Genomic DNA, 72,089 nt, shown 5'->3' with positions numbered 1-72,089 from the left:
ACTTTCTGTTTTCTGTGTACTCATTAACCATCGGTAACTTGCCCCCACCACCCACCACTATCCTCTCCAGCCTCTAGTAATCATCCTTCCATTCTCTATGTCCATAAATTTCATTGTTTTGACATTTAGATCCTACAAAGAAGTGAGAACCTGCAATGTTTATCTTTCTTTGCTGGGTTTATTTCACTTAGCAGAATGGCCTCCAGTTCTATCCATGTTGTTGCAAATGACAGGATCTCATTCTTTTTTATTGCTGAATAGTACTCCATTGTGTCTAAGTACCACACTTTCTTAATTCATTCCTCTGTTGATGGACACTTAGGTTGTTTCCAAATTCTGGCCATTGTGAACAGTGCTGCAAGAAACATGGGAATGCAGATATCTCTTCAATACTCCAATTTCCTTTCTTGTGAGTAAATACAGTATATCCAGTGGAATTACTGGATGATATGGTAGCTCTATTTTTACTTTTTTGAGGAACCTGCAAACTGTTCTCCATAGTGATTGTACTAATTTATTCCCACCAACATTGTACAAGGGTTCTCTTTTCTCCACATCCCTGCCAGGATTTGTTATTGCCTATCTTTTGGATTAAGCCATTTTAAATGGGGTGAGATGACATCTCATTGTAGTTTTGATTTGCATTTCTCCAATGATCAAAGATGTTGAGCACCTTTTCATATGCCTGTCTGCCATTTGTATGTCTTTTTTTGAGAAATGTCTATTCAAATATTTTGCCCATTTTAAAATTGGATTATTAGATTTTTCCAGTAGAGTTGTCTGAGCTATTTATTTATTTATTTATTTATTTATTTTGAGACGGAGTCTTGCTCTGTCACCCAGGCTGGAGTGCAGTGGCCGGATCTCAGCTCACTGCAAGCTCCGCCTCCCGGGTTCACGCCATTCTCCTGCCTCAGCCTCCCGAGTAGCTGGGACTACAGGCGCCCGCCGTCTCGCCCGGCTGTTTTTTTTTTTTTTTGTATGTTTTAGTAGAGACGGGGTTTCACCGGGTTAGCCAGGATGGTCTCGATCTCCTGACCTCATGATCCGCCCGTCTCGGCCTCCCAAAGTGCTGGGATTACAGGCTTGAGCTACCGCGCCCGGCCTAAACTATTATTCTTACCCAATAATAAAACTCCTAATTGAAAGGCCTGCCTTAAGTCAGATTTCAAACTCTCATAAATATCTTGACTTTCCCCTCCCTGCCCAAGATTCTGTCAAGGTTTCTTTCTTTTACTTCAATAAGAATAAAGTCATCTTTGTCTGATCAACAAGTCATCTTGATGATATTTATGGGAAGCCAGTCTTCCACATGGATTAATGGAATTAGCTCTGGAATTTGAGTTAGAAGAGTTTAAGTCATAGTTCTGCTACTTGGTCCACTAATTTTTAGATACCTCTTCTGTAAAATGTATGTATATATAAAAGTGCCTAGTATAGTGTGTGATAAAGGATACTTAATAAATGTTTCTTACATTATCCTTACTTTTCTTTTTGGTTACCTGCTGGAGAAGGGAAAGCTGGGGAAGTGAGTATACTGTTAGTCTGTTTAAGCCATCATCTTTGGGTAAGTGCTCCTTGGCCACTAGTAACTCACCTTATAAATATAGCTAGTGCTAGTTGAAGACCCTGGGGGATGGGCATACTTCTCTCTGCCAGGGCCACCATAGTTTTCTGAAAGCAGTGCACACAAGACCCAGAGCAAATAGTAACTTTTCATAACTGCAGAGAACTAGTAGCTAATCCTTATGGGCAGAGGGCTGAGGAGGACCAGCACTCAACTACTTTCTATACATAAGAACCTTGTGTGTATGCAGGAGGTGTCCTATGTAGGCATTTCCTAGGCCTTCCAAGGGTTTTCCCCATGAACATAATCTTGCTCACTGGCTCCTCTCTGCTTTCTTTCTCACTTCCTGTGCCAGTTATTGATTCATTGACTCTCAGATCCATATTCACCCTTTTTGCCTGCTATGGGAAAATGGATCTGGGCCTTTTAAATATGCTTCTTTTGCCAGCTGCACAAAGTTCATCTTTGTCAGTAGAAGGTGCTAGAGAGACGTTGTAGGAGAAAAGTATTTCATTTCATGCTCTGGTATGCTTGCTCAGGCACTCTCCTGTAGGGCTCTGGGCTTCTCCAGTGTAGACAGTTTCTCCAGTCCCCAGTCCCCACAGTGCACAGATGCCAGCAGCATGTAGTGTCCAGCAGCTTCACCTGGCCCCCATCTTGGGTGGTTTTGTAGTAGAGTGCCTCTCATGAGAAACCTCCCTGCAAACATCTTCTTGGGAATCCTTGAGGATGGATTTTTTTTTTTTTCTAGCAAGTTAACAGAAGGTGGGTTTCTAGCATTAAAGTATTAAATTTCAACAAATTGATTTTTAAAAATATAATTGACTTTTATTAGTAATTTATGAACTGGGCATCATCCAGTCTACAAAATAGACAGAAATTCCACTGGGCATAGCAGAGCAGTCAGTTTTTGTAAGATAACTTTGGCAGGAACAAGGAAGCAGCATAGTGCAAAAGGTGAATTGGTTAACAACAGGTTACTTTTCTTGTATGAGTTAAAGCAGAGGGAATTTTCTTATCCTGCAGGCTCAGGTTGCCTTGGCCCCTTTTGGTTGGTTGCTCTGAATCTCCTGTTTTTGTTTTAGAAAACTGGCCCATTTGGGAATTTGGCTCTCATTTCTTTCCTGATTTCTTGGAAGGTCAAATCTTACAAGTAAAGAGCTTAGGTTTCAGTTTGATTATATCGAACCTTAGCATGAGTGACTCCATTTTGGGCTGGTTTATTGGGGTATAGTACATCAGCTATGTCCAAATCAATTGCCTTCCATAAATTTTATTTAACACCAGCAAATTCTGCTGGTGAGGCACCACAACTTCTCTGTCAGTGAGTCATAACCATGACTTGCTGACGAGGTCTGGATCTCATCCCTGGGTGAGGTAATCTTCCTTGGGAACTCTATTTTGGGACCTGGTCTGTTTACTTCTGTATCTGCTATTCTTATATTCTGTAGTGTTCTCCTTACCTTTTACTAGGCAGTCTCTCATTTCTCCAATCCTCTGTTATAGTTAATAATTGTTTTTTGTTGTTGTTTTGCTTTGTTTTGTCTTGTTTTGTTTTTTTGAGATGGAGTCTCACTCTGTCACCCAGGTTGGAGTGCAGTGGTGCAATCTGGGTTCACTGCAACCTCTGCCTCCCAGGTTCAAGTGATTCTCATGCCTCAGTCTCCCAAGAAACTGGGATTACAGGTACCTGCCACCATCCCCAGCTACTCTTTTTTTTAATTTTATTTATTTATTTTTTTTTGAGATGGAGTCTTGCTCTGTTGCCCAGGCTGGAGTGCAATGGCGTGATCTCAGCTCACCGCAACCTCCGCCTCCTGGGTTCAAGCGATTCTCCTGTCTCCGCCTCCCGAGTAGCTGGGATTACAGGCATGTGCCACCACGTCTGGCTAATTTTGTATTTTTAGTAGAGACAGGGTTTCTCCATGTTGATCAGGCTGGTCTCAAACTCCTGATCTCAGGTGATCCACCCACCTCGGCCTCCCAAAGTGCTGGGATTACAGGTATGAACCGCCACGCCTGGCTACTCTTTATTTTTAGTAGAGACAGGGCTTCACCATGTTGGCCAGGCTGGTCTCGAACTTCTGACCTCAAGTGATCCGCCCACTTTGGCCTCCCAAAGTGGTGGGATAACAGGCGTGAGCCACTGTGCCTGGCCAATAATTGTTTATAATAACATTTCTTTGTGTATTTTTCCCCTGATTGAACCCAAACTGATATGCTTCTCAAGCCATTTCTTTATCTTATCCTCTTTGATTTAATGTGGTGTACCAGGCTGTTCTTGCATTGCTATAAACAAATACCTGAGACTGGGTAATTTATAACGAATAGAGGTTTAATTTGCTCATGGTTCTGCAGGCTTTACAGGAAGCATGCTGCTGGCATCTGCTTGGTTTCTAGAGAGGCCTCAGGGAGCTTTTACTCATGTTGGAAGGTGAAGCAGGAGCAGACATTTCACAGAGCGAAAGCAGGAGCAAGAGAGAGATAGAGCCGGGGGAAGTGCCATAGACTTCTAAATGACCAGATCCCCTGTAAACTCAGAGCAAGAGCTCATTTTATCACCAAGGGGATGGCCCAAGCAATTCTTGAGGGATCTGCCCTAGGATCCAAACACCTCTCACTAGGCCCCACCTCCTACACTGAGGATTACATTTCAACAAGAGATTTGGGCCAGGATAAACATCCAAACTATATCACTGGGAAGGGAGACAAGGCCCTGCCCTAAGTATTTGCCAAATCCCCCATTAGAAATAACTAAATCACAGTACTCATCGGTCTTTTCTGGAGCTTTGGAGATTTTGTAGCTTCAAGTACCCCTAATTTCAATGTTTTTTTCTCCTCCTTCCAGTCACCACTGCTCCAAGGCAGACAGTTTCAGAGCCTTGTAGTCTGTATTATGGAAAGAGCATCATAGGGAAGGGGGGCATAAAGAAGAGGGGCTCTAGTTGATCTTCTGGAGAATTTGAGAGCAAACACATCCTGCCTTCACAGAAATTAATTTTCTTTGAAAACTTCCTCTACAAGAGGCAAAAGACCCAGTTATATAAGAAAAATCCATTGTTCCTTTTATTTCCTTTTATTTATTGAGAGCTAGAACCCTGTCTGAATTACGTTAAAAGAGCATTTTGGCCCGGGCGCGGTGTCTCATGCCTATAATCCCAGCACTTTGGGAGGCTGAGGCGGGTGGATCATGAGGTCAGGAGTTTGAGACCAGCCTGGCTAACATGGTGAAACTGTGTCTTTACTAAAAATACAAAAATTAGCTGGGCGTGGATGCGTGCGCCCGTAATCCCAACTACTTGGGAGGCTGAGGCAGGAGAATCTCTTGAACCCGGGAGGCGGAGGTTGCAGTGAGCTGAGATCGCGCCATTGCACTCCAGCCTTTTTGAGACTTCGTCTTAAAAAAAAAAAAAAGAGCATTTTGCCTTCTTTCAGCCATAATTTACATTACAAGGCATGATACATTATCTGGTAATGTCCGGTCACAATGATTGCAATCTCCTTCCTCATGTGCTGTGTGTGTATTTCCCTGTTTTTTAAATTTAAATGAAACAATCTCAAACTTCAAAAAATAAGACAGGCTACTAACAAAATACATTTAGAAATAACTTATGAAATTGAGAATAAACAGCATTTATTTATAAAATTGCTTCCCCTTTCTGTACTAACTTTTTACTCGATTGAAGTTATTTTTACATTCTTTTAACCCACAAGGCAGCTGCTATTTGACCATGTCCCTCATTCTGTTCATTACTTATGAGTGTTTGTAATCCTCTCCTGCATCTTCCATTCCAAGGCAACCACTGATCTGTTTTCTGCTGCTATTGATTAGTAAGCATATTCTAGAATTTTATGGAAATGGAATCATACAGCATGCACTCATTTTTGTTTGACCTTTATCACACAGAAAAATTATTTTGAGGTCCATCCATGTTGTATGTGTCAGGCCCCTGAGCCCAAGCCAAACCATCATATCCCCAGTAACCTGCACGTATACATCCAGATGGCCTGAAGCAACTGAAGATCCACAGAAGTGAAAATAGCTTAACTGATGACATTCCACCATTGTGATTTGTTTCTGCCCCACCTTAACTGACCAATGTACTTTGTAATCTCCCCACCCTTAAGAAGGTTCTTTATAATCCTCCCCACCCTTAAGAAGGTTCTTTGTAATTCTCCCCACCTTTGAGAATGTACTTTGTGAGATCTGCCCCCCGCCCCCAAAACATTGCTCTTAACTGCACCGCCTATCCCAAAACCTGTAAGAACTAATGATAATCTCACCACCCTTTGCTGACTCCTTTTTCGGACTCAGTCCGTCTTCATCCAGGTGAAATAAACAGCCTTGTTGCTCACACAAAACCTGTTGGGGGGTCTCTTCACACGGATGCGTAAAACAGTAGTATGCACTGCTAATCCATTCCTTTTTCAGTTCAGCAAATGTATTTCTCAGTTCCAAGATTTGTTTTTATTTTAAATTATTTCAATCTCTTTGTTAAATTTCCCTGATAAGTTTCTGAATTGCTTTTCTCTGTTATCTTAGAGGTCACCGAGTTTCCTTGAAGCTACTATTTTGAATTCTTGGTCAGAGAGATCACATACCATCATCTTGTTAGGGTCAGTTACTGGTTCCTTGCTTTGTCCATTTGGAGAGGTCATGGTTCCCTGTTCGCTGTTGTTTCCAGTGTATGTCTTTGCATTGAAGGATGAGTTATTTATTCCAGTCTTCTCTGTCTGACTTTTTTTTTTTTTTTTAATTAGATATATTTGCTTAGAGGTTGTTTACTGCTAGGTCACTGCCTCCTTTTAGCTCTAGGTGGTGCTTTAAGCTCAGGTTCACCTTTGCTCTAGTAAACAATCAGAGCACTGCCCAACCCAAATCGGGGAGGTCCTAAAGGGGATAGCCCAGCATTTTGGGAAGGCTGTCTAGTGGTTCATGCCCAGGGGATCTATAGGATGAACCTCCTACAGCATGGTGATACTGAGCAGCCACTCTGATTTGGCGTCTCCTGCTTATGAGTTTTCAGGTCTGGGCATGGTAGTCCTGCCTCCCGCCTTTGTCACTGCCTGTCCTCAGGATTATTTTTCCCTTCAGGCATTCGCGATGCTTCTGGTGGGTTAAGGCAGAAACATCCTGCCCGGGAACCCAAGATGGTGGGGAAGTTGATTGTGCACCTCAATCTTACTTTTTCCAGTGTAGAAACAGTGAGTTGGGGGAAAACTTTCTATGCACTTGGTGCCAGGCAGAATGGGGCAAGGGCACTGTGGATGTTGAAGTTTGATTCTCTTACCGTCGGCTTAGAGTTTTTTACTTCTCTGCTGCCCTGGAAACAGTCTCATCTTCATATATAAGATCTAGGATGTTTCTGGTGATAATCTTGGCAATGTATATTTGTTTTTGGTTTTCTGTGGGGAGGAGAATGAAGTGAATTTGCTTCTATATCATCATTTTGGAACAAGAAGTCCCAATCCTTTTTATGGTTTAGTAGTATTCCATTGCATGATACATCACAATTTTTTTTTTTTTTTGAGATGGGGGTCTCTCTGTGTTGCTCAGACTGGTCTCAAACTCCTGGGCTCAAGCTATCCTCCCACTTCAGCCTCCTGAGTAGCTGGGATTAGAGGCACACACCACTATGCCTGGCTTACATAATTTTTATTCATTCACTTGTTGATGGATATTTGTGAAGTTTCCGGTTTTTGGCTACTGACAAGTAAAGCTGCTATGAACATTTGTATACAAATCTTGTGTATGTATGCTTTGATTTCTCTTTCGATGAGCAAATACTTAGGTATATGTTTAACTATTTAATAAACTGCACAATTGTTTTCTGAAGTGGTTGTACCATTTTACATTTCCACCAGAAATGCGTAAGAGTTTCAGTTGTTCCACATTCTCACCAACACTTGGTATGATCAGTCATTTTAATTTTAGACATTCTAATAGGTGTGTAGCAGTTGCTCATTGTGATTTTAATTTGCATTTCCCTTTACTAATGATGTTGAATCATCTGTTAATGTGCTTATTTGACATCCATATATCTTCTTTGGTGAGGTGTCTATTCAAAATTTTTGCCCACTTTTAATTGAGTTGCTTCCTTTATATATTCTGGATACTAGTTCTTTAACAGATATGCAATTTGCATACATATTATCCCAATCTGTGGTTTGTCTTTTTATTCTCTCAGTATTTTTTTGAAGAGTGAAAGTTCTTAATTTGGTCGAAGTCCAATTTTCATTTCTTTTATTATATGTATCATGGTTTTGATGTTGTATCTAAGAAATCACTACCAAACCCAATGTAACAAAGATTTCCTCTTATTTTTTTTTTCTAGAAGTTGTACAGTTACAGGCTTTACCTTTGGGTCTCTGATATATTTTTAGTTAATTTTGTATATACTGCAAAGCGTGAATTTAAGTTTGCTTTTTCGAATATGGTTGAATATCCAACTGTTCCAGCACTTGTTGAATAGACTAGCTTTTCTCTGCTGAATTGCCATTGTACCTTTGTAAAAAGCCAATTGACTATATTGATATGGATCTACTTATGGATTCCCTATTCTGATCAACTGACCTATTTATCAATCCTTACACCAACACCAACTGCAACTTTATAGAGTAGCTTACTCTTATCCTCAGTGTATATGTTCCAAGACCCCCAGTGGATGCCTGAAACCATGGATGGTACCAAACCTCATCTATACTATGTTTTCTCCTATGCATATAAAACTATGATAATGTTTAATTTATAAATTAGGCACAATAAGAGATTAATAACAATACTAATACAGTAGAATGATCATAACAATATACTGTAATAGAAGCTGTGTGAATGTGGTCTCTCTCAAAATATCCCTTTTTAAAAGTTTTATTTTATTTTTAATTGACACACCATAATTGTATTTGTGGGATACAATGTGATATTTTGATACATGTATATTCAAAATATCTTCTTGTACTGTATACATCCTTCTTCTCTGGCATATCTGAATTGCTGGCATCACTACTCTTGTACTTTAGGGCCATTATTAAGTAAAATAAAGGTTACTTGAACACAAGTACTGCCATACCATGACAGTCAATCTGATAACTGAGATGGATACTAAATGACTAATAGGTGGGTAGTGTATACACAGCGTGGATACACTGAAAAAAGAAATGATTCGGGCAGGGCGCAGTGGCTCAAGCCTGTAATCCCAGCACTTTGGGAGGCCGAGACGGGCGAATCACAAGGTCAGGAGATCGAGACCATCCTGGTTAACACGGTGAAACCCCGTCTCTACTAAAAAAATACAAAAAACTAGCCGGGCGAGGTGGCAGGCGCCTGTAGTCCCAGCTACTCGGGAGGCTGAGCCAGGAGAATGGTGTAAACCCGGGAGGCGGAGCTTGCAGTGAGCTGAGATCTGGCCACTGCACTCCAGCCTGGGCGACAGAGCTAGACTCCGTCTCAAAAAAAAAAAAAAAAAAAAAAAAAAAAAAAAAGAAATGATTCACATCCCTGGCAGGAAGGCACAAGGTTTTATCATGCTACTCATAATGATGTGCAATTTAAAACTTATGAATTCTTCATTTCTGAAATCTTCCATTTAATATTTTTGGACCATGGTTGACTGCAGGTAACTAAAACCACAGAAAGCAAAACCATGGATAAGGGGTCACTACTGAAGTCAAGTAATATAAGTCCTCCAACTTGTAGGAGTTGGAGGACCCCTACAAATCAAGTAATATAAGTCCTCGAACTTGTTTCCTATTTTTCAAAGATATTTGAGACATTCTAGGTTCTTTGCATTTCCACATTAATTTTAGAATCATCTTGTTAAGCTTTAAAGACAATCATGCTGACATCTTATTTGGGTTTGCTTCAAATAGACATCTTCACAATATTGAGTCTTTCAATCAATGAACATGGTGTAGTTCTCCATTTATTTAGGTCTTCTTCAATTTATCTCAGCAATGTTTTTCAGTTTTCAGTGTGTAGGTATCACATGCACTTTGTCAGGTTTATCTTCAAGTATTTTATATATATATACATACTTGAGATAGGTCTCACTCTATTGCCCAGGCTGGAGTGCAGTGATGTGATTATGGCTCACCACAGCCTTGACCACCTGGGCTCAGGTGATCCTCCCATCTCAGCCTTCCAAGTAGCTGGGACTACAGGTGCACACCGCCACACTAGGCTAATTTTTTTTGGATTATTTTGTAGAGATGGGGTTTCGCCATGTTGCCCAGGCTGATCTCGAACTCCTGGGCTCAAGTGATTTGCCTGCCTTGGCCTCCCAAAACGCTGGGATTACAGACATGATAGTATTTTATATTTTTGTTGTCACTGTAAAAGATATTGTTATAATTTATAATTTAAATTTCCCATTTTCATTGCTAGTATATAGAAAACACAATTTATTTTTCATTATTTATCTTGTATCCTACAACTTTGCTAAACTCACTTATTCTAGTATCTTTCTTGTAGATTTCACAGGACTTTCTGCGTAGACAGGAATGTCATTTGTGAATAAAGACAGTTTTATTCTTCCCTTACAATATGAATGCCTTTCATTTTTGCCCTATTTCACTGGCTGCAGCTTCCAGTACAATTTTGAATAGAATTGGTGAGAGTGGATCCTTGCCTTGTTCCTAATCTTAGGGGGAAAACATTCAGTCTTTCACCATTAAGTGTGAGGTTAACGGTAGGTTTCTCATAAATGCCTTTTATTAGGTTGAGGAGGTTCCCTTCTATTCCTAGTCTGGTGAGAGTTTTATTGATTAAGTTTTGAATGCTAAACCCATCTTGCATTCCTGGGATGAACCCCACTTGTTCATGATGTATTTTCCATTTTATATATAATTGGATTCAATTGCCTGGGGCAATTATAGAGCTCACTTAGTTTGTTTCCTGTTTCTCAGCGATTATTGTTCATTGCCCAATGTCCAATGTCTTGAAAACTGCTGTTTTACAGTTTTGTCCCTGTAAATTTGGTCCCCATTACTCCATCTTGACTAGAAGCAGAAGTTCAAATGTTGCATTATCAACGTGAACTCTGGAGAAACTGTGATTTAAAAAAACTGTCTTTTCTGAATCATAAGCCAAAATAATGTGTATGTTTCCACACTAAATAGCGATAACAGAGACTCAGAAATACAGCAAATAGAAATGGAAATCCAAGGCTCAAGAGGCATCTGTAAGTTTGAGAAAGTTTGCTATTTTATTTAAACAGCAAATTAAACATATTTTGTAAGGTTAGCAGAAACAGCTCTTTTTAAAATGATATTAATAATTTCTATTTGAAGAAAAGAAATCACTAGCAAGTGTGTATACACACACAGAGGAATGGGGAAGCCGTGAAATTAAAATGTTTTTAAAAAAGCAACCTTTACATCAATTGGCCTAGCTCATGCAGAGATCCTTTAAGTTGAACCTAGGCACTCCAAAAAGAAAATCAATCAAGAGTGGTATCTTCTTATAGGTTAAAAAGACATTCAATATTCATAGAATTGCTTATCTGCAAAACTTTATTTATTTATTTATTTATTTAGAGACAGTCTCGCTCAGTCACCCAGGCTGGAGTGCAGTGGTGCTATCTCGGCTCACTGCAAGCTCCGCCTTCCGGGTTCACGCCATTCTCCTGCCTCAGCCTCCCAAGTAGCTGGGACTACAGGCGCCCGCCACCACGCCCGGCTAAGTTTTTGTTTTTGTATTTTTAGTAAAGACAGGGTTTCACCGTGTTAGCCAGGATGGTCTCCATCTCCAGACCTCGTGATCAGCCCGCCTCAGCCTCCCAAAGTGCTGGGATTACAGGCGTGAGCCACCGCGCCCGGCCAAAACTTTAACTTTAAAGATAAGTATACTTGGTTTTTTTTTTTTTTTTTTTTTTTTAAACAGAGTCTCGCTCTGTCGCCCAGGCTGGAGTGCAGTGGCCGGATCTCAGCTCACTGCAAGCTCCGCCTCCCGGGTTCACGCCATTCTCCTGCCTCAGCCTCCCGAGTAGCTGGGACTACAGGCGCCCGCCACCTCGCCCGGCTAGTTTTTTCTATTTCTTAGTAGAGACGGGGTTTCACCGTGTTAGCCAGGATGGTCTCGATCTCCCGACCTCGTGATCCGCCCGTCTCGGCCTCCCAAAGTGCTGGGATTACAGGCTTGAGCCACCGCGCCCGGCAAGTATACTTGTTATTAGTTATCCCACAAGTTCTGGAATACTTTGAGAATATATTCCAATTTTTGTGATTCTTATTTCTTATTAATTTACAAGGGGAAGTTAAACCTTTTTAGCAGAAGTGGTGGTTCCAGTAACATCTGGTGTTTATAAAGAGTAGCTTGTGGGTGGGGACTATGTCTCCCTAATTTGTCAGTAGTTCAATACTGCATTGAAAAACAAATTGAAGTGGCCTAAAAGCTATAATTTTAAGAATTATGTTAGCCGATTTGAGCTTTGGATCCATTGTTCTGGAGTATTGATTTTCTTTTCCCAGGGATCTTAATTTAGTTTAGTTTTACTTTTCAATGAATTATTTGTTCATTCATATAATGGTGCTTTGAGAGAGGATTTGATATACTGTTTCAGAATCTATTCAAAGGCTCAGATCCAGCAGGAACAAAACACTGCTACAAGGACTTCCTCTAGACACACCTCTTTTCACCTCTGCAGCAATTCACTTTTCACACTATGGACTGGGCTCCCTTTGAGTAACCAATAAATCACAAAAGGTGTGTGTAAACTGTTTTTGTTTCAGTTATACTCGACTGTCTTATTAGGCATAGATCCAAGTGCAGGCTACAATCATGATTTTCTTTTTTTTGAGATGGAATTTTGCTCTTGTTGCCCAAGCTGGAGTGCAATGGTGCGATCTCGGCTCACTGCAACCTCTGTCTCCTGGGTGTCATGCGCGTCCGTGTGAAGAGACCACCAAACAGGCTTTGTGTGAGCAATAAAGCTTTTTAATCACCTGGGTGCAGGCGGGCTGAGTCCCAAAAGAGAGTCAGCGAAGGGAGATAAGGGTGGGACCGTTTTATAGGATTTGGGTAGGTAAAGGAAAATTACAGTCAAAGGGGGGTTGTTCTCTGGCGGGCAGGAGTGGGGGTCACAAGGTGCTCAGTGGGGGAGCTTTTTGAGCCAGGATGAGCCAGGAAAATGAATTTCACAAGATAATATCATCGCTTAAGGCAAGGACCGGCCATTTTCACTTCTTTTGTGGTGGAATGTCATCAGTTAAGTCGAGGCAGGGCATTTGCACTTCTTTTGTCATTCTTCAGTTACTTCAGGCCATCTAGGCGTATACATGCAAGTCACAGGGGATGTGATGGCTTGGCTTGGGCCCAGAGGCCTGACATTGGGTTCAAGTGATTCTCCTCCCTCATCCTCCCAAGTAGCTGGGATTACAGGTGCCTGCCACCATGCCCGGCTAATTTTTGTACTTTTAGTAGAGACGGGGTTTCACCCTGTTGGTCAGGCTGGTTTCGAACTTTTGACCTCAGGTGATCCGCCCACCTCGGCCTCCCAAAGTGCTGGGATTACAGGCGTGAGCCACCGCACCCAGCCTTACAATCATGATTTTTTAAATCTTAAATTTCATCTCCTAATTTAAGATTTCATCTCCTTTGAATAAAATAAAATCTCAGCTACTGGAGTACATTAATTAATGCACCACTTCATATACATAACAGTTTCCCATGTCAGTCTGAAATCCGACTTACATTTTCCTTCAAAACACTTTCCATTTTTTCAAAAATTTAATTATCTATGGAGCAGCTAAATCTCTGCTCCAAAGACCATTAGTAGAATGTCAATGTAATTTAAAGAGGTATTAATAAGATAGCATACCTTAAATTCTGGTTTCAGATTGAACTGAATTTAAATATTGGTTTTATTAATTACCAGCTGCAGGACTGTGCCTCAGTTTCCTCTTTTTGTTGCTGGGGGGAGACAGGGTCTCACTCTGTCACCCAGGCTGGAGTGCAGTGGTGCTATCATGGCTCACTGCAGCCTCTACCTCCTAGGCTCAGGCAATCCTCCCACTCAGCCTCCTGAGCAGCTGGGACTACAGGCATGCACCACCATGCCCGGGTAATTTTATCTTTTTGTATAGATGAGGTCTTGCTATGTTGCCCAGGCTGGTCTCAAACTCCTGGACTCAAGCAATCCTCCTGCCTCAGCCTCCCAAAGTGCTGGGATTATAGGTGTGAGCCACCGTGTGTGGCCTGGTTTTCTCTCTCTCTCTTTTTTTTTTTTTTTTTGAGAAGGAGTCTCGCTGTGTCACCCAGGCTGGAGTGCAGTGGCACAATCTCGGCTCACTGCAACCTCTGCCTCCAGGGTTCAAGTGATTCTCTTTCCTCGGCCTTCCAAGTAGCTGGGATTATAGGCGCCCGCCACCACACCCTGCTAATTTTCGTATTCTTAGTAGAGATGGAGTTTCACCATGTTGGTTAGGCTGGTCTTGAACTCCTGACCTCAGGCGATCCGCCCTCCTCGGCCTACCAAAGTGCTGGGATTACAGGCATGAGCCATCGCACCCGGCCAGTTTTCTTATTTTTAAAAATGGGATAAAGGCTGGGCACCATGGCTCATGCCTCTAATCCCAGCATTTTGGGAGGCTGAGGCAGATGGATCACCTGAGGTCAGGAGTTTGAAATCAGCTTGGCCAACAGGGTGAAACCCTATCTCTACTAAAAATACAAAAATAAGCCTGGCGTGTTGGTGCATGCCTGTAATCCCAGCTACTGGGGAGGCTGAGGCAGGAAAATCATTTGACCCCAGGAGGCAGAAGCTTCAGTGAGCCGAGACTGCGCCACTGCACTCCAGCCTGGGCGACAGAGCAAGACTCTGTCTCCAAATAAATAAACAAAAATTAAAATGGGATAAGATTAGTATCTAACTCATAGGGTCGTGGAAGAGAGTAAATGAAATAAAACATATAAAGGGTGTAGTACTGTGCCCAACACATGGCAAATGCTTCACAAGTTGCTGTTTTTGCCTCAGATTAAAACCACTGGGAATGTTTTCAGTGGAGTGTAGAGTTTCTTTTTAAAAAAGAAAATTTGGCCGGGCGCGGTGGCTCAAACCTGTAATCCCAGCACTTTGGGAGGCCGAGATGGGCGGATCACGAGGTCAGGAGATCGAGACCATCCTGGCTAACACGGTGAAACCCCGTCTCTACTAAAAAAATACAAAAAACTGGCCGGGCGAGGTGGCGGGCGCCTGTAGTCCCAGCTACTCGGGAGGCTGAGGCAGGAGAATGGCGTGAACCCGGGAGGCGGAGCTTGCAGTGAGCCGAGATCCCACCACTGCACTCCAGCCTGGGCGACAGAGCAAGACTCCGTCTCAAAAAAAAAAAAAAAAAAGAAAAAAAAGAAGAAAAAAAAAGAAAATATCTGATTTTGAGGGCTTCAATATTTAAAGGGGAAAAGCAGGCTGGAGGGGAAAGAGGGAGGGCATGGTCACATGACTGAATTTACGTATTGCAAAAGAACAGGAGCAGGTAGGGGAATAGAATAGTCAATTATGTATTTGTCTAACGCTTAGTAAATTGGCGCTTTACATAAGATAAGCTGAACATGGAGTAGTTACCTGTGAAGATATTTAACCTTGTATGTGTAGCTATTTGCTTTGAAACAAAAGGAAAGGCAGTTTCCTGCATGACTCAACTTTTAGTTTAATTTTTTCCTTTGGCAGAGTGAATTGGGTTTCCAAGATTTTATTTTCCCAAAATAAAATATTGCGCCCAAAGTACATGACACAATCTGATTTTATTTTCCCAAATCTAATTTTATTTTCCCAAAATAAAATATTGCACCCAAAGTACATGACACAATCTAATTTCATGTGGCCAACAATAACTTTCACATTGAGCATATGAGAAATCCAGAGAGACTCATGGCATAGACTGTGATATAAATAGAATCCTTAAGTTGTGGAGTGTACCCACCTATACATGGACTAAATCTGTTTTTATGAGATCATCACTGACTCCATATTGAGCATACTAAGGAACCCAGAAACATCTATGGAATAGGGTGTAATATGAATGGTCTGCCTTCAGCTGTGTAATGCACCCAACTGTATATACAGTAAGTCTACTTTCATGGAGTCATCACTCCCTTCCACACTAAGCAAATTAGGAATTCAGAAAGATCCCTAGCATAGACTGTGGTGTGATTGCTGCCTTCTTGATTTGTGTAGTCCTCTCAACCATGCACAGACTAGGTCTACTTTGATATGACCATCTCTAAATCACATTCACATATGAGTAAATCTGAATAATTTATGATATATACTGTGCTATAAATGGCAGCCCTTCCGTTGTGCAATGGAACAATCTCTACACGGTGGACCTGTTCTCTATATTTATCCATTCTTTTTTCTTCTTTGAATTTTCAAGTACAGATTCCCTGAATTTTAGCTGAAGAAATGACCACCAAAATAAAGACAACATTTCTCAGCCACTTTTGTAACAAATTGTGGCTATGTAACTACATTCTAGACCATGTGTATAAGGCATGTGAAACTTCCAGGAAGCGTCTTCAAAGTGAAGTAGATACTTTTCCAGAAAATTTGAATGAGACTGGATAGTTGAGGCTAAGAAGTCATATTCGGACATGAAGTGGAAGCTATGTGTGGAGGATAGTAGAGCAACAAACTGCAATGGGCCTGTTTCTTAATGATTGGAGGGTTACTATGCCAGTCCTGGGCTGCTGCCTTTCACTACTTACTTGAGAACTATCTTGTTTATAAGCCACTCCTTCATGTAAGATGTGAGTCCAATGTAGCCATTCCAAATCCCAACTGTTAGGGTTATTCTTCTGTGTCAACTTGGCCAGGCTGTTATGCCCAGTTGTTGGTCAAATGCCAATCTAGATGTTGCTGTGAGGTTATTTTTTTTAGATGTGATTGATATTTAAATCAGTAGATTTCAGTAAACAGATTACCTTCCATAATGTGGGTGGGCCTCATCCAATTAGTTGAAGGCCTTAAGAGAAAAGACGGGAAGTCCACTGAAGAAGAAGGAATAATGCTTCCAGATTGCCTTCAGACTCAGGACATCAACTTCTTGCTGGAATTTCCAGTCTGATCTGTGGGTTTGGGTCTTTTTAGTCCCCGCAATCACATGAGGCAATTCCTTAAAATAAATCTTACCATCTCTGTCTTTCTCCTTCTGTCTTTCCGTGTGTGTGTATACACACGTTCTGTTTTTCTGAAGAATCCTGACTAATCCATCAACTAATTCAGTTTTCGGTTTATTTTAGTTCGTATATTCTCTTCTACTTCAAAGACCGCCTGCTTAAAAACTATAAATAAATGTTGCAGAAACCAGCTATGAGCCAACAGTGTAACTTTCAGACAAGTGATTTTATACGTCTAAAATTAGGTACAAATAATTAGGCAATAATACTCTGCCTTTATCACAGAACTATTTTGAGGACAAAACAGCTGTGTTTGGAAAACAAAGGCAAAAAAAGCACTTTAAAAAATATAAAAGACTATAATTCTTGATATCCAGAATGAGTTATATATCAACTGTCGTGCTTAACAACTTACTCAACAGCTAAAAAGAACAGACTTTGCAGCTTGTAAAGAAATATGACTCAATTTTCAAGTCAAGCACTTCAAACAGAACTTGAAACGTATGCCTGCAAAATTCCATTCATGACTGGGATATTTTGTCTGGTTATTGCGTCAAGTTAAATGGATAATTGCTTTACTAGGTTTGCATGCCTGGCAGCCCACTATCAGAGTTTTATGGGGATTTTGGGATCTGTAGAAGCTGCATACAAGGAGGCACACTTTTTCTACCTTTACCTCTGTAGCTGAATCTTAGCATCAGAAGTTTACTAGCTAAAGAGAAAGCTTATCCAACCTGCTGCCCGCAGGCTGCATGTGGCCAAGGACAGCTTCGAATGCAGTCCACTGCAAATTCATAAACTTTCTTAAAACACTATGAGATTTTTTTCCTGCAATTTTCTTTTTTTAGCTCATCAGCTATTGTTGGTGTTAGTGTATTTTATATGTGGCCCAAGAAAATTCTTCTTCATCTTCCAATGTGGCCCAGGAAAGCCGAAAGATTGGACACTCTTATGAGAGCATCTCTTGTTCTTGACCCAAATGGTAGCATAAGTGACTATTCCATCGCTTATCTTTGTTATGAAGAAACCCCTTAAGTAATAAAACAAAACAAAACACTTTTCTCTTTTTTGATGTATTCCATGTACACAATTATCAATATTTTGGAGTGTTGCCTCAATTGGTCCTTGTGGCAGCCCTAAACATTTTTTTTTTTTTTTTTTTTGAGACAGGGTCTCGCTCTGTCACCCAGGCTGGAGTGCAGTGGCTCAATCTCAGCTCACTGCAACCTCTGCCTCCCTAGCTCAAGCGATCCTCCCACCTCAGCCTCCTGAGTAGCTGGGACTACAGGTGTGTGCCACCATGCCTGGCTAATTTTTGTATTTTTTGTTGAGATGGGGTTTCGCCATGCTGCCCATTCTGGACTTGAACTCCTTGGCTCAAGCAATCCTCCAGCCTTTGCCTCCCAAAGTGCTGGGATTACAGGCGTAAACCACCATGCCTGGCCTAAACTTCTTATAAGTCTTATTAATTCTATCTAGACACCAAACTCACCTAACAGATACCATATTTATCTATTCTGTTAACCCCATTGGTTTCTGCCATATAAATGTTTTCATCATTCCTCAGTAACAGTCTTTCTCATTATGCCACAGTGATTATACACTCATCATACTAAATCTCTTATTCTCTGGGATATGTCATTCTTTGGCATCTTTCCCGAGTCTATCTGTGTGTTTTTCTTGTCTTTACATGTTCATAATTACTGTAATATCTCCTAAGCAGGAGTCTTTTTTGCAGGTCAAAGTTAGGTTTCAGCTTGCCTAATGTTAGGTATAATTGTGACTCTTGTTTCTCAGGCCATTCTTGCCATGGGGAAAAGGTTAAAGACCATCTACCAAAAAGAGGTATTTGGAACAAGCCTGCAAGAATTTTTTAAAATTAATTTTTTTAGGCCGGGCGCGGTGGCTCAAGCCTGTAATCCCAGCACTTTGGGAGGCCGAGACGGGCGGATCACGAGGTCAGGAGATCGATACCATCCTGGCGAACATGGTGAAACCCTGTCTCTACTAAAAAATACAAAAAACTAGCCGGATGAGGTGGCGGGCGCCTGTAGTCCCAGCTACTCGGGAGGCTGAGGCAGGAGAATGGCGTAAACCTGGGAGGCGGAGCTTGCAGTGAGCTGAGATCCGGCCACTGCACTCCAGCCTGGGTGACAGAGCGAGACTCCATCTCAAAAAAAAAAAAAAAAAAAAAAAAAAAAAAATTAATTTTTTTTGGGAATACGTAATACAAATACATAGTACAAAATGGCAGAAAGCTCCCTAGGCACCCAGCTTCTCTCTCTGGAAAGTAAACAACATTGTCGATTTCATGTGACTTCTTCCAGAGATGTTCTAGCATTTAAAAGACATACACCAAATAAAAAAAAAATAGAAAAAGACACACACACATATATACAAACACACACACACACGAGAGAGGGAGAGAGAGAGAAGGGAGGAGAGCATACTGCATGTACATTATATAACTCCTTTTTTTCACTTAATATATCTTGGGAAATGTTTTATATCAGTACACATACAGCCATCTCGTTCTTTTAAATAGCTGCATTATACTCCATCATATAAATGAGCCATTATTTATCCAATTCCTTATTGAGAAACACTTGGGTAATTTCTAATCTCTTGCTATAATAAATGCTGTAATGAGTGTCCTTATACATACATAATTTCACACACCTATGAAAATATCTCTATAATAACTAAGAGCAAAACTCCATAGTCAGAGGGTTTGTGAAATTACAATTTTTTGTAGGTATCTTTGACCATTAGTATAAGGGGAAAATGGAATCTCTCTGTAGTTTCCATTTGCATTTCTCTGATCACAGTGAAGTTGAGTAACTTCTCCTAGCAAATTGTTTTGTTTTTGGTTTTATTTTGTTTTGTTTTGAGATGGAGTTTTGCTCTTGTTGCCCAGGCCAGAGTGCAGTGGCACGATCTTTGCTCACTGCAACCTCCGCCTCCTGGGTTCAAGTGATTCTCGTGCCTCAGCCTCCTGAGTAGCTGGGATTACAGGTGCCTGCCACCATGCCCGGCTAATTTTTTCATTTTTAGTAGAGACAGCGTTCCACTATGTTGGCCAGGCTGGTCTTGAACTTCTGACCTTGTGATCTGCCTGCCTCGGCCTCCCAAAGTACTAGGATTACAGGCGTGAGTCACCGCACCCGGCCTCTTCTTAGGCTCTTAATGCTGAAAATCCTCAAGGTATCAATATATCACCTCATTCCCTAGAGTTCTTGATATGCCTATCAAAGCCAGGTGCTTTTTATATGCAGAAGTGATGAGAATGTCCATCCTTGCTCCCCTGGTGTTCCTTACCTCCTAGGCATTGACCCAGGCCCCTGTTTGTGTCTCAGTGGCATTTCCTTTTTTTTTTTTTTTTTTTTTTTTTTTTGACAGAGTCTCACTGTTGCCCAGGCTAGAGTGCAGTGGCATGATCTTGGCTCACTGCAACCTCTGCCTCCCGGGTTCAAACGATTCTCCTGCCTCAGCCTCCAGAGTAGCTGGGACTACAGGTACATGCCACCACAACTGGATAATTTTTATATTTTTGTATTTTTTCTTTTTATGAGATGGAGTTTCACTCTTGTTGCCCAGGCTGGAGTGCAATGGCATGATCTCGGCTCACCGCAACCTCTGCCTCCCGAGTTCAAGCGATTCTCCTGCCTCAGCCTCCCAAGCAGCTGGGATTATAGGCATGCACCACCACACCCAGCTAATTTTTGTATTTTTAGTAGAGACAGGGTTTCTCCATGTTGGTCAGACTGGTCTCGAATTCCTGATCTCAGGTGATCCACCTGCCTCTGCCTCCCAAAGTGCTGGGATTACAGGCGTGAGCCACTACGCCCAGCCTAATTTTTGTATTTTTAGTAGAGACGGGGTTTCACCATGTTGGCCAGGCTGGTCTCGAACTCCTGGCCTCAAGTGATCCATCCACCTTGGCCACCCATGGTGCTGGGATCACAGGCTTGAGCCACCGCGCCCAGCCAATATTTCCTTTTAAAACCAGCTCTTCAGCTTCTGCCTACAGGACATATTCTCAAGGCAGGTCAGTCTGGGAGCAGGGAATTGATATCTGGGACACACAGGCTGTTTTCTTCATTGCCTGAAGCCATCCTGATACAAATAGAGTTCTCCTGACCTTACTCACCAGCATATCATGTAAGCCTGAATCCCAGTTCAGGTGAAACCTGGGGTCACAGCTCTATAAGGCATGCTAGGTCCATCCCTGTGGGGGTCCCTACCCTGCTTTCTCCTTCTATTCCCTGTGCCTCCTGTCTTACACCCCACCTCTAAGTCTCTGTGCTCTAAGTATAGTGAATTATTGGCTATTCCCTAAATGTGCATCAACTTTCACATCTCCTTAACTTTCCCCATGCTGATGTCTCTTCCTGGAATCTTCTTTCACCAATTTCTACTTGAAGATTGCTTCTTCATTCTTTATGACTCAGCTTCAATGTTCATTCACCTGTCAAATCTTCCTCAAGGCCCTTCCGCATTGCAGAGGCCTCTAGCATCCCCCCAGGCTCCTAAATTAACATCTAGTTATTTATCTTTTGTCTATAAATAACTATTTTATAACTACCATACTGTTTTAGTAGTGCTTTTTAAATAATTTTCCTACTAAAAAATTAATGAGATGCTGACTTGGAACTATTTCTTAGCCAATCCTGGCAGTCTCTGACTGGGAAATCAAACACAGACAGTTGCTTGATGGTAGGAGTTATTCCTCAGGCACTAACACAGAAGGTATGGTCAAAAAGTATTGGCGATGTAGATGACTAAGTGATTGAATAGATAAGGAATGATGTGGCAGACAAGACAGCAAGCAGGGAGCAAATGGCAGTGCCACAGCTGGGGGCATGTAAAAATGACAAGTGGTTTCCTACTTCTGGGAGTGACAGATTACTTCAGAAAACTAAGAAGGGGATCTGCTGAAATTCTTGACTCATAGGTTAAGGTGCTTTAATGGTACATTCAAGGAGAAGAGGCAGAGTTCCTGAAATCAGGACTTGACCGAGTCTGGGCAGTGGGTCAACTAGCTACTCTTGGGAAGGGGTGTATGTCCTAGATGATTCTGGACTAAGAATATCCTGAGGAGGGGGCTCTTAGGTCTCTTGGGTGTATGAGGATATCTTGATAGACACCAAGATGTGCCTTGTGGGTGCGTATTTATAGTAAAAAATATGGCACTCGATATATTTAGTGAATAAATAATAGAAAATAATTTAACTTTCAACTGAGCAGCTATTAGGAAGGTATGTATAGAATTGTGTATGGTATATTTCTGTGACAAGTCTGATTTCCACTTTCCCTTGCTTTTTTCTTATTCCTTGAATTTATATAATTTTGTCTTTTATATATGGCAATTTTCCAATCATCTTATTTTCTACTTTATTTTAGATATACAAATAAAACATATGTATTATAAAAGTAGAAATCTCAAATAAGCAAAAATGGAGAGGGAGAAAAATTTTTCCCAAATATCATCTTTTGAAGATAACCGCTGTTAAATTTTGTTGGCTACCCTTATAAAGACGAACATTTTTCTTAGTAATCTTTTTATAATATTGAGTAGAAAATAGCTTTTTTCTCACACTATAACTTTAGTTTTGAAATATTTACTCTCTTTTTGCATACCTTCCCAGAGATAATGTATTTAGAACCATAAATATATTATATATAATTATTACATTATAATATATAATAGATTATATTATATCTAGTGGCTGAGATCAGCCACTAGAGATAGGAAGGGAAAGAGGAATTTATGGAGAATGAGCAAGAACTATTGAAATCCTAAAGAATCCCTGGTTTTGTTCTACTCTGTATGTGTGGACAGGGGAAATTCCTGCCTAGCTGCCATCCCCAGTTTGTGCTTTACAACACTGCGTTGTAGCCTATCTGAGTTTCTGTCCTACTTGGTTCTCCTGCCTCTTGCAGTTCTTCTCTCAGCAGCAGGGCTGCCCTGATGTGAGGGGACTCTCAAGGCCAGTCTTGGGCCTGTTTTCTCTGGCCTTGCTTGAGGTGCCTTCTTCACCATGGCTGATACAGAGGCCAGGAAGGACTCAACCTCCCCTCCCCTGAGACTCTCCTAGGGAGTCCAGAATCCTCATTCAATATCTTTCCTATCACAGTGCTGTGTTGGAAAAGCACTGACTTTTCACAAATCCTTCTCTGTTCTTTGCCTAGAGGTGGAAAATCTTGGAGAATTAACAGCCACTTCCTGCTTTCTAAGGGAATGGTCTTCTGCTAACCTTCCGAGGGGCTTAGGTTATCCTTTGTGTAATAATTCTTGAATTGGGGTGGGAATTTCTGCTTACCTCCAGTGACAGTCTTCAACTTGGATCTAGGATTGGTCTTCTTCATGAAAGTAGAGGTTTTGTTTTGTACAATGCCTAAAATAGTCCTTAGGAGAGTCTCTGTCTTCAGAAAAAATATCTGTCGAATGAGTGAGTGGATAAAAATGTAGTTAGGTTTCTAAGGTACCAAAAAAACTAACTTAAGCAGACTGGAAGTGGAGTCTATGCTAAGAAAACTATGGATGAGAACCAATAAGTGTAGCAATACTCGTAGGGGAAATGTCTTCAGAGATTCCTGACCCCTTGAGGCAGCTTTAACTGGGAGAGTACATCCTTTAGTTCCAAGCTTCCAGTGGAGTCCATCTGAGCAGAGACTGGAGTTCTAGAGTTAGGAAACAGAGACTCAAATAGACGATGGGAAGGCCTGAGCAGGGAGTAGCCCATATTAGGTTTGGGGCGGAAGGGCTGGAGTAGGCATGAGGGAGTGGATGAGCGTGGGGAAATGAGGGTTCCTGTGGAGAGGACAGGTTGATTGTCCCTTTCTTTTTCACTTATATCACTGGGGAGTTCTTAGATGGAATGAGCAGAGACTGAAACCTTAGGGTGGGCAGAAGAGGGTAAGTGGAAAGAGAGAGAGAAAGGAGAAGCAGCAGCAGTTAAAATGCTTGGAGCCCTTAGTTACAAAACAGGATTTTCACTTCTCTTTTTTTTTTTTCTTGCTGGTAGATGCTGTTGCCCGCTGAGGGAGGGTGTTCCTGTCCCCAAAGCCCCTTCCCTTTTTGCAGAGCCCCTTCACCTTACTTTTACCTGGGAAAGCCGAAAGGAGCCATCAGGACTCAGGAAGTAAGACTGAGAAAAAATGTAGATGTAGCAGGGAAACAGAGTCAGAGTCCACAGCAGGGTGTACAGTAGGGGACAGGGAGGTGATGAGGGAAGAACTTCTATTTCCCAACCCCAGCATGATCCAGAGGGAGGCAATTTTTAATCACACAGGAAGGACCAAGTTGTTTGCCTTTGTGTGCTTTTTCATAAGTAAACACGAATAACCTTTCTTTCTGGATAAGGAGTCTTGCATTGGCTGAAGAAATGGAGTTCCATTTAGGAAAAGGAGCTCTTGTCTTGGAAGTTAACATATAAACCCATTTTAGCAGATTGAGTAACAATACCGCACGATTATTTTTAGAAAAAGGAAATATACCCCAAGACGACTAATTATTGTGATGGCAAATGGCAAACGAAATGGTTTTATTGTCAGACCCGTGATTTTTCCAGTGCCCTGGTCTTCTCCAGGAGCAGGTGTGTTCTTTGATGGTCTGTCATATGCTCAGTATGACATAGACCACATTCCTTTCCCATCTGCAGACTTGACCACGACATCCTGATCTCAAAATCTGAAAATGTAAACTGAACTATACCCCTTTTAGGAATCTATTCTTAGTGATTTCTGTGAATTAACTTCTTGCTAAAATTTCCACACACTTAAGGTTTTTCCACACATGATTTTGTCTCTCCTCGAGGAAACGAAACAAATAAACCAAGATCTTTTGATCACATGACGTTTTAGATGCAAACAGGCAAAAGTATTTGTTTCAAGCATTAAAATAGTTCCTTTATTCAAGTAACAATTACAAGTATCTTAATTATAATGTTTTTATTCAGAGTTTTTCATTACTATTTTTAGGAGATGTTGTGTTTTTGTTTTTGTTGTTGTTGTTGTTTTGTTTTGTTTTGTTTTTTGAGGCGTCTCGCTCTGTTGCCCAGGCTGGAGTGCGGTGGCGCGATCTTGGCTCACTGCAAGCTCCGCCTCCCGGGTTCACGCCATTCTCCTGCCTCAGCCTCCCCAGTAGCTGGGACTACAGGCGCCCGCCACCTCGCCCAGCTAGTTTTTTGTATTTTTTTAGTAGAGACCGGGTTTCACTGTGTTAGCCAGGATAGTCTCAATCTTCTGACCTCGTGATCCGCCCATCTCGGCCTCCCAAAGTGCTGGGATTACAGGCTTGAGCCACCGCGCCCGGCCGAGACGGGGTTTCTCCATGTTGGTCAGGCTGGTCTCGAACTCCCGACCTCAGGTGATCCACCCGCCTCAGCCTCCCAAAATGCTTAGATTACAGGCCTAAGCCACCGTGCCTGGCGAGGAGATGTTTTAGTAAAATGGTTTTGAAGCCAGTCCTCTTGGGCTAAAATCTTAGCACCATAGTTACTAGCTGTGTCCTTGAGAAGTTCTCTGGGTCTCGGTTTCCCTGCGTTCTAAAATAGGGTGTATATGGGTACTCGCCTGTTAGGAGGATTAAATAAGTTAATACATTTAAAGTTCTGGGAACTGTTTTTAGTGCATAATAAATGCTTGATATGCCTTAGTATCTGTTACTTACACCCTCAACGGTTCAATAGAAGGAAAACAACTTGGTGTAGTGGCGACAGAGTAAGCTTAGAATCAGGAATATATCGATCTAAATTCTGATCCTTGCTTGATCTTAGAAAATTATTTAGCCTTTCTGAGCTTCGATTTATTTATTTGTAAAATAGGAATAGTAACATCTAGTTTATGGATATTACTGAGTATTAAGACAATAAATAAATAACCCAAGTAATGTGAATACTCTAATCTCAGCAATAAATAGGTAAATACATGCTAAACTTGCCCCACCCACCTCCCCTACCAGTACGGCTTTGTGCTCTTTTAGGTCAGCAGTTCTCCAAGTGTGCTTCCCAAGGCATTTCAGGGGAGTCCATATCAAAACATTCTCAAAATAATACGAAGATGCTGTTTTCCTTTTTCACTGTATTAACGATTGCACTGGTGGTGCAAAAGCAGAAAACAAAATTCTGACCCCTTAGCATGTATCAAGGCAGTGGTGCTAAACTGTACTAGTAGTCATTGTATTTCTCATCCCCACACACTCACAATTTTAAAAAGCCTCTCTCGATAGGAGGATCACTTGAACCCAGGAGGCGGAGGTTGCAGTGAGTGGAGATTGCGCCACTGCACTCCAGCCTGGGCGACAGAGTGGGACTCCATCTCAAAAAAATAAAATAAAATAAAATAAATAAAATTAAAAAAATTAAAAGCCTCTCTCATTTAAGAATGTCCTTGATGAAACAGCGAGAATTATTAATTTTATTAAATCTTGACTCAAGTACACTTAAAAAATTCCCTGCAATGAAATATGAAGCATGCATAGAGCACTTCTGCTGCACATTGAAGTAGAATAGATGCCGCCAGGAAAAGCATTTGAGTGATTGGGTTGACGGCTTAACAAGTGGCTTTTCTCGTGAAACGCTCTTTTTACTCCAAAGAGCAACTGGCAAACTATGGTTTTTCAGACTTGGAGATTTGGCAAACATTTGCTTGAAAATGAATGAAGTCTGTCACTTCAAGGAAAACAACTGACAGTATATGTGGCCAACAATGAAACTCAAGTGTTCAAATGAATATTACAGTTTTGGAAAACTTATTCCACTATTGGGATTTTGACATCTCAGTACCTACCGACTCTTCTGATGAGACCGGTTGTGATATTAACAAATGTGATGTTTTGATATTATACAGTAGGAAATGTGCCAGCATTTGGAAGGGCTGCATAACTCAGGGAACCGATATTTTTTCAAATGACCAATGTATGATATAAAGTCTTGCATGAGTAAATGATACATTAAAAGTATAAGATAGATCAATGGATTTTAATATAATGAAGTATAAGAAGTTCATAACAGACTTTCTGTTCCACGTTACAAGCAACCTTTAAGAAATCAAGTTTTGGTGTTGTGTCCGAGAGGAATATCCACAGTTATCTGAAAAGCTTATTAACATACTCTTTCCTTTTTCAGCAGCATATTTCTGAGGGGCCAGATTTTCTTCATATACTTCAGGTTGAATTCTTCAATCAAAACAACTTATCCCAATAGATAAAATGCAGAAACTGGTTGTCTTCTATAAGCCAGGTGTTAAAGAAGTTTGTAGAAACAGAAAAGGATGCTATTCTTCTCATGAATTTTTTGAAAAATAATTTTTAAATCAAAAGTATGTTATTTATATTACCACATAATGAGTCTATTATTATAATTATTAAATGGGCCAATAAATGTTTCAAAATTTCTTAGTTTTAATTTTGTTTATGGACAATATCAATATAACCCACATGAGAGCTCTTTGAAATTCTCCATAATTTTGTTTGCTTGTTTTGTTTCTTTATAGACAGGGTCTTGCTTGTTGAGTGCAGTGACTATTTGCAGTTGTAGTCGTAGCTCATTGCAGCCTTGAACTCCTGGGCTTAAGCAATCCTCCTGCCTCAGCCTCCCAAGTAACTGGGACTGAAGGCATGCACCACTCTCCACAATTTTCAAGCGTGTAAAGGAATCCTGACACCAAAACGTTTTATAACTGCTACTTTAGATCATTATTTCTGAACACTAGAATGTCTCAACACTAGCATCACCTAGGGAACTTTAAAAAATGAACAACGCTTGGCACCACCCCAGATAAATTAGAGTATTTGTATTTGCAACCCGGGTATTAAGATATATGTACTTTTAGAAACTCACCAGGTGGCGCACCTGTACTCCCAGCTACTAGGGGGGTTGAGGCAGGACAATCGCTTAAGCCCAGGAAGTTGAGGCTTCAGTGAGCTGTGATTGCACCACTGCACTCCAGCTTGGGTGACAGAGTGAAACCCTGTCTCTAAAAAAAAAAAAAAAAAAAGCGAAAAAACTCCCCAGATGATACTAATGTACATCCAAAGTTAAAAACTATTGCTGTAGGATAGTCTAATCATAAGAATCTTCTGAGGCAGTTGTTAAATGTGGCAGTCCCAGGTCCAAATCTAATGAACCAAATCTCCAGGGGAAGGGCCCAGAAAATCTGCATATTTAATAAGCACATCAGGTGATTCGTAAAATGAGATAATTTGGGAAACATTGCACCATTCTCTTCCCAACTTCCTCATTCTTGATGACAGGCTCGTTAGTTGCTAACAAAGGCATTATTCAACTAAATTCAACCCACAGAAGATTGCAGTATATGCCTTAAAACTTCCCCTGAGCAGCTATCTTTTAATGTGAGATTTTGCTGCAGAAATGACTTCAAAACTTAAAGTTTTGAAAGTATAAAGACACAGTAGTTAATTGTTTGACAAGGCACTGTTCTTGTGTGGAAGGTCTCTCATCCAGGCTACTCAAATTTCACAGTTTTGTGGGGTCACTTTATGAATTTGAGTTGGGTAAATGAATGAATTCTGCATAGGCAGCTGACTCTTTACCTTAAATATTCAGAGGCACCTATGTCAGAGGACCAGCAAGAACCAGTTTTTCTGACTTGATTGTCTTGTAATTCGGATAAAAGCTTTGTAAATACAAAAATATCATGTCCTTATGAATTGCAAGAAGGCAAATAGATCCAAGGAGAGGTTCAAATGGATTACCTTGGAGTGCAGACTTGAAAGGGGTTTATGGGAATCACTGGAGAAGTGAAACTTGCCCGAATAGAATATATCCTCAAATTCCGACTTTTTCTCTTCTAGTGAAACAGGAAGAAGGCACTGCCAGTATTAAATAGTAATTTCCTGTCTGCAACACCACAGTCATTTTTTTTCCTGATCAGAGAAGTCACTGAACTATGAGCCTTTTGGAGGTAGAAATCGAACCTTAGTGGTTTTTACGTGTAAAATGCCTAATACCTGGCTCTTAATAAATGCTCAATAAGTATTTTCTGAATTGAATGAAGTAGTGATCAAGTCTAGATCTCAATGTTAAAAAGGTACAACAATTCAATAATTCTATATGGAACATTTCTTTTTTTTCTTTTGAGACGGATTCTCACTTTGTTGCCCAGGCCACGTACTGTGGTGTGATCTTGGCTCACTGCAACCTCCGCCTCCCAGATTCAAAAGCAGTTCTCCTGTCTCAGCGTCTCGAGTCCTGGGACTATAGGCGCACACCACCATGCCCGGCTAATTTTTGTATTTTTAGTAGAGATAGGGTTTCACCATGTTGGCCAGGCTGGTCTTGAACTCCTGACCTCAGGTGATCCACCTGCCTCGGCCTCTCAAAGTGCTGGGATGATAGGCGTGAGTCACCGAGCCTGGCCTATATGGAACACTTCTTTTTTTTTTTTTTTTTTTTTTTTTTTGAGACGGAGTCTCGCTCTGTCGCCCAGGCTGGAGTGCAGTGGCCCAATCTCAGCTCACTGCAAGCTCCGCCTCCCAGGTTCCCGCCATTCTCCTGCTTCAGCCTCCCGAGTAGCTGGGACTACAGGCGCCCGCCACCTCGCCCGGCTAGTTTTTTGTATTTTTTAGTAAAGACGGGGTTTCACCGTGTTAGCCAGGGTGGTCTTGATCTCCTGACCTCGTGATCCACCCGTCTCAGCCTCCCAAGGTGCTGGGATTACAGGCTTGAGCCACCGCGCCCGGCCTGGAACACTTCTTTAAGGTAACTTGTGCTCAACAAAGCTCACATTGAAAATTGTAACAATCTGTAAGAGAAACTTAGTTCTTCCAGAAAAGATATACATAAAATTGAAAACAATGTTTCCTTTTGGAAAGTGGGAATAAGGGAGTTAGGGGAGAAGACTTTTTCCTTTATAGCTCTGTACCATTATATATATTTTAAACCACGAGCAGGTATTTTATATAAATTATTTTTAAATGTCAAGTTCAAAATTTGAATTACATAATCATTTAAGTGGAGACGTTGAAGGGACTTTGGAAATCCCTCTCTCTTCCGCAGCCCCAACTCACAGAAAAGTTCCAACTGCCTCCTCACTATTATCTACATGCAACAGTTGTTAGAGTGCCCACAGTTGTCCACTTCTTCCATCAAGAGGTAGATTAATGAGAGTTAATCCAAAGTAATTGTACAGAAATGTACTGATTAATTTTATCCTTTCCTATCCTATTACTATTTAATTAACTCAGTAATCTATACTTCTTTGATAGTTGCACAATACCTTTAAAAACCGTAATTTATCTCTTTACGTATAGTCTGATTTCTGCCATTGTACTGTTAATTCTGAATGGTAGAAACTTTTTCTCATCTCTGTCTCAAAACGCTGTGTACTAGATGTTGTATATAATGCATAGAGAATAGTCCTCTGGCTTTGGAGTCAGAAAAACCTGGGTCCAAATTCCTGGCACTGACTTCCTGTGTGACTTTGGACAAAGTAATTAGCCTCTCTGAAATCCAAACTTTTCTTATTTTTAAAAATAATCAAACATGCTCTATAGGATTATTTTGAGGATTAAATTACATAAATCAAATCTTTTAGTCTATAATGCATGTATAGTAGGCATTCTGCAAATAAGAGCTTTTGCTATATAAAGCCTTAAGATGCAGAACATACCTTGTTACTTAAAGTGCAGTCCTCCACAGATGAGCGGCATTGTCATCCCATGGGAGATTGTTAGAAATATAGAATGTCAGGGCACACCCCAGATTTACTGAATCTGGATTTAAACAAGATTCCCAGGTGATTCATATGCGTGTCAAAGTTTGAGAAGCGTTGTCTTAAAAGATCATTCTTATTGTACATGTTTAAAGTGTACAACATAATGTTTTAATATATTGATCTTAATATACATATACATAATGATTACTATAGTCAAGCAAATTAACATACCCAGCATCTCATAAAGTTACCTTTTTTCTTTTTTTTTTTTGTGATAAGAGTACTTAAAGTCTAACAGATTTTAAAGTAAAGCCAAGAGATTTGTAAATCAATTTGATATGAATACGTGCAATTAAGCACTTACATCTACTGGATTAGATTCTCGTTAGATTAGATTCTTATCTCATTATTCGATGGGAATTTCTGATAATGAACCCCCAATAGAAAGTTTGCATTATCATATGCTTCATAGTAATCCCTTCAAGAGACTTGATAAAAAGGATTTATTTCTGCTCTAAATTTTGAAACTAATTAGTTGATTTCTACTAAATGTGAATGTAGAGGGATTCATGAATTTAAAATTTATCTTGAAAGATTTTTTTTTATTAACCTCAAGCATTGTTCTTCTCACCTGCAGGAGTTAAAGAGCAAGGGAAAGAATTACAAAGAATAGGAATTGCTTTATTGTTGTAAATATGTGCCTGTAAATAGACAGAGTTGCTTAAACAAAACTAGCTCTTGAATCTATAATCTGATATATACATTTGCTTGAACTTTACTTATAGAGGGACAGGACCCAAAGAGGGGTTTGATGTGGTCAGTTGGAGACAGAGATGAAAAATTTCTACCCCAGAAGCCTCTCCATAAAGCGAGGAAATCTGGAGTCTTAAGGGCTCAACAGCACTACTTTCACTTCTCCATTGCTTTGTGAAATAACGTTACTTGGACTGAAGTTCCAGTTTCTCCTCCATAGGACTCATGTGTCCCTGACTGTCTTTATTAACATGAGCCAGTGCTATGGCATGATAAAAATAGAATCAAGGGGGAAAAAAAAACTAAGAAGCTTTCCAAAGAGAAAGTAAATTGCAAAAAACCTGGAACTTTCTCTGGGGTGTAGAAACCCCCCACTTGGCTTTGGAGTGTCTAGTCTCTTTTCCTTAGAAAATATGCCAAAATTGCACAATCTCGTGGGATTAGAGGACACCAAGATTATGCAGGTTTATTTTTTCCAGGCTCTTTTATCTCTGAATATAAGTCTGAGAACTGTTCAGTTGGCTCTCACAAAGGAACCTCTGAACTTCTAACAACTACTTGATGACAGAAACTAAACTTTTCATAAAAGCTTGGATAAACAGCAATATTTAAACTGCTTGGAAGCTTTGCTCTTGAGAGCCACTGTCCTAAAACAGTCAGGTTGGAAGAGAGAGATGGTTTGGGGAGCCCACTATCATCTTTAGAGTTGAAGGTTTACCAAGCTCATTCTTTCTGTTATAGTTCAAATTATCTAAACATGCAGAGAAAAGGATGCCAAGGAAAACAGAATCCATATCTTACCTCAAAATACAGTTTTAACCTCTTAGTTTAATGTGTCTTTTTCATTTAATTCAGTTCTTTACAGAGTACCATATTTTGGATGTTTCTCCCTTGCAAATCTCATGTTGAAATTTGATCGTCAGTGTTGGAGGTGGGGGTCTAGTAGAGTTTGGGTCGTGGGGGCAAATCCCTTACAAATGGCTTGGTGCTATCCTTGCAGTAATGAGTGAGTTCTCACTCTATGGGTTCTGTGACAGCTGGTTGTTAAAAAGAGCCTGGCACCTCCCACCTCTTGCTTTCTCTCCTGCCATGTGATCTCTGCACACACCAGCTCACCTTCACCTTCTATCATGAGTAGAAGCAGCCTGAGGCCCTCACCAGATGCAGATGCCCAATCTTGAACTTTTCTAGATGTCAGAATCATGAGCCAAAAAACCTTTTTTCTTCATAAATTACTTGGCCTCAGATATTCCTTTATAGCAACGCAAATGGACAAAGATGGAAAATTGGTACCAAGGAATGGGTTGTTGCTATAAAGATACCTGAAAATGTGGAAGCAACTGTGGAACTAGGTAATGGAAATGAAGTCTCAGATGGAAATGAGGAACTTATTGGGAACTGGAGCAAAGGTCACCCTTGCTGCATAGCAGAGAACGTGGTTGCATTATGTCCTGTGCTCTATGGCTTCATGGAAGGCCAAATTTAAGAGTGATGCCCACCTGGGGTATCTGGAAGAAAAATTGTCTAAGCAGCAAAGCCTTCAAGAAGTGGCATCATTGCTTTGAACAGCTTATGATCAGAAATGTCAGCAAAAGAAGGATCTAAAGTTGGAATTTGTAATTTAAAAAGAAGCAAATATCAAAACTACAATGAGATATCAACTCACCCCAGTTAAAATGGTTTTATCCAAAACCATTGGATAAAATAACAAGTGCCTGCGAGGTGTGGAGAAAACTGAACCCTCATACACGGTTGGTGGGAATGCAAATTAGAATAACTGTTGCAAAGAGCAGGTTAGTGGTTCCTCAAAAAACTAAAAATAGAGCTGCCATAAGATCCAGCAATCCCACTGCTAGATATATACCCCAAGGAAAGGGAATCAGTATATCTAAGAGATATCTATACTCCTGTGTTTATTGCAGCACTGTTCACAATAGCTAAGGTTTGGAAGCAACCTGAGTGTCTGTCCATCAACAGACGAATGGATAAAGAAAATGTGGTACATACACACAATGGAGTACTCTTCAGACATAAAAAAGAATGAGATTCTGTTATTTGCAAAAACATGGATGGAACTGGAGATCATTATATTAAGTGAAATAAGCCAGGTCGGGCGCGGTGGCTCATGCTTGTAATCCCAGCACTTTGCCAGGCTGAGGTGGGCGGATCGTGAGGTCAGGAGTTCGAGACTAACCTGGCTAGTATGGTGAAGCCCTGTCTCTATTAAAAATACAAAAATTAGCTGGAAGGCGGAGGTTGCAGCGAGCCGAGATTGTGCCACTGCACTCCAGCCAGGGAAACAGAGCGAGACTCCATCTAAAAAAAAAAGAAAGAAGCCAAGTACAGAAAGACAAACATCACATGTTCTCACTTAGCTGTGGGAGCTAAACATTAAAATAATTGAATTCATGGACATAAAGAGTAGAAGGATGATTAACAGAGGCTGGGAAGGGTAAGAAAGGGATGTGGTGGGGAGGTGGGGATGGTTAATGGGTACAAAAAATAGAAAGAATGGGCTGGGCATGGTGGCTCATGCCTGTAATCCCAGCACTTTGGGAGGCTGAGGTTGGCAGATCACCTGAGGTCAGGAGTTTAAGATCAGCCTCACCAACGTGGTGAAGTCCCGTCTCTACTAAAAAACGCAAAAATTAGCCAGGTGTGGTGGCGGGCAACTGTAATCCCGGCTACTCAGGAGGCTGAGGCAGGGACAACTGCTTGAACCCAGGAGTCAGAGGTTACAGTGAGCCCAGATCGTGCCACTGCACTCTAGCCTGGGCAACAGAGTGAGACTTCGTCTCAAAAATAAATAAATAAAAAGAATGAATAAGATCTAGCGTTTGCTAGTACAATAGGGTGACTATCGTCAATAATAATTTAATTGTGTGCCGGGCGCGGTGGCTCACGCCTGTAATCCCAGCACTTTGGGAGGCCGAGATGGGCGGATCACGAGGTCAGGAGATCGAGACCATCCTGGCTAACACGGTGAAACACCGTCTCTACTAAAAATACAAAAAATTAGCCGGGCAAGGTGGCGGGCGCCTGTAGTCCCAGCTACTCGGGAGGCTGAGGTAGGAGAATGGCGTGAACCCGGGAGGCGGAGCTTGCAGTGAGCCGAGATTGCGCCACTGCACTCCAGCCTGGGTGACAGAGCGAGACTCTGTCTCAAAAAAAAAAAAAAATTTAATTGTGCATTTAAAAATAACTAAAATAATATAATTAGATTGTTTGTAACACAAAGGATAAACGTGTGAGGGAATGAAGACCCCATTTACTCTGATGTAATTACACATTGTATTATTATCTATATCAAATTATCTCATATACCCCATAAATATATACCCTACTATCCACAAAAATTAAAAATTAAAGGCAATAACAATACAAAGTATTTCCTTAAAGTAAAAAAAAAAAAAAAAAAAAAAAAAGCAGAACATCAAAATTTGGAAAATTCCCAGTCTGATCATGTGGTAGAGAAGGAAAGAGTGTTTTCGGGAGAAAAATCTAAGGGTACTGTGGAGCAACCACTTGCTAAAGAGATTAGCATGGCTAAAAGAGAGCTAGGTGCTAATATTTAATACAATATAGGGCCTGAAGGCATTTCAGAAATTTTTGAGGCTGCTCCTCCCATCCACTAGCTCAGAGGCCTAGAAAGACAGAAAAGTTTTGGGGGAGATGCCAGGGTATTGCTGCCCTGTGCCATCTCAGGATGCTGCTCCCCAGATCCTGACCACTCCGAGTGGAGCAGCCATGGCTGAAATGGCCCTAGGTACATCTCCAGCTGACATTCCAGAGAATACAAGCTGTGCACTCTGGTGACATCCATGTGGTGCTAAGTCTGCAGGCATGCAAAATGCAAGAGCTGTACCTAGTGGAGCTGCAGGAGCAGGGCTACCACTCTCCCGACCTCAGAATTATAGAGCCACTAGTAGTGTGCAACTCCAGCCTTGAAAAGTGACAAGCCCAAATTCCAGTCCGTCAGAATAACCACCTGGGCTGTACCCAAAATAGCCATGGGGGTGGGGCTTCCCAAGGCTTTGGGAGCCCAACCCTCCCACCAATGTGCCCAGTATGTAGGTAAGGGAGATTATTTTGGAGCTTTAAGATATAATATCTATCCTGCTGGGTTTCAGAATTGCTAATAGAGCCTGTTACCTTTTTCTTTTGGCCTATTTCTTCCTTTTAGAATGAAAATGTTTACCCAATTACTACACAACCATTGTATTTTAGAAGTAAATAATTTTTGAATTTACAGGCTCACAACTCTAAGGAACTTACTTTAAATCTCAGATGAGACTTTGGACTTTGAACTTTTAAATTGGTGCTGAAACAAGCTAGAACTTTTGAGGACTATTGCTATCGAATGATTGTATTTTGCAATATGAGAAGGACATGCTATTTGGGGGCCAGAAGCAGAACGGCAAGGTTTGCATGTTTGTTGCCCCAAATCTTACATTGAAATTGGATCCCCAGTGTTGGAGGTGGAGCCTTGTGGGAGATGTTTGGGTCATGGGGCAGATCCCTCATGAATGACTTGGTGCCATCTTTGCAGTAATGCGTGTGTTCTCGCGGAATTAGTTCTATGAATGCTGGTGGTTAAAAAGAGTCTGAAACTTCCCTCCCATCTGTTGCTTCCTCTCTTGCCATGTGATCTCTATATAGCAGGCTACCCTTCGCCTTTGTCTTGAGTGGAAGCAGCCTGAGACCCTCACCAGATGCAGATGCACAATCTTGAACTTTCTAGTCATCAGAATTGTGAATCAAATAAACCTTTTTTCTTTATTTAATTAATTAATTTATTTATTTTTGAGATGGAATTTCGCTGTTGTAGCCCAGGCTGGAGCGCAATGGCGTGATCTCAGCTCACTGCAACCTCCACCTACCGGGTTCAAGTGATTTTCCTACCTCAGCCTCCCGAGTAGCTGGGATTACAGGCATGCGTCACCACGCCCGGCTAATTTTTTGTATTTTTAGTGGAGACAGGGTTTCTCCATGTTGGTTAGGCTGGTCTCGAACTCCCGATCTCAGGTGACCCACCCACCTCGGCCTCCTAAAGTGCTGGGATTACAGGCATGAGCCACTGCAGCCAGCCAATCATTTTTCTTTACAAATTACCCAGCCTCAGGCATTCCTTTATAACAATACAAACAGACTAAGACACAGAAGCATGAAGAAGAAGAAATAGCAACAGATTCAACTTTCCCTTTTCCTTTCTTCTTTTGAAAGGCACACAGCAGAAAGGGTAATGAAAGACTTGAGTTTAGGATAACAATCAATGCATGAAAATTGAGATTCTCTACAAATTTGGCTGAGTCTTTGGCCTCCTGGTCTTAACAGAAGCAAATTGTTATGAGGCCAAAGCAGAGTTCATATAAATATTCATTTGTACGAGCTTCAAAGAATAGGTAAATACACAGCATAAGTACAATGGAAATTCTCAGTTGTTCAACTACGAAACAGAGCAAGTGTTTTCCCTTTAATATCAATTTATGATAGAAGGAATAAAGCATTATCTTGGCTTGAGGAGGAAGTGTCTCTGTGTCCCAAAACCTGAAAATCAGACTAGGGGAGTGATAAGAGGTTAACAAAGGAAAACATAAAAACTAGGGAAGTGAGGCAGAAGTTTGTCAAAATGGGCTTAAAAGAAACAAGCCCTTGTAGCAAAACTCTGTCAAGTATTTCCAGGGGTTGATTTACCGTAGAGTTAATAATAGAGATTTGAGTTTTGGTGTTAGAGATTTTTGCGAGATTGTTAAAGCAGATAATGTTAGGTAAAAGCAAAGGGTGACAATTAAAAAGCAGAAATCAAAACATTTCATGAGATTGCCAATTCCTTCAGCATTCAGGTATTTGTTTTACTGACTCCGAGTAATACCAACTAAAGGGTAATGGCCAAAAAAAGAGGAGCTATTCTATGTACTATATGTGGCCTTAAAATAAAACATATGAGGATTACATTCAATTTCCCCTTTAACTTATATCATATTTCATTATAAAACATTTTTCAACTGAAAAATATTTTAAAAAGCTTCAGAAACTTTACAAATGCAATAATCATATTATTTGATGCTGAAATGGAAGTCTCTCTGAGTTGGAAAACGGGAGTTATTCAAGAGCAAACAGTATACATTACAATCAATTACATCCTAAATAACAAAATCTCTAGTGCACAAGAAGCCATTACAGCTTCATAGAAATTCAGAATGTCGTACTTAATAAAGCAATTATAATCTGTCATCCCATCCTCAAGATAAGCAGTATTGTTCCAGAGCTTACCTTATGGATTTCTTTGGTATAAATTAAACCTACTGAAGTATAACTAAGAATTTTTAAATGTCATATTAATTTTACCCTATGGGATACGTAACATGTTCCTAAATTCTAATATGTTCAGGTTAATTTTTATAGAATGTCAATTAAAATTAATCTTCTGCAGAGGAAGTGCATTAATACCTTATATGTAATACCGTAATTGTGTCTGCAGGCAATAGCGATTATAAAAATTACTAAGGTAAACTATGAAAGTGAATACAGGATAATAGGGCTGTGTTTCTAAAGATGTAATGTTAAACATTATTAGGAAAAAACCTTTATTTTTATATCATTATGTACTCTCATTAGGGCACCAGCACTTTTTGTTTTGTTCACTTTTCTTTCGTTTTCTTTTCTTTCTTTTTTTGAGACAGAGTCTTGCTCTGTCACCCAAGCTGGAGTGCAATGGTGCAATCTCTGCTCACTGCAACCTCTGCCTCCCAGGTTCAAGTGATTCTCCTGCCTCAGCCTCCCAAGTAGCTGGGACTACAAGCATGCGCCACCACACCCAGCTAATTTTGTATTTTCAGTAGAGGCGGGGTTTCACCATGTTGGCCGGGATGGTCTCCAACTCTTGACCTCTTGATCTGCCCACCTTGGCCTCTCAAAGTGCTTGGATTACAGGCGTGAGCCACCGTGCCTAGCTGTTTTGTTCACTTTTCTTAGAGGCATTTCTGATGTTATGACAGCTATGATGTCACTAGGCAGTAGAAATTTTTCAAGTCCATTATCATCTTATAGGACCACTGTGGTGTACACTGTCATGTATGCAGTCCAATGTTGACTAAAACGTCGTTATGCAGCACATGACTGTACAGTGAAAATTATTATTATTATTATTTTGAGATGGAGTTTTGCTCTTGTTGCCCAGGCTGGAGTGCAATGGAGTGATCTTGGCTCACTGCAACCTCCAGCTTCTGAGCTCAAGTGATTCCCCTGCCTCAACCTCTCAAGTAACTGGGATTACAGGTGCCCACCACCATGTCCAGCTAATTTTTGTATTTTCAGTAGAGACAGGGTTTCACCATGTTGGCCAGTCTGGTCTTGCACTCCTGACCTCAGGAGATCCACCTGCCTCAGCTTCCCAAATTGCTGGGATTGCAGGCGTGAGCCACCATGCCTGGCCCTGTCCAGTGAAAATTAAACCTCTCTTCCTATCTGATATTTGTCTCTCAGATCTCCTCCCCAGAGGCAATCACTATTGTCACCTTCTTGTGCATCAATCCAAAAATTATGACTAGTAGTGTGCAACGACACAATATCAACTGGGGGGAGGTGTGGTGACTTTCCTAAAGGAGGGGCTACATCAATAAAGAACTTGTTAGATACATTACTGTTGGAACATCCAAAACCTGGAAGTCTATGTAGTTATTTAAAAGGATGAGGTCAGTCTGCAAGTACTAATGGTGCAAAATTATACAAAAAAGGTAAGAGAACAGCACATGTAGTATCCTACCATTTGTATACAAAGAAGGATATATATAATTTTTGGATTGATGCACAAGAAACTGAGAATAGCAATTGCCTTTGGGGAGGAGATCTGAGAGATAAAGTTCAGATAGGAAGAGAGATTTAATTTTCACTGCAGTCATGTACTGCATAACGACGTTTCTGTTAACAATGGACAGTGTACGGCCGGGCGCGGTGGCTCAAGCCTGTAATCCCAGCACTTTGGGAGGCCGAGACGGGCGGATCACGAGGTCAGGAGATCGAGACCTTCCTGGTTAACATGGTGAAACCCCGTCTCTACTAAAAAATACAAAAAACTAGCCGGGCAAGGTGGCGGACGCCTGTAGTCCCAGCTACTCGGGAGGCTGAGGCAGGAGAATGGCGTGAACCCGGGAGGCGGAGCTTGCAGTGAGCTGAGATCCGGCCACTGCACTCCAGCCTGGGTGACAGAGCGAGACTGCGTCTCAAAAAAAAAAAAAAAAAAAAAAAAAACAATGGACAGTGTACACGACAGTGGTCCTATAAGGTTATAATGGAGCTGAAAAATTCCTGTTGCCTAATGACATCATAGCTGTCATAATATCATACACAATTACTTTATTTTAAAAATAAAACATGTGTAGCCTAACTGCACAGTATTTATAAAGTCTACAATAGTGCTCAGTAATGTCTGAGGCCTTCACATTCACTCACCACTCACTCACTGACTCACCCAGAGCAACTTCAAGTCCTGTATCCTCTATTCGTGGCAATTGCCCTATACAGCTATACCACTTTTCATCTTTTATACCATATCTGTACTGTACCTTTTCTATGTTTAGGTATATTTAGATACACAAATACCACTGTGTTACATTTGCCTACAGTATTCAGTACAGTCACATGCAGTATAGGTCTGAAGCCTAGGAGCAATAGGCTATACCATATAGCCTAGGTGTGCACTAGGCTATACCATCTAGATTTGTGTAAGTACACTCTGCGATGTTCATACAATGAAATCACCAAATGCTGCATTTCTCAGAATATATCCCTGTTGTTAAATGATGCAAAACTATATTTTTGTACCATTTACAGTTTTTAAAAACATGTATGTCATTTTTTTAAAGAAATAAACTATTGAAAAAGAGAGGGAATAGTGAACAGTGTCAAATACTATAGAAGTGTCAAGGAGGATATAGGGTGAGATAAAGGCTATTAGACTTGATGATTAAGGGGCTTTGGTAACGTTGAGAAAATAGGTTCAGTTGAGTCATTTGAGTATTGAGAGTGGTCAGAGAGCATACTTCAGAAAGACAAATAATTTATCCTGAGATAGTTGAAGTTTGATGGATTACATTTGTGATCGGTCTGTTGTGTGTGTGTATATATACATATATATTTAATATATACTTATATATACCTTTCTCTAGTTATGGAAAGGCAATAATGGATTTTTTTTTTTTTTTTTTTTTTTGAGATGGAGTCTCGCTCTGTTGTCTGGGTTGGAGGGCAATGGCGCGATCTCCGTTCACTGCAACCTCCACCTCCCAGGTTCAAGCGATTCTCCTTCCGAGTAACTGGAATTACAGGCACCTGCCTCCACACCTGGCTAATTTTTGTATTTTTAGTAGAGACAGGGCTTCACCATGTTGGCCAGGCTGGTCTTAACTCCTGACCTCAGGTGATCGGCCCACCTTGGCCTCCCAAAGTGCTGAGATTACATGCATGAGCCACCGTGCCCGGCCAGGCAATAATGGATTTTATATGGGACTGGGAATTGGCAAGTAGGATGTGACAGAAAGACATATTGTTGTGGAATTTAGAGTGCCACTAGGAGCACTTAGAGTTGAATAGAGGGTAGCCAGGGTGGAGGAAACCTGGTGAGGACTGAGAGTGAGCTAGGAGGGATGCTATCATAATGGAAATAACTTGGAGGGTGTTTTGTACAGCAGGAAAAGTAATTGAATAATAGGAATAATGTCCATTTAGAGGCACAGATATCGAGGCAATAACTTTAACTACTATTCAGCAGATTAATAGAAAATCATATTATAAGATTTCAGCTACAAGGGATATAATTCTATTTTATTTTAACCAATGAAGAAAAAGCTGTTTAAAGCTGATTTTGTATGCTCAGGTTTTATCAAACGAGAAATAGTAGAAATAGTAGGCTAGCTTGACCTAGTGCACACTTTTTCATTACAGAATTTTTTTTCTGCAAAGGAGGTGTTTCCATCAAAGGGGTAACTTATAGAGACAAAATAAAGAATGGGCATAATCAAAATTCTGCATATTGTATTTGAATAAAACAGTAAGTGTGACTTAAGACAACGTGGAGAAGATGGAATCACCGCACAATGGTTATTTCATTGTACTTCCAGGCGAGTTCTTGGTAACCCACCATAAAGTGTTTCTGGAGGTCGGTGAGACCTACTCTACGGTGTCTCACGATTGTGATTGAAGCTACACTAAAGTGAAATAAATCAGTGTTTGTCCCTACAGGTGTTATGGTCTCTTGATCACAGCTAAATCCTTGATGAGCTAAAAATGCCTGAAGACATCCCTGAACCTGATTTTGTATGATTATACTGTAACTGAACCTGCCCCTAGGGCAATGAGTCTGGTGTTTCCTGTGATGGCAGGTCAAGTCAGATTCAGGACTAGTTGAGAAACTGTCCTTATCATGGCTCATACATGAGACCATGCCTTCTGAAGTGGATTTAAGTAATGTTTCATGAAAAAAATAACGCAGAAAATCATGACTAACAAAAATAAAAATGCTGGTATACTTTTAAATATATGATATTTTAAGATAAGTCATTGAACAAAAGTAAACAAAATCAAATCCATTACGTGGAAATGTTCACCTCTTAAGGGTTTGGAACTTAGCTTTTTTTTTCTTCCCCCCATAGAACTTAGCTTTGATTGGAGTTAGGTAGAAAATGATGAAGTGGTTATGATGTGGGCAGGCTTATTCTTTGTTGGTTAACTTGAAGCAGTCAGGGTAAACCAGTTAAATGATTTTGAAACCCTTAATTTTTCTGCTTTTGCCCAAGAACTGACCCATTTGCAGATAGACTTGTCTGTCCTCCAGAAAAGACATAGATCATAATACATTTGGGCTGTATAATCAAAGTTAAATATGACTTAAGAATGCTAGTTTTTAAAGTGAAAAAGTAATACATACACATAGAAATTTCAAAAAGGTATAGAATGAAAAATGAGTCTTGTTCTTGAAACACAATTGCTTATTTCTGATTTCTTGTGTAGAGTATAGAAAAAGAAATGTTCTAGAAAGGCTATAACAAATGCTGGTGAGGATATGGAGAAAAGGGAACTCTCATACTCTGTTGGTGGGAATGTGAATTAGTACAGCCACTATGGAGAACAATTTGGAGGTTCCTCAAAAAACTAAAAATTGAGCAACCATATGATCCAGCAATCCGACTGCTGGGTATCCACCCAAAAGAAAGGACATCCGTACATTGAAGAGCTATCTGCATTCCCATGTTTGTGGCAGCACTGTTCACCATAGGTAAGATTTGGAAGCAACCTCAGTGTCCATCAACAGATAAATGGATAAAGAAAATGTGATACATATACACAATAGAGTACTAGTCAGCCACAAAACAGAATAAGATTCTGTCATTTGCAACAACATGGGTAGAACCGAAAGTCATTATGTTAAGTGAAATAAGCCAGACACAGAAAGACAAACATCACACATTCTCACTTATTTGTGGGATCTAAAAATCAAAACAATTGAACTCATGCACATAGAGAGTAGAAGGATGGTTACCAGAGGCTGGGAAGGGTAGCGGAGGGCTGGTGGGGGAGGTAGGGATGGTTAATGGGTACAAAAAATAGTTAGAAAGAATGAATAAGACAAAGTATTTAATAGCACAACAGGGGTACTATAGTGAACAATAACTTAATTTTACATTTTAGTATAACTAAAAGAGTATAATTGAATTGTTTGTAACACAAAAGATAAATGTTTGAGGGGATGGATACCCCATTTTTCATGATGTAATTATTATGCATTGTATGCATGTATCAAAATATCTTATGTACCCCATAAATATATACACCTAGTATACCCACAAAAATTAAAATACAAAATTTTAAAAGGAAATATTCTATTACATAAGCATGTGTATACATATATTGCTTAAAAATACAAACTGAAAAATGAGTTCTTGCTAAACAAGAATATGTTAGAGATCTTTTCTTTCTTTCTTTTTTTTTTTTTTTTTTTTTTTTTTTCTTTTTTTTTTTTTTGAGACCGAGTCTCACTTTGTCGCCCAGGCTGGAGTGCAGTGGCGCGATCTCGGCTCACTGCAAGCTCCGCCCCCCGGGTTCACGCCATTCTCCTGCCTCAGCCTCCGAGTAGCTGGGACTACAGGCGCCCGCCACCTCGCCCGGCTAATTTTTTGTATTTTTAGTAGAGACGGGGTTTCACCACGTTAGCCAGGATGGTCTCGATCTCCCGACCTCGTGATCCACCCGCCTCGGCCTCCCAAAGTGCTGGGATTACAGGCGTGAGCCACCGCGCCCGGCCTTTTTTTTTTTTGAGATAGAGTCTCGCTGTCGCCCTGGCTGGAGGGCGGTGGCATGATCTCGGCTCACTGTGACCTCCACCTCCCGGGTTCAAGGAATTCTCATGCCTCAGCCTCTGAGTAGCTGGGATTACAGGTGCCCACCACCACGCCTGGCTAATTTTTGTATTTTCAGTAGAGACAGGGTTTCACCACATTGGCCAGTCTGGTCTCAAACTCCTGACCTCAAGTGATCCACCTGCCTCGGCCTCCCAAAGTGCTGGGATTACAGGCGTGAGCCACCGCACATAGCCTACATAGGATTTTAAGTATGCATACATTCTCATTTATTTGGCCAATATCTTATTTATGTATATAATTTTTTCTAGTCATGTATTTTCTCAAGCAATGCCACAACAAATATCTTTTCACATAAGTCTTTGTGTACAAGTGCAAATATATAGCTTGGATAAATTTATAAAAATACAATTGTTGGGTCAAAGGGTATGAATATTTGCATTTGAGAGATACTGGGAAATTGCCGTCTAAATATGTTTACAATCCCATCAGCAGTGTTTGAGAGTGCTTGTTTCTTCACAACTTTGCCCACACTGTGTATTATTGTTTTGACCTTTGGTATTTGGAGAGAGAAAACTTTTTTCATTTATGTTTTAAAAAATTATAAGTACCATTGAGAAATAATACTTCTTAAAAATTATAGATGAGTAATGAAACAGATTTCTCTAAAGTCATATCTGACTTTGGCTCTCTTTTGGGCGAAGGATCCCAGATAGTGTACTGTTCTAGAAAGAAACTTTAATTCTGTTGCTAGGGTTCTTACAAAATGTGTAACCATAAACTATTTTAATAAGAGACAGTTTCGTAGATAGGTTTCATTTTTCGAAAAAGGGGAAGAAACACCATTCTGTGGCTTGATGTGGCTTTGTCAGTTACTGCCTCCCCACCTCCTGGGACTTCCCACTGCCTCTTTAGCACAAATCAGACTTAAGCAAAAACAACTCTTTTTCCATGGGATCAGTTATAAAAAGAATGGCTTTGCAGTGAGCAGTTCAGTCTACTGGTCTCGTCAGTGAAAGGCTTGTGAAAATTTCTGGAAAGAGCACTGGCCGGCTTGTTCATCTCTCTGGTCAATTGCTGTGTTTCTGCTGGATCAGATGAGCAGATTGGTTAGTGAAGGTAAGAAAAAGAAAGCAAAGGACCCTAGAACTCTGCTATTATTTTTTGTCATCTGTCTTCTCACGCTTTCTTAACCCTTTATCACCAGAGCGCAGATCCATTCTTATGACATCTAAAATGCTTTTCTAGCTTACCATATCAGAGGCAAGTGGGAGTTTAAACAAGCATTCAGTGGAGTTGAAAAATAAAGAGAAATTAAGCCCAATACTTCCTTTTCTTACCTCCTCGTGTCCACATTCTAAGCATTTCTAAAATACATATATTTTTGCCTACAATTTTTGACTGATCTGATCAAATATTTATTGTATCATTTTTGCAGTCCTCTTTCACTAATTGCTACACTGGTTTAGCATCTGTATTTTTAAAAGAAGGCCTAAAAACCTAAGCAAGGTTTTGCAGGGACAACACAGCTCTTGAATTCAGTTACGGTGATGCAGTTTTAGAGACGAACACAATCATAATCCTTTCCAGTTGGATTTGACTCTCAATTATTCAGTTCAGCAAGCTTGTGATAGTGTTTTTCCATGTGGCAGGATGTATTCAAAATGAATGTGATCTATAGTGAGGATGCTTTTCGACTTTCATCTGGGTGATTTGGGGAAAGCTTCCCTCTTGGTATTAAAGATAGCGCATGTACGAGTGGATTTTTGTTTGAATTATCTTTAGACTCGCTTGAACGTTCTTTGTCTTGTGCATATGAATCTGTGCTTAAATATAGACCTGGTTTGGACAGAATATTTATACTGATATTTTTATAACATTTCTTGCGTAGGTCAGTGTGAGAAGATTGTTTCTGAGCTTGAGAAGCTTCTGGAGGATTGAAGAGTATTTGAAGTCTGTGTCAAACATCCACATCATAAGTGGAATTTTGGAGATATTCAAAGGTAGTACACTAATTCTATTATCTCAGAGCAAAGTGATGTTTGGAGTATTTATATCAAGTCACTGAGACATTTCCCATCACATATGTAATGATTATTTTAGATACATAAGATATTGTCCCTCTAGGCTCTTAATAAACATTATACAATGTAAATATGCCTTCATTAACTAAATATGGTTATTTCTCCTCCCAATTTTTGTTTAAAAACGTTTCAAATCTATATAAACATTGAAAGAATAGTACAACGAACACCCATATTTTCATCATGTATATTAATCAGTGGTATCCTTTTGCCACATTTACTTTCTTTCTTGCTTTGTCTTTCTGTCTCTGCTTGTCCTTTTATATATATGTATAAATGTAAATAAATATAAATATAAATACACACACACACACAGTTTTTTCCCTGAATGGTTTGAAAGTATGTTGCTGACTTTAGGACACATGTCACCCCTAAATTCTTGAGCATGTATCTCCTAAAAATAAGAGCAGTCTTCCATAACACTGTTACAACACCACGGAAACATAACATCGACACAATACTATTATCTAAGATGTGCTACACATTCAAATTTTCCCAATTATCCACATGTCCTTTAGAACCTGTTTATTTTTTAAATCCAGGATCCAATCAAGAATCTTGCATTGCATTTGTAGTTGACATGCCTACAGTTAAGTAAATGTTAATGATAATTGGCATAATTAACATGATTAACAATGATTAACAATTATAACACCAAGGAAATTTATATCAATACAATACTATTATGATAGGTTTTCTTATTTTTGTAGTCCTCTCATTTTGCATCAAAATACGTTGAAAGTGATTCAAGAAAACGATCCATAAGGTTTAATTTTTCAATTTATGGTATATCAAGAAGGAGTATAAAGAAAAATCCAAACTATGATAAAAATATATTTACTAATATTTCTTCACCAAAGTTTACATCTTCTGAACTAAGAAAATTCACACATCAGATCGTCCTTGGAAGTAGTCATTAACTTTGGTCATAAGAATCTAAGCAGAACCAAACACAAAATTACTTATTTACTTGGTCATATTAATATGAAGAACAGAGGGCTTTTGATTTATGATTGTACTATCTTAGCCATCAAGTTATACTTTCAGAAATTAATTTGTTAAGTAAGAATTGCTTCATATTTGATAGAAGAATAGATAATCCCAAATTATATGATTTGTAACAGAAATTGAAATATTAATGAGCAATATTTTAGAGCATTCATCAGTAAATTCAGTACAAGTTGAAATAATAGGGATATAATCTAAGGTATGTGATGAAGTGATTATTTCCAGGTCTAAGGAACAGGTATTTTTAAAGATAAGAGTAAGGAAACTGCAGATGCTATTTTATACAGGGAGGTCCTTCCTAAAGAAGCTTTTTGTTTTAGATAAAGGTCTTGCACCATTCACTGAAAAAAAAAATTGGAACATGTAATACAGATTTGGTTACATTATCATAATTAAATCATGAACAAAACAATATTCAACTTTTTCAGTGATCACTTTTCAGCAATTTACCTGCAAGTCCCCCACATCAAGAAAGTCTTAAAAAGTTTACATTGGAATTATGGGATTTAGAATTTATATTATAGGATAATATAATATAGAGGTAAAGAGATGAAATACGGGATTTTGAGTTTTGCGGGTATTAAAAAATAACACATGACCTACATACAATCTTAACAAGACAGTTCACTCTCTAATTTGAGACAAACATAAATTAGCTCATTTGATTGGAAAATTAAAAAAAAGAACAATGTGCTAAGGAATGTCAATGAAAACAATCTCAAACATTGCTGGTGAGAGAATAAATTGATCCAAGCTACTTGAAAGGAAATTTGGCAATAGCTTTGATCCAGTAATTCTGCTGCTCTAAGTCTGGCCTGTGGAAATACTCACGGAGGCATATGCAATAATTATACATAGAGGAAAAGCAAGACTAACCTCAGTGTCCCTCAAGAGAAATGATTTACTAAAATAAGATGTGTCTTTAGATGTACTATTTCAAAAACTCTTAAAAGTTATATCTCTGTAAGCAGACATGTTGACAGGTAGAAGCCAAACTGCACCCCTGCTAGCTAGGCTCAAGATCTATGAAACAGCAGATAACAAATGTTTTCCTGTCTATAATTGCAAGATGTTATAGCCCATGATGGTGGAAGGCAGTCCCATCCCATTGCCTCCATTTGTGTGTGGCCGCTAGAAGTTTTTGCGTCCATCTCAATCCAGCCTCTTCGGGTGTCTTAGTTCACACACCTCCACAATGTTTTTCAAGAGGCAGGATCTGTTTTGCCTCATCATCCAAAATTTCCACACTCCCCACCAATCCTCAATCTTGTTTTCCTTTTGCTCGTGTCAATTTTTCCTTCTTTCCAAAGACTATTCCAGTGATTTATCTTTTCTGTTTTATTAAAGTTTCATGAAATCCTGATGAACACCTTGGGGTAGGGGAGAGAAGAGCCTAGAATCATTTTTCTAATTCAGATGCAAGGATTCTGAGTAGATGGCCAAAGGTTCTGAAATGTTAACGTATGAGGTGAGACTTGAAGGTTATGGGTGGCGGACCAGAGGATGGGTAGGGAACCAGAACTCTCAGGACAGAAGACAAAAAATGCACAAATCCCTGGGATAGGCATGGGGCTCAGGTGAACTAGGAAGGGATCAGCATGGCTGGGATCCTGGGTCCTGTGGGAAACAGGCAGAGATGAGATTAGGAAGACAGATAGGGAGCACACATCACAGGCTTACCCTGTATGAACTTAATCCCTGAGGTGATGGGAAGTGGTTTGTATTTAAACAGAGAATCTGTATTATTTTATTTATTTATTTATTTATTATTTTTGAGATGGAGTCTCGCTCTGTTGCCCAGGCTGGAGTGCAGTGGTGTGATCATGACTCACTGAAACCTCCACCTCCTGGGTTCAAGCAATTCTCCTGTCTCAGCCTCCTGAGTAGCTGGGACTACAGGCACTCACCACCACACCAGGCTAATTTTTGTATTTTTAGTAGAGACAGGGTTTCACCATATTTGTCAGGCTGCTCTCGAACTTCTAACCTCAGGTGATCCACCCACCTCAGCCTCCTGAAGTGCTGGGATTATAGGCATGAGCCACCGCACCCAGCCTGTAATATTAAATTACCCTGTGAAAGATGGTTGTAAAATTAAAGATGAGGCAATGCCAGGCTATAGCAGTGTCATGGTTTAGGAAAATGTTCATATGGTTAGATTAAAAAACAGAGGATAAATTAATTGTATTCCTGAAAGACATATGAGCATTGATACACAATTGGGACATATGTGTAGTAATCTGGGCCACCCCTCTGGGGTGAGTGCTGGCTTTCCCCTGGAGCCTTCCTTTTTGCACTTCACGGCACCTTTCTTCTTTTATTTGGCAAGTGCTGTTGTTACTACATGGAATCAGGGCTGATGCCCTTTTCCTGGAAGGACTAATTGCTTGCTATTATGATTGTGTGATATTAACTGCTCTTAGCTGTACAATAGTGTGATATGTTCTAAGAACAGAACACACACTTTGGAGTTTGTAAACTTGGGCTTGAATCTTGCCTGTAGTACTTAGTCATTGTGTGACCTTGGAAGGGGTATTTATCATACCTGAAACTCAGTTTTCTCATTTAGAAAATCTAGATAATGATAAAGAGAAAAAAATTAAAAGATTTTTAAAGAGATATGTCCGCATCTAGATTATGATCATGTCTAATCTGCAGTGTTGTTGGAAGGTTAGGGGCTATGCCTGGAAAGCACTTGGCATACAGCTGTCATTATGATGCCTATCCCATTTATTGCATCTGCTTTTTGACTTAGGTCAAGGGTAGGCAAGCCACAGCCCAGGACCAAATTGGCCCCCTGCTTGTTTTTGTAAACTTTAGTAGGAGCACAGACACAGTCATTTGTTTACATGTTGTCTATGATTTCTTTCTTGCTATGCCAGCAGGGCTGCAACAGAGTTTGTATGATTTGCAAAGCCTAAAATCTTAACTCTCTGGCCCAGTATAAAAAAAAGTTTACTGATCCCTAACTTAGGTTTTTTTAAACGTTCCCCCTTATAAAGTTCTTCTCTCATTAAGTTTTCTCTTTGACTCCACGCTTGTGTCGTTTAGATGTAAATTAAAAGTGTGTCCTTTGATCAGCATGCTCAAAGGATACAAAATTACAGTTATATAGAAGAAATAAGTTCAAAAGATCTCTTGTACAGCATGGTGACTATAGTTGATGATCTATCATATTCTTGAGAAATGATAAGAAACTGAATATAAGTATTCTCACCACAAAAATAATAACTGTGAGGTAATATATATGTTAATTAGATAGATTTTGCCATTTCACAATATATACACTTCAAAATACCATATTATACATGAGAAATTCATACAATTTTATCTGTCGATTTTTTAAAAAATCAATAAAAAAATGTGTCTATGTGAAGAAGTGATAACAACAGCTTTTGGAAAAACTAAATGCTAGTCTAGAAAGAAGAACCTACGTTGCAGTTTCTTCTGAAAAGCAAGTAAATGATTTAACAAGGCACTGCACTTTAGCACATATTTCTAAGTTGTGAATTTGCACATAAGGTTAATTTTGGCATTCCCCTATCTGTTAATGATTAATGTGGGCTAAATTTGCCTAGAACATCCCCTCTGCAAATGTTCTCAGGTGTCTCTTCCTTCACACCTAACCAATCTGGGAGAATTTTATACATTTTATATATGTATATTTTATATGGAATATATATAGCTTTACATATATATAGCTTTATATATATATAGCTTCTCTAAGATGAGAAACAAGAATTCAAGTGACAAAATATCATTGAACAACTGAAGTAACCCATTGGGTTAAATTTTGGTGTCTCCGATGAAATCGATTCTAACAAATATGTTAACATTTGTTTGAAGTGTACCTTTTATATACCTTTGAAGAGATCCAGTGATATCTTACTAGAATTTCAAAAATACTGGAAAATTATTAAGAAAAATGCCAAAAATCAGTCAAAATAAACTCAATTAACTTTTCTTGATGTCTCTAAAATTTTAGGATATTGTGATGTGCAATGCTGTCTTTATTCTAGTGGTGCATTAAAGGGTGCAGTAATGGGCCCTTTTTTTTTTTTTTTGAAATGGAGTCTCGTTCTGTCACCCTGGCTGAAAGGCAGTGGCCCAATCTCAGCTCACTGCAAACTCTGCCCACCACCCCACCCCCATTCAAGCGATTCTCCTGCCTCAGCCTCCCGAGTAGCTGGGATTACACACATGCAGCACCAAGCCCTGCTAATTTTTTGTATTTTTAGTAAAGACAGGGTTTCATCATGTTGGCCAGGCTGGTCTTGACCTCCTGACCTCATGTAATCCACCTGCCTCGGCCTCCCAAAGTGCTGGGATTACAGGTGTGAGCCACTGCGCCCGGCCTTGAATGGGCCCTTTTAAGTGCATTGAAGTGGAAGATGAATTGAAGCAAAGGGCCTAAACTAGGAAATTAATTATGAAGATTAAATGTGTTAGTATCTGTACTTTTATTTATGTTTTATTACTCTGCATAGCTTTAGAAAGATCTTTTAAAAGCTTCTTTAGTGTGCTCTCTGCTGCCCTCTGCTGCTAATTTTCAGAAATTAATTTTGATCCTGATTAATGCTCACTTTACTCTTCATAATCTCATTCAAAATTAAAGCTTGATGGTACTCAAGACAGAATTTAATCCCACACTCTCAATTTACAGATGATAAGTTGAGTGTCTGAGAGGTTAATAACATGAACTTGGGCTCCGTTTCCTGACTGCTGGTGATTTGGGGCACATTACTCAATTTTGTCATCTGTAAAACGAGCATAATAATAGTACCTAAATATTAGAGTTTTTTTGTGATGATCAATTAATTTAGTACACAAAAAGCATGCAGAATATTTTCTGGGTTGTAGCTAGTAGTATGTTAGCTATTTTATAGATTTGGCAACAACTAAACTAAAACCACTGCCAATGACAAGATCAGAGCTAGAACTCTGGTCTCTTAATACTAGTACGTGCTCTCTCTCTCTCTTCATATATATATTTATGTGTGTGTGTGTGCATTTATGTACACACACATATATATTTTATAAAATACATACAATTCTCCATGATTTGTTAAGTGTGAAGGAAAAGACACCAGAAGACATTTGCAGATGAGATGCTCTAGGTAACATACATATATTTATATATATACACTACATATGTATATTGCCTGAGTGAGTATGAAATTAAATTTTGCCTTCAAATATAGGGTTTTATTTTTTCACGGAGTCTTGCTGTGTTGCCAGGCTGAAGTGCAGTGGCTCAGTCCCGGCTCACTGCAATCTCCACCTCCCGGGTTCAAGCGATTCTCCTGCCTCAGCCTCCCGAGCAGCTGGGATTACAGGTGCACGCCACCACATCCAACTAATTTTTGTATTTTTACTAGAGATGGGGTTTCACCATGTTGGCCAGGATGGTCTCGAACTCTTGACCTCGTGATTCATCCACCTCGGCCTCCCAAAGTGCTGGGATTACGGGCGTGAGCCACCGCACCTGGCCTGAATATAGATATTTAAAATGTGACTTGTTCACTGCATCCAAAGCTCCTATAGTCGTTACAAAGCCCTTGCTGCTGCTCCTTCCTCCTTGTACTGTTCCAGGTGGGCTCCCCACAGAAGAAGCTACAAACCTAGAAAGCTCCTCAAGCCCCCAGTATAAATTCCTACTGCCTGCAATTGGAAGGTGACTTCACTGTGGACTTTAAGTAGCTTCTCTAATGAGCCGCCTACCTGAATCTCCAATGGACAATGACACACTTGCACCCAGATAGTCTATCTCTTGTCAGGCTCAAGAAGAGCTAAGCTAAACCCATTGCTTCCTTCGCAGCTCCTCCTGATCTTCCCATTTTGGTCAATGATGGTGCCATTTTCCCTACATACCCACACTCAGAGTTACTTTTGGCTCCTCTCTCTCCTTCACTTCCATGTCTGGGGGTCTTGGTCTCTCAAATTCGTTCCTTCTCTTTCTTTTCTCCTACCTCCCTCTTGGTTCCTGTCCCAGTCATCTCAGGCTGGGATGAATCTAGCAGCCTCCTAACTTGGGTCCTTAACACCAATCTCACTCTGCTGAAATTAATTTTGCACTTTATGGCTATATTATATCATGTGGTGAATCAGCTTCCTTACTTGCCAGAACATTGTATCGCCTACAGGATGAATCAAATGTACTCAGTCTTGCATGTCCCAACTTACCTCCCTGACCTGACCTTATCTCCCACTCCTCCCTCCCAGGAATCTTTTTTTCTTTCTTTCTTTTATTACAATTTTTTTTTTTTTTTTTTTTTTTTAAGCTGGGGACACGTCTATCCCTAGAGACTAGGATGCACTTTCTGCTTTTCCGGCATCGGACCCACCACTTTACTGGTCTGGCTTGGGTCCTGCACATCAGAATGATAGAGTTCTTATTCTGCTGGAATTAAGATACCAGCAAACTTCTCAGTTGACAACAAATAGGAAAAGGGGCCCATTACTGTACTCAAAATTCTAGGCCCTTTTCCTTCATTGCTATGAAGGACTGTGGAGATTATCTGGAGTACTTATAAACCTCATCCGCATACAATGAAAGAAGACTCCATTAGGGCTGATTGTTTAATATGAAGAGAAATAAGATAAATAGTGGGAGACTTGGGGTATGTCTGAATGGGGGTCCTAAAGGGGGGATTCGGCAAACTGGGACATTTCAAGAAAGGCTCTTAGGTGAGCATGACACTGACAAACAACGCTTGCACCCACCTATATTGGTGTCTGTTACTGACCCACGTGAAATTGACAACAGAAACCTCTTCACTTTTATTGCCCTTCTCTCCTCTGTGCAATGTTTTCCCTCTTCTCACTGCCCTTATGAATCCCTTCTGTCTGTAGGGCCAAATAAAGGTTAACCTATCACACAGTCATCTCTCTCTTCTTCACCCTTAGAATGTGCATCATCTTTAACCACAAACAGCTGTACAGGAAATGCCATCTGCTTCTCCCCCCACCCCCTTAGTTACTATTTATTTATTTATTTATTTATTTATTTATTTAAGACAGAGCAAGGCTCTGTCATCCAGGCTGGAGTGCAGTGGTGCGATCTTGACTCACTGCAACCTCTGCCTCCCCAGTTCAAGTAATTCTCCTGCCTCAGCCTCCTGAGTGGCTGGGATTACAGGCGTCTGCCACCACGCCTGGCTAATTTTTGTATTTTTTAGTAGAGATGGGGTTTCATCATGTTGGCCAGGCTGGTCTCGAACTCCTGACCTCAGGTGATCCGCCCTCCTTGGCCTCCCAAAGTGCTGGGATTACAGGCATGAGCCACCGTACCTGGCCCTTGGTTACTTTAAAATATTTATCTTTAGTTTTTATGTTAATTAAAAATTTAATCACAGTTATACTTGCACATAAATTGGGTCAAATAATTCTGAGAAGTTTGTTACGAAAAACTGCTGTCCTTGCCTCCTTTTCTAGAAGCAACTACTTTTATCTCCCTTAACTAATTACTTGATATTTACCATCATTTCTTTAAATGGCATGCTTATGCTGCAACTTTTGGATTTTTCAGTTTGGGGCATTATTTCTTGACTTGTCATCATGAAGAGGAGGATTTAGTTCTCATTCCTCTCCTGGCCTCACCAAGGATATACAACTTTGTCCCCTTCCTCTCACTATACGGAGTGGCCACCTAGTCTGGACTCACAGGCCAATGCCTAGGATGATTTTTATTGGTATCATTGTACTATATATATATTAAAATAGTATTTTATACATACATGATATTCTGCTATATATGATAAAAATATTTTATCTTTGTTTACTGACTTTATGGTCACCTTGTGGTTATATTTTAAATTGAGTTAGATCCATTTTCAGTGCTTTATATTATTATGTGCTGTATTATCATGACTCTATAAAAGCTATTTATAGCTCAGCCATGTAGTAGACCATGGGTTGTTTTTGTTTTGCTTTGTTTTTCGCAACACAACTTTCTTTCCTTTTTTTTTTTTTTCTTGAGACACGGTCTCGCTCTGTTGCCCAGCCTGGTGTACAGTGGCACAATCACAGCTCACTGCTGCATCGAACTCCTGGGCTCAAGCGATCCTCCCACCTCAGCCTCCCAAGTACTGGGACCACCACACCTGGCTAAGTTTTGAATTTCTTGTAGAGATATGATCTCCCTATATTGCCCAGACTGGTCTCAAACTTCTGGGTTCAAGCGATCCTCCCGCCTCAGCCTCCCAAAGTGCTAGGATCACAGGCATGAGCCACGGTGCCTGGCTTTACTGCTACACAACTTTCTTAAAATTATGAATTGGTGATTATAATTGTCTGGATCTATCTATATGGCAGCTACTAGCCAAATGTGGCTATTTAAATTAAATTAGATTAAATCAAATTAAAATGTCAGTCACAGTAGCCACATTTTAAGTGGCTATTGGCTATCATATTGGAAAGCACAGATATTTGACATTTTCATCACTTCAAGACGTTCTATTGGATAGCACTTTTGTTGCCTTGGAGTGACCTAAAAGAATGCACAATTAAAATGAAAATATCTTTACAATTTTTCTTTGAACAATTCACACAGGCATTCTAGACTTCTCCAAATGGAAGCATTTAAAAAACTTTAAAATAAATTCTGTATCTTCCTTGTTTCAAAATAGTGAAACAAACAAAAAAAAGCCTCAAATAAGTGTTCTAGTCCCATTTCATTACCAAACATCTAATAGTTTATGCTCTGGCTTTGCCATCTCTTTTTTTTTTGTTTTGTTTTTGAGACAGAGTCTCACTCTGCCACCCAGGCTGGAGTGCAGTGGCTCAATCTTGGCTCACTACAACCTCCACCTCCTGGGTTCAAGCGATTCTTCTGCCTCGTCCTCCTGAGTAGCTGCGATTACAGGCATGCACCACCACGCCTGGCTTATTTTTGTATTTTTATCAAAGATGGGGTTTCACCATGTTGGCCAGGCTGGTCTCAAACTTCTGACCTCATGTGATCCACCTGCCTCGGCTTCCCAAAGTGCTCGGGTTACAGGCATGAGCCACTGTGCCTGGCCTGGCTTTACTATCTTTTGTTAGCTCCTTTCTGACATCCCTTGAAAGGAATACAGAAACAAATTAATTACTCAGATGTTACTTTAGTATGCTAAAAATAACTATCATAGTATGCTGTGATGGCGATCCACCAATGAACTTTAAATTGCAATTATTGGCCAGGCGCAGTGGCTCATGCCTGTAATCCCAGCACTTTGGGAGTCCAAGGTAGGCAGATCGCTTCAGGTCAGGAGTTCAAGACCAGTCTGGCCAACATGGTGAAACCTCATCTCTACTAAGAATACAAAAATTAGCTGGGAGTGGTGATGTGCACCTGTGATCCCAGCTACTCGGGAGGCTAAGGCACGAGACTCACTTGAACCCGGGAGGTGGAGGTTAGAGTGAGCCGAGATCACACCACTGTATTTCAGCCTACATGAAAGAGCGAGAATGTCTCAAAAACAAAACAAAACAAAACAAAACAAAAAAACCAAAAAACTGCAATTATAATTAGCAGTCTTCAGTATTTAAAAATTTTATGTTATCACCTTCACTATTTTCTAAGTCTTTGCTGTTCCATAGAGTAGTCATGTGACAATTAAAATCAAATTAAATTAAATTAAAAATTGAGTTGCCTTAGCCATATTACAAGTGCCCAATAACTACATGTGGCTATTGGCTGCCATTTTGGACAACACAGATATTGATCATTCCATCATCCCAGGAAGCTCTGTTGGACAGTGCTGGTCTAGATTTTTCATTTGCTTAGCTTTTTCTAATTTATCCTCAAAGTTTGTGGTCAATTATATAAATTGTATTTCATGATGGTCAGACCTTTTCAGTTGTCTTTAATTTTATCTTTAGCTTCAGAAGCCTTCTGATCTGTTCTAATCACCTGGTTGCCTTTTTTTTTTTTTTTGAGACGGAGTCTCATTCTGTCGCCCAGGCTGGAGTGCAGTGGTGCGATTTTGGCTCACTGCGAGCTCCGCCGCCTCCCGGGTTCACGCCATTCTCCTGCCTCAGCCTCCCGAGAAGCTGGGACTACAGGCGCCCGCCACTACGCCCGGCTAATTTTTTTGTGTTTTTAGTAGAAACGGGGTTTCACCGTGTTCGCCAGGATGGTCTCGATCTCCTGACCTTGTGATCCGCCTGCTCAGCCTCCCTAGAGTGCTGGGATTACAGGCGTGAGCCACCGTGCCCGGCCCCTGGTTGCCTTTTAAGCCTGTTACATACGCAGCTTTCATCCTGGAATGTCTTTTCACTGTCATCATGGGTAGGTCTCCTCTTCACAACTCCTGGGCCTAGGACGAAAAATGGGGAGCCTCAGTCTTCAGCCCTTCCACCTTCTTTGCCCAGTCCTGGCTATCCTTGACATTCGGCCCATATACCTAAGCTCTGTCTACAGCCCTCGTTAAAAACCACCTCTTCATCATCTTTTGGGCCTAGGGGTGTGTGCACATTCAGTTTCCCCAAGTCTGTCCTAATCGTGATGGATTTGGGGCAGAGCCTGCACAGACTCTGTAGTTGGGTCTGCCATCTGAGCAGGGAATTCCGAGGTCCTGAATACCAGAAGTGTGAGCTAGAAGGCAGCAGTATAGAGGCTGGGTGGCCTCCCATCATGTTGGACTCTAGAACTCCTTACCCTGTTGGGAGAGGTGCAACTTAAGGAGGGCCAGAATGAGGCCCTTTACATTACTGGGTTCAGAACAAGGGCTCAGGCTATCCTGGTTTAAGGGCTGTTTGTTTCTCTCCTGTGCTGTATTTCCTGTTTCCGGTATCCTTTGTCTCCATTTTATTGTTTTACTTACTCCTTTCAGTGGAGCACATATTCTATTGACTTTCTGAGAAAGGTGCTTGGAAAATCAGCTATTTGAGACTTGTAACCTAGAAATATCTTTATTCTGTCATCACACTTAATTGATAACTTGGTCTTGGTTGAAAATAACTAATTGAATGAAAATTCAGAATTTGTAGACATTTTTTCATTGTCTTATTGTTTCTTATGTTACTGTTAAAAAGTCTGAAGATTCTGATTCTTTTTTTTTTTTTTTTTTTTTATTTATTTATTATTATTATACTGTAAGTTGTAGGGTACATGTGCATAACGTGCAGGTTTGTTACATATGTATACTTGTGCCTTGTTGGTGTGCTGCACCCATCAACTCGTCATTTACATCAGGTATAACTCCCAATGCAATCCCTCCCCCCGCCCCCCTCCCCATGATAGGCCCCGGTGTGTGATGTTCCCCTTCCCGAGTCCAAGTGATCTCATTGTTCAGTTCCCACCCATGAGTGAGAACATGCGGTGTTTGGTTTTCTGTTCTTGTGATAGTTTGCTAAGAATGATGGATTCCAAGGATTCTGATTCTTGGTCTTTTTTTGTGACTCTTTTTTCATTCTGGAAGCTTATAGGATATTCTCTTTGTCCCAGGTGTTCTATCATTTCACATTCATGAGAGGAGGTATAAATCTATTTTCACTCACTATTTTGATAACTTATGTCCTTCCATTCTGGGAAATATTCTTAAATCGTGTCTTTGAATTTCTCCCCTATTTTCTCTGGTCTTTCTGAACCTCCTATTATTCAGATACTAGATCTCCTGGACTGGTCCTCTCTAATTTTATTTTCCATCTTGTAATTTTGTTCTCCTTTCAAAATAATAATTTACCTCAACTTTACCTTTCAATCCTTCCATTGAGGTTTAAAATTATCATTTTTAATTTCTAACAGCTTTGGAATTCTTCTTTTTTATAGCATCCTATTTGTAATTCATGATTATATTATACCTTAACTCTCTAAGAATATTGATGGTAGAATCTGCCACCTCCTTCACCCCGCCCTAACTTTGTTTCCTCCAAATGACTATTTTGGTCTTTCTCATAGCAGACCTTTCCTCAGATGTTTCAGAATTCTACTCATATTTAAGGATAAAGATCCAAAAAGCTGAATAGGCTCTATTAATTGTGGACTTAAATAAAGAATGATCTGGTTGCCTGTTGAGTTGGGGAACCTCTGATGTCAATTGCTCTTCTCAGACAAGTCAGATTCCCCAAGACATTCTTCCCAATATCCTGCTTAGAAGGTGGATACTCCTCTTGCTATCATTCTTTGAGCTGAGTAAGGGGAGAGAGGTCATGGATCTCAGCAAAAATATGCATATGTTTATTTAATTGATCTATTATCAATTCAATAATTTTACCCTCAATTGGTATTCCCTACTCCAGAGACCCTCTGTTTCACTCTTTAGAGACTACATTTGAAGTTTTTCTTTGGGGTTAAGGATAGGGAGTGTCACCTGGCTGCATGGCCAGGTGTGAAAGATGCTCTGGGTTTCTCACTGCTTTTTAAATAGACTTTCAATATTTCTTACCTTAGATATATCCCCTTTACTCTCACTCCAAAAAGGTATGTGATACCACCAATTCCTCAACACTGAGGGCAATTTAAGTCAGATTGGCTCTTCGCTTTTCCCATGTATATTAGTCTGTTCTCATGCTGCTTTAAAGAACTGCCTGAGACTGGGTAATTTATAAAGGAAAGAGGTTTAATTGACTCAGTTCTGCAGGGCTGGGGAGCCTCAGGAAACACAATCATGCTGGTAGGCACCTCTTCACAGGGTGGCAGGAGAGAGAATGAGTGCCCAGAGAAGGGGAAAGCCCCTTATAAAACCATCGGCTCTCATGAGAACTAACTCACTATCACGAGAACAGGATGGGGGAAACCACCTCCATGATTCAATGATCTCCACCTGGTCCCTCCCACGACACATGGGGATTATGGGAACTACAATTCAAGATGAGACTTGGGTGGGGACACAGCAAACCATATCCCCATGGCTCTTGTAAGATTCAGTGTTCTTAGGTCTCCTGTCATTAATCCTCAATCTCCTGCTTCCCAGCTTCTAAAATGTTATTGTACTGGTCTCTTCTCCTGTTTTTTTTTTTGTGTGTGTGTGTGTGTGTGTATTTGTGTGTGTGTTTGTGTGTGTGTGTGTATTATACCTTGTTAAAAACCATTTATTGTTGTTTTAGTGAAGTTTGGAAAGGAAGAAAAAATACATACATGTGCCTATTCTGCTGTCTTTCCTAGGGATCCTTGCTTTCTTCAACCTCAGTTGAATATCTTTTTCGAGCTCACGTTCTCCAGAGTGGTGGGAAAGTACTCACTGTCAATCAGGATTTCCTCAGTCACTTCAGGGCTCCCTCCTCCTTGGATGTGTGTCTAAGTTTTAGATTGTTTATATAAAACCATAGGGTCAGCTGAGGATGGGAGTGGGTGGGAGATATCTTTGGTTGTCATCATGTAGCCGTACTGGTATCCATGGAAACTTATCATTCATCTGGTCCCTGGTTTGTAGTCTATGGAGATCATGTCTGCAATCTTTCCATCCCAACTGTAGGTCTTCTCCAGGGTTTCAGGTTCTCAGCAGCATGCTCGTGTGTGAGCAGACTTGATGAGGCAGCCTCATGCTGGCCTGCCCAGGTGATGCATGTGGCTGTCTCTCCTTCTGCTCCTGCAACATGCTGGTCATGAGATAATTTTGCAAACTTGTCTACTCTTGGCTCCCAAATCTCTCTGGAGACATACTTTTTCCTTCTATGGGGGACTCAGTCTACTTAAGTTTATTATTACTGCATAAATATTATGCCTTAAGTCTTTCATGGTTCTGGATTCTGAGGTGTAGAAGCTCAGGTTATGGTTTCTCAAAAGTCATTTCTCCCAAACGATTATTTCTGCCAGGAGTTTCTAAAGCCCATTTAGATACTCAAAAGTCAACAGATCGTTTTTGCTCTGATTTTCCACAATGATATTCTGAGGACTTGAAGGTGGAACGCCCTAGCTATAGCCTGGGTGGGGGTAGGGTGTTGAGGGCCAGGAAGTAACTGCATCCCCATTAGTTCTTTATGATAAACTCTTTCCCTGTTTCTTATCTTTCCATGTAGGTAAGATTGGCCTTTTCACCTGGATATTAGGTTTGAGGGCAGAACTTCATATAGATTTTTAAGGAAAGGGCAACTTTTGTTTTTATCCCTATAAGTGTGTTCAGCATACAGTAATTACTTCATGGATTTGTTGAAGACCTTTAACTTAGTATCTTCATGGCACATAACTGTGCCCAGAATATAGTAAACATTAAAAAAATTGAGATTTGCTAAATAAACCAGGAATAGTTCCAAAAGAGAAAAAAAATTTACAATCTGACCCTTCTACAATTTTTAAAAAAGGGAAACATTTTATTTACCTGGGAAACAATAATTACATGAATGTAAAAGAGATGTTAACAATTTTTAAAAGGACCTTTATGTATGGTTTTAAAAAAATCCTCCTTTTCTTATTTGACGTTTCAAGTTCAGGCTCAAGTTGACAGGTCTGTTTCAGAAGCCCAGCTCTCGAGGCCCAAGAGGACCAGTTTTCCTCACTGTTGCCTCTTGCCCCAGTGCCAGGAATGCCAGTGTGTTCTGTTTTTAGAAAATGCAGCTGCTGGTTTCTAGCCTGTTCTAGCCGCTCCAGACCAGTGACAATTGCTGGGGGTGGGGAGGGGAGGCAGATGTAGGGAAAGCCCGTGGTCAGGAAAGCTCCTTGGTAACTAGGAGGTAAACATCAGTTAGATACAGAGACATTTTCAGGATATATTCTGAGAACTGGGAGAGATAGAGAAAGAAATTTATTCTGGGATACAAAGACAGGGTAGGCTTTGTGGTACTTCATGATGTATTGAGCACGAATTAATTTCATACCATGTCGTTGTTGAAAATTCTTTAACTCAAATTAACAAATACCTTTTGAGTCTCTGTAGAAATGCAAATAACTGTGCTAGCTCCCAGGGGTCCAATACAAAGTTAAGTAAGACACAGCACTTGTTTTCAGTAGAATTTGCCGCAAATTTTCTCATTGTTTGCTCATAACCCACTAGCCATGTTTCCAATCTGCAACTTCTAGGTCACTGTTCATTTCCTATGGGGCAGAATGTAAATGCTTTTGCCTGACTGCCAAGGCTCTTCACGATCCAATTTCAGCTTATTTTCCCAATTCATAATGCTTGTGCTCAGCTTCTTTGTATGTGGTGGGTAGGTCATGCTGCCATATTCTCTTATAACCCTGTTCCTATGGCTGGAACTCCTAATTACTCTGCAGCATTCAGCTGAAATGTCACCTTCCCTATGACACATCCTGTGACTTCTCCCCTTTGCCCCAGGCTAAGTTAGGGACCCCCACCCCCTGTAGTTCCTTTGTACCTATCACTATTATAATCCTCAGTGATATAATATTGGAGTTGTTTATATCTAGTTAATTTTTTCCTATAGTGGGAAACTTTCTGAAGGATGGAATTGTATGTTTTTCATTTTTATATCATTAGCACATGCCATAGTCCTGGTACAAAGTAGGCACAGACTTAGTAAGAGCTTGGTGAATGTATAAAGTGAATTTATTCATTGTCCTTATTTTTGATATATCAAGTGCCAACTTCTAAAATTTCAGTATTCTTTTTCCCCATTCTTACTCATCGATTCTCTTTCCAGAATGCTGTCAGAAGGGTATCTCAGTGGACTTGAGTACTGGAATGACATCCACTGGAGTTGTGCCTCTTATAATGAGCAGGTGGCTGGGGAAAAGGAAGAGGAGACAAATTCTGTTGCTACTCTTTCCTATTCCTCTGTGGATGAAACACAAGTCAGAAGTCTCTACGTGAGCTGCAAATCATCTGGCAAGTTTCTCTCTTCAGTGCATTCAAGAGAGAGCCAACATAGCAGAAGTCAGAGAGTCACAGTGCTGCAGACAAACCCCAATCCTGTGTTTGAAAGCCCAAACTTGGCTGCAGTTGAAATATGTAGAGATGCCAGCAGAGAGACCTACTTGGTTCCATCTTCTTGCAAAAGTATTTGCAAGAATTATAATGACTTACATATTGCAGGGGGCCAGGTGATGGCCATTAGTTCAGTGACAACGGATTTTCCCTCTGAGAGCAGTTTTGAATATGGCCCTTTGCTGAAGTCATCTGAGATTCCTTTACCCATGGAGGATTCCATTTCTACTCAGCCCAGTGACTTTCCTCAAATACCTATCCAGCGGTACTCATCCTATTGGAGAATAACAAGCATCAAAGAGAAAAGCAGCTTGCAAATGCAGAATCCTATTTCTAATGCAGTGCTGAATGAGTACCTGGAGCAGAAGCTTGTGGAGTTATATAAACAGTACATTATGGACACCGTGTTTCATGACAGTTCTCCTACTCAGATTCTGGCATCTGAACTCATCATGACAAGTGTAGACCAAATCAGTCTTCAAGTGTCTAGAGAGAAGAACCTGGAGACCTCAAAAGCCAGGGATATAGTCTTTAGCCGCCTATTGCAATTGATGTCAACTGAAATTACTGAAATTAGCACTCCTAGTCTCCATATTTCTCAGTATAGCAATGCAAATCCATAGAGAGAATGCTTCCATTACTGTCTCTCATTTACTTAAGCATGAAGCAACACTTTATCCATTTATTCTGAGAATGTGCAGGAGGGAGTGGTGAAGGGGAATTAAGGGCTAGAGAAGTAAAGGTCAGTTGGAAGTCATGTGTGAATCATGGGGAAATCTCATAATATTACACTTGATGAAGGAATATGGTAAGAGGAGCCATAAGGAATGATTTCAAAGAGAGGTGTGTACAGCAAGGAAGCAAAAATAAAAATGATCAAAAAAAGAAAAGGTTAATTCATTTAAAGAAACATAGGAATTAAAAAAGAAGACAGCCGAATGAGATGAAACAAAAAGGCCAAAAGGTAGCTGGGCGCGGTGGCTCAAGCCTGTAATCCCAGCATTTGGGAGGCTGATGTGGGTGGATTACCTGATGTCAGGAGTTCGAGACCAGCCTGGTCAACATGGTGAAACCCCATCTCTACTAAAAATACAAAAAATTAGACGGGCGTGGTGGTGGGTGCCTGTAATCCCAGCTACTTGGGAAGCTGAGGCAGGAGAATCGCTTGAACCCGAGAGGCGGAGGTTGCAGTAAGTCGAGGTCATGCCATTGCACTCCAGCCTGGGCAACAAGAGTGAGACTCCGTCTCAAAAAAAAAAAAAAAAAAAAAAAAAAAAAAAAAGCCAAAAGGTTTCAGGGTAGAAGAGTTAAGAAAAGAGTTAAGAATATATTTGTTACCCAAATAAATTCCTCCAACTTGTTTATTTTTGAAGGAAATGAACTGTAGAAACCTGCTATATTTGGGTGGAAAGATAGGGTCAAACAGTTTTCAAAATATGTTTCTCTCCCATTTGTCTATTCTGTATCAGATCATTTAAAGGTTTATTCTTTGTAAATATTAAAACTGTAACAAATTATAATTGTGTTTTTATTTTTGAATGGTTTCTTAGTTACAGACACAGTCACAGAACAGCCACTCAAATCTCCTACATCTATTTCCTGGTAGAAATGAAGTTGTCTAAATGAAAATCACCACATAGCACTAAACCATTTAGTGTTATTTTGCTGTGTATGATTTTCTTGGTACTAAGCTTCAAAAGAAATTATGAGTCCAGGCGCAGTGGCTCATGCCTGTAACCCCAGCACTTTCGGAGGCCGAGGTGGATGGATCACCTGAGGTCAGGAGTTCGAGACCAACCTGGCCAACGTGGTGAAACCCTGTCTCTACTAAAAATTCAAAAATTAGCCAGACGTGGTGGCAGGTGCCTGTAATCCCATCTACTTGGGAGGCTGAGGCAGGAAAATTGCCTGAACTCAGGAGGCAGAGGTTGCAGTGAGCCAAGATTGCACCATTGCACTCCAGCCTAGGCAACAAGAGTGAAACTCCATTAAAAAAAAAAAAAAAGAAATTATGAATCTTATTGTTTCCCTTTTTTCCCTCTTCCTTTTCTCCATGCTCTCTTGACCTGGAGCCAGGAAGGAGTCTTCCATGTCCTTGGAACAAGGTTACAAGCCGTAGGGTCCCATGATATCAAATTCTGTAAACTCATTCACTAGAATAGTAGCTTCACTGCTCTGCATTGCATCTTTCCTCTGGCTCAGGGATTGTCAAACTATGGCCCATTGACCAGATCTAGCCTGCTGCCTGCTTTTGAACTCCCATGAGCAAAGAATGGTTTTTCTAATTTTTAAATGGTTGGGGAAAAAGAAAAAGAAGCAAAATAAGAATGGTATTTTGTGATGGGTGAAAATTATATAAAATTCAAATTCAGTGTCTATAAAATACAGTTTTATTGGAACACAGCAGTGCCCATTTGTTTATGTGTTGTCTCTGGCTGCTTTCACACTAGAATGGCAGAGTTGAGTAAAAGTGATAGAGAATATGGCTCACCAAAGCCTAAAACCCTTACTGCCTGGACAGAAAACCCTTACTTACTTGACAGAAGAAGCTTGCCAACCCTGCCTAACAGTAGTGCGTTGTCCATATAGTGGTTGTTGGCTTAATTCAGGTTCGCTGGGAAGGCAGACTCTGAGATGGAGATTGGTAAATTTCTTGAGGAGTGGTCTTGGGAACAACATCTGTGATGAAGTGAAGGAAGCAGAAGAGATTTCCACAGAGGCCTCCGTCCATCTCACAGGGAGCCCTGGAGCTAGGGTGACCCTTCAAAATGGTTACAAATGGAAACAAGAGGGTCAGATGTATACTCCAGCATCCACCAGGAGCGGGGTGTAACCTTAGCCGAGGCAGTTCAGTGGAGGGTAATCCCCAAAGTAGGAATCGACTGTGTCTTCAGCAGGCAAACCCCAAGCAGCTACTGGGAGAATGAGCTCCTCACCCCGAAAGAGCAATCTGGGTGGAGCAATCCTCTACATTTAGCAATATTTGTATTTGTAGAGTGAATGGATATATGTGTGTATATATATATATATATATATATTTTGGATATATGTTTTCTCACAATATATACTATTGTGTAAGGAAATCTGGTTTTGAAATAATTGTTAGAAATGTTATTCACTGTTTTAAACCTATTACAATAATAACTGCAATGTACTAATTGCTTGCTCTATGTCTAGCACTATGTTAAGAATTTTACATGAATTATCTTACATAATTCTTATAATAATCTTATGAGGGGGAATGTCTATTATTAATCCCCATTTTACAGATGAGCCAGCTGGGCTCAGGGAAATTAAATAATTTGTCCAAGGGCACACAGTAGATAGTGGAACTGGCTTTGGGTTCAGTTTCATTTAACTTGAAAGCCCTGGTTCTTAACCACTGTCACCTACTCTTTCTGTTCATCACTCTATTTGTCTCACTAAAGATTTTTTTCTGCTCTGAGTGGAGTCAACTCATTAATTTCTTACGTTATCTCATCTTTCCTTTTTAGTGTTTTGCTTGATATACTGTTTATTTGTATGTCTTCCTGCCCAGAACATGAACTTTGATTTATCCACATGCTTTTCCACATCCCAAACATTACTTGCACATAGTAGGCAATCATTTCATATTTGTTAAATGGATAAATACGTTTTGATCATGTTGGCTACTGCATTTGGTGACTGAAGTAAAAGACCATCAATATGAAAACCAGATAATTCTGACTAGGAAAAAAGTGCTATTGAGGTTTTCTCAAGGCATAAACTAACTAAATAAATGAGTCTAATTTATTATAGCAGGTTAGTAAATTATACAATAGAATGCATGGTTATTTTCCGTTGCTTCCCAAGACATAATTTGTTACAAAGTAAACTGGTTCATTTTATTTTTCAATGAATATTTATTTGATGTGGTGTTTTTGTTTTGTTTTGTGTTGATTTTTGAGTTGGATCACTGTGTATTAAGCATATGGAGGGAAGACATATGCATGTGTACACACACAGAAGTAGACCCTGCTCTCTGAAAACTTACCATATTGTCAGGGAGACCTGAAAGATAACTAAGGAAGAAGTAACAAAGCCATTTATTAGGTAAGAACTTGGCAAAGTGATACAAACAGGAATAAGATGATCAATTATTGCAACTCAAGTGTAGTGAGTGCTGAAAAGGAGACATGGTAGGGAGTTCCAGACAGTGGGGGAGCCCAATGTAGGAAATGCTTCCAAGGGGGGAGTGACGGTTTAAATAACTCTTGAAGAACAAGATCAGATCTAAGTAAATGGATAGGAGAAGTGTTCAGGAGACTGCAAGTCGATGGCTGTAACTGGAGCTGAATGAATGCATGAATAGGCAGGATATTTGTTTTTAAAATTGCTATTGTAACAAATTAGTAGAGTTTAGTGGCTTAAAACGACAAAAGTTCATCATCTGACATTTCCAGAGATCAGAAGTTCAAAGTCATTCTCACTGGGCTAAAATAAAGTTGTGGGCAGGGCTGCCTTCCTTCTAGGGTCTCTAGGAAAGAGTAAGTTTCCTTGCCCTTTCCAGCTTCTAGAGGCTGGCAACATTCCTTGGCTCTTGACTTTGACCTCTGCTTCCATCCTCACATCTCTTTCTCTGACTCTGATTCTTCTGCCTACCTTTTATAAGGACCCTTGTGATTACAACTGGGCTCACCTGAATAATTGAGGATAACTTTCGCATCTCAAGATGCTTCATTTAGTCATTCTTGCAAAGTCCCTTTTGCCATGTAAGTTAACAGTTCACAGATTCTGGGGATTAAGATGTGGACATTTGCAAAGGGGGAAGGTAGAATTATTCTTTCCAACGCAGACAGAAACAAAATCATTTTTGACTCTTAATTGTCAGAAATTTGCCTCTCTAACACTAATTCTCTTTAAGATGGATAGATCCATGTTTGTTTATATATAAAATAGTTTGCTTCTCTTTTTGTCTCCTGTCATCCAACACTATATATATTTTTTCTGTATACATTGATTCACTCTCTCTTGCTCATTTTAGTTATCCTTTCCTGTACTTTAATTTTATTCTTATCTTTCTTTCCTTTAAAATATTTATTTTTTCACTATAAAGATAGTACCTGCTCACTCTAGAAGACTTGGATAACAGCAAAGTAGAAAAGCAAAGAAAAAATCACTTTCAATTCTCCAATCCCCAAACATTCATAGTTTCAAGTGAATTTCAAGTGAATTTCTTTCCAGTTTTCTCTCCATGCATTTTTTTTTTTTGTTTTTCTGAGTAGCAGTCATGTTATCTATGAAGAAAATACTGTCTCTTTTGTTGTTTGTTTTACTTACACTATAGCAGAGCTAAAAGTTCTAAAGCTGATAGATTTACATTGCTTGCCTGAGGATCATATATTAATTTTTCTTTCTTCCCTATTCTACTATTTGATAATGTCTGATATTTTGTTGACATTTTTCTTATCTGTTATTGAACACTGGGCCAATCTACTCAGGAAATTGTGTATATTAACAATAGGTCTCTCTTTGTGTTATGACTGCTAAGTCAGGTTGACATGCAACATAATTTGGATTATTTCCCTTTTATATACTACTTGTCCATACTGAAAGTCAACTGCTCAATTTTTACCTACTCACACTATAAAATGAACTAAATTCAACAAATGTTTTTGGGGCATGAACTATTATACAAAGATGAGACAGTCCCCATTTAAATAGTTTATGTAATACAAAACCTATAAAGCAAGACACACTAAGTGTAGTGAGACATGTGCGATGACTGTTTAGGGTGTGTTGAGTAATTTTTCTTTTGCAGCTTATTCCAATTTAGCATCTGCAGCCCTTGCCCATTGCTTATTTTATTTATTTTCTTAGTTTTTGTCCTCATTCCCTATTACAGGGTTATGACTGGAACCTTCCTTACTAAGTACTCTGGGAGAAGATGAAGGGGTAGGGGTTGAGTAACTTCAGTATGGATGTTAGTAATCATCCTGGCTTTGACTTTGACTTGGCCTCAATCTCAGAGTGGTCATGATGCATGGGTATTGCACACTTGGTGCTGAAACTGCTCTGTTCCTTCCCAAAGCGCTGATTTCAGTCTTTCTGTGCCCAGTTCCTGCCGGGAACAACCCAAATGTTGAAAAAAATTTCAAGTAGAGAGCCTCTCAACATTTCATTTGAGACTTGCAGAGAATACTTGTTAAATTTGCTTCTGTGATTTAATAATTTTGGGTATTAGGAGCATGAAGAAACCAAGGCAAGTGTGGGACTTATTTTTGTGGTTTTTTAATTTTGCAAAATATAATTACTTTTATTTATGTTAAAGAATAGAGGCAAAAGTCAAGTTTCAGGGAGCCAATATTTCAGCTCAAATAGTGAGAGAAGTTAATTTTTTTTTTTTTTTTTTTTACTCTCAGTATATCCTAGTCAGAAGAATATTTTGATTTTTCAGACTTCTTTTCCTTTCTTTTCTTTTCGTCTTTTCTCTTCTCTTTTCTTCTTTCTTTCTTTTTCTTTCCTTCTTTCCTTCCTTCTTCCTTCTTCCTCTTTCTTTCCTTCTTTCTTTCTTTCTTCTTTTCCTTCCTTCCTTCCTTCCTTCCTTCCTTCCTTCCTTCCTTCCTTCCTTCCTTCCTTCCTTCCTTCCTTTCTTCCTTCCTTCTTTTTTTTGGACAGAATCTTGCTCTGTCACCCAGGCTGGGGCAATGGTGCAATCTCAGCTCACTGCAACCCCTGACTCCCGCGTTCAAGCAATTCTTCTGCCTCAGTCTCCCAAGTAGCCAGGATTACAGGTGTGTGCCACCACAGCTGACTAATGTTTTGTATTTTTAGTTGACACAGGGTTTCGCTATATTGTCCAGGCTGGTCTCAAACTCTTGGCCTCAAGTGTTCCACCCACCTTGGCCTCCCAAAGTGGTAGGATTATGGATGTGAGCCACCATTCCCTGCCAAGACTATTTTCTTTAGTAAGGTAAATTGGATGGTTGTAGGAAGAAGAAAACGTGGCCTGTGGGTCCTAGAAAATCAGGAACCTGGAACTGACAGTCTCCTGTGACCCCCCACCCCTCCCTCTGCAGAGGTGGCATGGATTCAGAGAGGACCAACCTGTGGAGAATGGGATCAGAGGAAACCCTGAAAAATTACTGGGTTCCTTCTGTAGTCTGGAAGCAGCAGACACTTGAGGACTGAAAGGGGCCATGCAGACAGAATAATGGGCTTCTTGGTAACCTGTAGTAACCTGTGTCCACTGAAAACCAATAGTCTATGGCTTGAAGATCACCCACAATCTCCTGCCTTGCCCTTCACTGGCACTGCATGACATTCTAGGACTGTGAACCAACCCTGGGGAGGATTGAAGAAACCAAGAATGACTGAAGTGAAATTTTCTGCCACCATGGAAGAATGGAGGTCCAGCTTCAGAAATTTAGCCATTCTGGAAAGAAGAAAAAAAAAAGGAACAAAAGAAAAAAAGAGGAAAAGAAGGAAGGAAGAAAGGAAGGAAGGAGAAAGAAAGAAGGAAGGAAGGAAAGAAAGAAAGAGGAAGAAGAAGAAAAAGAAAGAAAGAAAGAGAAAGAAGAAAAAGAAGAAGAAAAAGAAAGAAAGAGAAAGAAAGACAGAAAGAGAAAGAAAGAAAGGAAAGAAAGAAGAGAGATGTTATTAATTATACTTCTGAGTTTGTGGAGAAGTTGAAGTTAATTAGATTCCTATTCCTCAGCTCTGTCCTGGGAAGAAATAACCCAAAGACAGAAATCTCTTACTTCTGAAGTAACATTATGAAGTAACTTCTGAAGTAGCATTATGAGAGGGACAAATGAGAAACTAGGTTTAGATCTAGTCTAGGAGGAAGAGGCAATGGAAATTAGGAAATTGTGTTTCTCCCCTCCTTCTCCCTTCCTCTTCTTTCTTTCTTCTTTGTTTCTTTCTGTCTCTCTTTTTTCCTTTCTTTTCTTCTTTCTTTCTTTCTTTCTTTCTTTCTTTCTTTCTTTCTTTCTTTCTTTCTTTCTTTTCTTTCTTTCTTTCTCTCTCTCTCTCTCTTTCTTTCTTTCTTTCTTTTTCTTTCTCCTTCTTTCCCTTCCTTCCTTCCTTCTTTCCTTCCTTCCTTCCTTTTTGTTTCTCTCTGTCTCCCTTCATTCTTTTCATTTATTTCATTCATTCTCTTTCTCTCTCTCTTCCTCTTTCCATCCTTTCTCTTCCCTCTCCTACTCTCCCATCCTTTCCATTTCTTTCCTTTTCTTCTTCTCTCCCTTCTTTCTCTTTCTTTCTTTTATTTTTTCTTCCCAACTTTTTTCCTCTCTCTCTGTTACTGTTTATTTGATAAAATGCTAATTTCTGAAATTCCAAAAATATTTCTCCATTTTATTTTATGTAATGCTAATGAATAAGAAGTTAATTCATGAATATTGCGTAAAAGAAATTCAAATAATGATGACTTCTCACTTCAGCACCCCTTTCCTTTCCAGATTCCCTGCCAGCAAGGCTCACAATAGTCTACACTTGTACAAATATATAAATTTATATATATATATATATGTTTTTTTTTTTGAGACAGTGTCTTGCTTTGTCACCCAGGCTAGAGTGCAGTGGCACAATCTCGGCTCACTGCAACCTCCGCCTCCTAGATTCAAACAATTCTTCTGCCTCAGCCTTCCGTGTAGCTGGGACTACAGGCACCCGCCACCATGCACAGCTAATTTTTGTATTTTTAGCAGAGACGGGGTTTCACCATGTTGGTCAGGCTGGTCTCAACCTCCCGACCTCAGGTGATCCGCCCGCCTCAGCCTCCCAGTGCTGGAATTACAGGCGTGAGCCACCGTGCCTGGCTATAAGTTTATATTTTTAAACAAATGATACTGTACTATTCTGTCCTTTTGTCACTTAACTGTACACATTTACATAGGAAGGAGTGTTGTAAAGGGTTTGAATCATATATACTCTGTGAGGAGGATGCCAAGACCCCATTCTACTACAGCTTTCTCTAGAATGGGAAATATAGAAATCTGAATAGACAAACCTCAGTACAGGAAAAACAATGAACACTATCTCCTTGTAGGCCATATATTTCTTAATGGAAAGACTATTCACACAAAATAAAAAAGCCTTTTTCTTTTTTAGGCACCTAGTGTTAGAGAGTGTAAAATTTAGCTGAAACACACAGGCATTACACTGAAATGGACTGACAGATTGACACTGGTCCATTAACAAACTCCTCACTTATGGTCCACAAATTCTAGACTGTATTTTCATCTAGCTCTTATTTCTATGTCTTGTCCACAAAGATATTATGTTGACTAATGTGTTATTATGTGACAACTTGACTGGACCATGGAGTGCCCAGATATCTGGTCAAACAAATTTGGTTCTGAGTATGTCTGTGGGGGTGATTTTAAATGAGACTAACATTTGACAAGGTAGACTGAGTAAAGCACATTGCCCTTCCTAACGTGGGGAGGGCAATTAGTTGAAAGCCTAAATAGAACAAAAAGGATAACCCTCCCCTGAGTAAGGTAATTTCTTCTGCCTGACTGCCTTCAAACAGGGACATTGGCTTTTCCTTGCCTTTGAACTCAACCTGAGACATTGGCTAGTCTTGGGTCTTGAGGCTGCCAGCTTTCAGATTAGAACTACATCACTGGTTCTCCTGGGTCTCAGGTCTTCAGACTGGAACTACATCCTGCAGATTTTGGGACTTGTCACCTTCCATAATTGTGTGAGCCAATTTCTTATAATAAATTTATCTATCTATGTATTCATCCTATTGGTTCTGTT

General features: G+C 40.1%; 1 protein-coding gene across 1 annotated transcript; it reads left to right on the top strand.

Moving 5' to 3' along the window:
- The first annotated feature begins 44,309 nt into the window (after nucleotides 1–44,309).
- On the top strand, nucleotides 44,310–63,444 carry CXHXorf21 (chromosome X CXorf21 homolog). The gene is made up of 3 exons (XM_025373011.1): nucleotides 44,310–44,584; nucleotides 45,357–45,468; nucleotides 62,077–63,444. Exon 3 carries the CDS (start codon nucleotides 62,078–62,080, stop codon nucleotides 62,981–62,983), a length of 906 nt encoding a protein of 301 aa, XP_025228796.1. The 5' UTR covers nucleotides 44,310–44,584; nucleotides 45,357–45,468; nucleotide 62,077; the 3' UTR covers nucleotides 62,984–63,444.
- Nucleotides 63,445–72,089: the final 8,645 nt, after the last annotated feature.

The sequence above is a fragment of the Theropithecus gelada genome, chromosome X (genome assembly GCF_003255815.1).
Source record: "Theropithecus gelada isolate Dixy chromosome X, Tgel_1.0, whole genome shotgun sequence".
Classification (NCBI taxonomy): domain Eukaryota; kingdom Metazoa; phylum Chordata; class Mammalia; order Primates; family Cercopithecidae; genus Theropithecus; species Theropithecus gelada.
The sequence above is the reverse complement of the archived record's forward strand: the minus strand, read 5'-3'. Positions and strand labels throughout refer to the sequence as shown.

Coding starts and splice junctions, on each gene's coding strand:
- CXHXorf21 (XM_025373011.1), top strand. CDS start 62,078: ATGCTGTCAGAAGGGTATCTCAGTGGACTTGAGTACTGGAATGACATC.